This window comes from Coenobita brevimanus, chromosome 35, assembly GCF_032717465.1.
Source record: "Coenobita brevimanus isolate Jiangsu-jjx chromosome 35, ASM3271746v2, whole genome shotgun sequence".
Taxonomy (NCBI): Eukaryota; Metazoa; Arthropoda; class Malacostraca; order Decapoda; family Coenobitidae; genus Coenobita; species Coenobita brevimanus.
Genome location: NC_136988.1, coordinates 21,637,421 through 21,703,430, shown reverse-complemented (window position 1 = coordinate 21,703,430; position 66,010 = coordinate 21,637,421). Strand labels below are relative to the sequence as shown.

At 36.6% G+C, this 66,010-nt stretch overlaps 1 non-coding gene and 4 pseudogenes across 1 annotated transcript; 3 read left to right on the top strand and 2 right to left on the bottom strand.

Annotated features, from left to right (window-relative positions):
• Positions 1-16,373: 16,373 nt before the first annotated feature.
• LOC145396250 (NADH-ubiquinone oxidoreductase chain 5 pseudogene) lies at positions 16,374-18,091 on the top strand (annotated as a pseudogene).
• A 395-nt stretch (positions 18,092-18,486) lies between these two features.
• On the bottom strand, positions 18,487-20,605 carry LOC145396179 (ATP synthase subunit a pseudogene; annotated as a pseudogene).
• A 164-nt stretch (positions 20,606-20,769) lies between these two features.
• LOC145396251 (cytochrome c oxidase subunit 3 pseudogene) lies at positions 20,770-21,297 on the bottom strand (annotated as a pseudogene).
• A 6,423-nt stretch (positions 21,298-27,720) lies between these two features.
• LOC145396177 (NADH-ubiquinone oxidoreductase chain 1 pseudogene) lies at positions 27,721-31,176 on the top strand (annotated as a pseudogene).
• On the top strand, positions 28,065-28,864 carry LOC145396255 (small subunit ribosomal RNA). Its single transcript, XR_013896748.1, has one exon. It is a non-coding gene; the product is annotated as a small subunit ribosomal RNA (ribosomal RNA).
• Positions 31,177-66,010: the final 34,834 nt, after the last annotated feature.

Sequence of the window (66,010 nt, the reverse complement as noted above, 5' to 3'; positions counted from 1 at the left end):
TTCACAAATGCCCCCCAAATTGGTGGTTAAACACACCTAATTATTCCCCCAAAACGGAGGAAACTTCTGAAGGAATAGTAAAGAAAATCACATTAAGGAAAGATAACAGGATGTCGATCTTAAGTAAAAAGAGCTCAAATCTGAGGTGTTTAAAAACAAGAAGTTCCAGTTGATGTGGTGGTCACCGAAACAAGCGACAAATTTTGTTTTACCTGCAGTAGTACTACATGAATTTTCCACCGAGTGTCCTCATTGAATGTAAAAAAAAAAATCATATGAAAGATCGTGGATGTATGTGGAATAACTGAAACAAAAAGGAGAGGAGGAAGTGTGAGAGAATGGGAGTATGGATGGGGCATATGTGCAGGAGTAGGTGAGAATGAGAGGGCAAAGGAAGGAGTATGTATAGTTGTGAGTAAAAGACGGAAGAAGAGCATAAGACAACATGGATCACTTGGGTCAAGGATTGTGTGGGTAAAGTTGAAAGTTGGTATACAAATGTGGGCGATTGTGTGTGTGTGTGTGTGTGTGTATGCGCCAACTCAATATCGTGCTAGCAGAGTGAGAGAAGAGTTCTGGACAAATGTGGAAGTGTGCTTGGAAAAGTTTGGAAGGAATGAAAGAGTTTTTGATCAATGATATGAATGGTATAGGGAATGTGAAGGTGGATGGAATAGTTGGTGAGTGGGGTGTGCCTGCTGAGATAGATGAGAATGGGAGTGCGTTAGTGGACATTTGTGCTGGGAGGGGGTTGGTGATAGCCAATACTCTTCAGGCATAAAATGATCCACAGGTATACATGGCGGGTGATGAGAAGGGTGGGTGGTGAACTGAATGAAAGGAAGGCAATGATTGATTATGTGTGTGTGGATGAAAGGATGCGAAGTAGAGGTTGGGAGAGTGGACTTTCTGACCACTACTTGGTGGTGGTCAGAATTAGGATCCAAGTAAGATGGAGGAATAGAAGGGAAAGACGAGAGGAAGGAGTAGTTCCAAGGGGAGTGGAAAGGTTACAAGAAGATGAGAAAAAGGCAGAGTATAAGAGAGAAGTGGAGGAACCATTGGGCAAATATGAATCGGAGCAGATAGGGGACGTGGAAGGTGTGTGCAGGATATTTACAGAACATGTGCAGCATGTGATGTGGTGTGTGGGAGGAAGAGAAGACGGAGGTGGGTGCAAGGAACAGAGTGGTGGACTGAAGAGGTGAGACAGGCTATGGCACAAAAGAAGAAAGCATGCAATGAATGGATGAGAAATAGGGGCATGGAAGAAGTTGTGAGGCGGAAGAGACAGTTATATGTAGAAAGGAAGAGGTGAAACGATTAGTAAGAGAGAGTAAGAAGAGAGTGGATGAGGAATTTGGAAGGAATTTGAGTGTAAAGTGGAGGGACTAAGAAAATGTTCTGGAAAGAGGTGAAGAGAGTAAGACAGGGTGGAAGTGGTTAGCAGGGGAGTGAAAGATAAAAATGGTAGATTTCTAATGGAGAAGGGAGAAAAAGTGAGCAGATGTAGAAAACACTTTAATGAATTGTTGAACATAGAGGATGGAAGTAATGCAAGTATGTGGCTGAGGAATGGCTGGGAGAAGGAGGGAGGTGAGAAGACAGGAAGAAGTCAGTAGGATAGAAGTTGTGGAAGCAATGAAGAAAGTTAAATTGGGGAAAGCCCCAGGAATTGATGGAGTGTGTGGTGAAATGCTGAAGCATGGGGGAGAGATAGTAGAAGAATGGATGTGGAAGATGTGCAGATTGGCCTGGGAGGAAGGTAGAGTCCCGGAGTCTTGTAAGTCAGGTATAATTATTCCCTTGCACAAAGGGAAAGGGGAAAAAGAAGTGTGTGGTAATGATACGGGCATTTGTCTTCTTAGTATAATAGGAGAAGTGAATGGTATGATACTTACTGACAGGTAAAGAACACAGGAATTAGTTGGAGAAGAACAGGGAGGCTTTAGGAAGGGAAGAGGTTGTGTAGATCAGATATTCATTCTTAGATCTTTAGTGGAAAAGTTTCTAGAGAAGGGAAAGAAGTTGTCTGCGGCTTTTATGGATTTGGAGAAAGCATATGACAGGGTGGATAGATAAGGATTGTGGAAAGTATTAATATATGGAGTAGATGGGAAGTTGTTGAATGCTATGAAGAGTATGTATGATGGTGCTAAGGCTGCAGTGCGTGTGGATGATGAACTAAGTGAATTTTTCTCTTTGAAGTTTGGGTTGAAACAGGGATGTGTCATATCTCCATGGTTGTTCAATCTGTACATGGATCGGGTAATAAAAGAGGTACAGGTAGGGTAGTGGATGTTGGAGTGGCCCTGGTGAGAGAGGATAGTGTTTGGAAACTCCCTGTACTGTTGTTTGCAGATGATAATGTGTTGTTGAGCAAAGACGAAGGAGAGCTGCAAGGCTTGGTGGATGGGTTTGGGAGAGTGTGTAAGAAACGGAATCTAAAGGTGAATGTAGGGAAGAGTAAAGTGAGGGTCTTTGAGAGAGGTGAAGTCAGTGCATGTACAGCGAGGTTGGATGGTGAGGAATTGGAAAATGTGAGTACGTTTAAGTACTTGGGTAGTGTGATGAGTAAGGATGGAGGTTTGGAGGGTGAAGTGCTCGAAAGGGTACAGAAGGGAAGAAGGGTTGCTGGTTCTTTGAAAGCAGTGATAAGAAACAGGGAAGTGAGCATGGAAGTGAAAAAGTTACATGACAGTATTATGATACCAACTCTATCTTATGGAAGTGAAGCTTGGACGCGTTGTTGGAAGGACATAAGTCAAGAGGGAGAGCAGTGGAAATGAGTTATTTAAGAGGAGCCTGTGGAGTCACATGGTGACGAATGAGGATATAAAGGAGCGTTGTGGTGTGGATTTGAATGTGATAAGAAGCGTTATCAGGAACACACTGAGGTGCTTTGGCCGTGGTGAGAGACTGACGAAGAGAGTGTATGAGATTGAGGTGGAGGGGGACGCGGGCGGGCGCGGCCAAGGATGAGATGGAGAGATGGGTATATGAGAGTGGGGGGTGTGAGTTAGGAGCAGGGCAGTGAAATGGCGGTGGACAGGGCGACGTGGAGGCGATTTGTTTGTGGCCACCCCAAGCGGGATTGAGGCGTCTGGCAATAGATAGATAAATAGATAGATAGAAGTTCAAATCAGATAATAGTCACTAGAAATCGGTTGAAAGGTAAACAAAGATGGCATTTGACGGATTTAAATTCAAAGAGACTTGAAAAAGACTTGGATATTAAGAGATACGAGGGATATTGTTTTTATATGTATAAGGAGGCACCTTGAACCTCCTGATGAAATTTAAAAAATGGAATATTTTCCCAATATCATGGTTCGTCTGATATCATTGTCCATATTTACCAAGGTAAAGATCACTGGTAAAGTCATTTAATCGTTAAAAGAAAATTATTTTGGTGTTAGTTTCTAGAATTAACTCTATATTGATGTCTGATGGAGATTGGGTTTCTACGTTAAGGCGGCGGTCATTTGTGGTATTTCCTTTCTTTCGTTGTTAAAATATCAGGATGAAAAAGAATGATACAAGATTATTTACGGCATATTCGTCTTCGTTACAGTAAACTGAAATCTCTTATATATCTTGAGTGATCCTAAAAATCAAAGAACTGCGTGGGGAAGCAATAAATATGAAACTTTACAAATGTGCCATAAATTAGCTGGAAAACACTCCTAATTGTATAGAAAAGTCAGAAAAACATAAAGAAGTTTGTCCTCGGGGAAAAAAAAATCATTAACGTTTAAATGAGATAATAGCCATTAACGTTTAAATGAGATAATAGGCATTTGACTTATTTAAAACAAAAGAGACGTGAAAACAGCTTATAAATATTAAGAGCTATAATAGATAATATTTTAATGTGTATAAATAAGGAGATAAAGTGGGACCTTGAGAATTCCGATGAAATTTTAAAAATGGAATATTTTCCATTTTTCCAGTCTGAATCAATTATTCATATTTACCAAGGATAAATCACTCAGAAATCCAATAAATAGTTAATAGAAAATTATTTTGGTAGTGAGTATTACATATATATTTTTAAGAAAAAGTAAATGCACAGACGAATTTAGATATACAATTAATGAACATTTCCTAGTTCCAGATATAATCATGTTGCCGGAGTAGGCGTGACTCCATGGATAAAAAGTGATGCCAATTATGAACTACTTACGGCTCATATCATCCGCTGTGGGGGTAAATAAAAAACTATTTTACTTGCGTGATGGCTGTATGAATGGTTTTTGGGAGAAATCACTAATTATTCAGTTTTCACAAATAAACCCAAAATTCAGTGAGATAGACACCCGATTATTTCCAAAACCCACAATACTATTATCGGTGTACAAATAATCAAATTTAGGAAATGAAAAAGAAATTGTAAGGAGCGCTTTAATCAGAGGTTTTATGAACAAAACATGCGAGAAACTTCGAATGAGTATTCTTTCTTATCCGAAGTAGTAGCACATGTGGGGTCTCAGAAACCCCAGTCCCCGAAATTTGATTTTTAAAAATATGAGCATGTCTACAGATCTGTCCGTGATGCTCTTCATAGTGATGCTCTTCATAGGGATGATGGGGTCCCAACATCGGTCTACTGCAGGTCATCCAAGGAATCTTGATATAACTTTTCAATTTTGCAATATTCAATTATAAAATTTGCATACCTAAAATTTAATCATTTTTGTATAAACTTTAAAAATATATATATTTTTTCAATTAAACTATTTTTTCTGGTCCTATTTAAAGATAAGGGATTGAATTATTTGTGTATTAAATCATTGTGAAATATCTCAAACGGATTTTTTTTTTTCCGTGGGGTCCGTCAGACCCAACGTTACCTAATATGTAAGAAAATAAAGATTATCTATTAGGGTTATCGTTTCGAATGTTTTAATTTTTACTTTAGGAAGGGGGATCATGTTACTTTTTTCATTTCTAAAAAGTAGGCCTAATTTCAAAATAAATTTTACGAGTGATGGCTGTATAAACATTACACAAATGAACAGAAACTTGGTTTGAAACACACCCAACTATTACCAGAAAGATGACACTTCTAAGATTGAAAGAAAAAAAATTGAAAAATAATATCGATTCACACGTAAAAAGAGCTCATATCTGTGGTGTTTAATAACAAGAAGTTTCAATTGATGTGGTGGTCACCGAAACAAGAGGAAATTTTTGAATAAGAATAATTATCTCAGTTGCACTTTAAATTAGCATCGAGGAACCTGATTGAATGTAAAAGAAAAAAATCATATGAAAGTTTGTGTTAAAACCAGCTACATTTCCTTCGGAAATATCCCTCAAAACATATTTAAATATTTCGGCCGTAAACTTGTGAGAATGAATATTGATGAGCTTTTGACTCTTGCAATAATTAATGCGAAAAAATACAAAAATTATAGCAATACCCAAATATATAATTACCATTTAAAACTTTACTCCATGCCCTATATGTATAGGGCATGACAGCAAAAAAAAAAAAAAAATGAATGTCGAAGGAACACTGAATGAACTGTATTAATGTCGTCTGGAGATTGGATTTTTACGTTAGGAAGAGGGTCATTTGTGGTATTTATTATCTTTTCTAGGGGTAACGAGGATAAAAAAAAAAAAAAAAAAAGGTTACAAGTTTTGGTATGATAAATGCGTCCGCCTCGGAATTAAAAAAAAATATTATACTTAAATAATCCTAAAAACGCATAATTGGGTGAGAAAATACTAAATATGCAACTTTTAAAAAATGTACCAGAAATTAGTTGGAAACACTCCCAATTGTATCTAAAATTTAGACAACATTTCTGAAGGTGAAGTTCAGGAAAAAAAAAAATCAGTAAAGTCTAAATGAGAACAGTCAGGAGAAATCGATTCATAGCTAAAGAAGGGTGGCGTTTGTGGGGAGAGTGAAGATAACTTACCTTCTACTACCTCAAGTAGTAGTACATCGAAATTACATCAAGCCTACTTACTGAATATTAAAAAATAAAAATGCACATTATGAAGGTTCGTGTTACACCATAAGCCACATTTCCTCTCAAAACTGTGATACCTCTTAATAAGGAAGATTAATGAACATTTGACTCAAATATTTGTGAGAAGGTATAAACTATATCACAACACCGAAATATATAATTAATTACCATATATAATTTTATTCTACACCTCCGTAGATATGTAATGCATGACAGCTGCAAAATAATAAAAATTTCAGGACCACTGAATAAACTGTATTAATGTAGTCTGGAGGGTTTTAATTTTTACGTTAGGAACAGGGTCTTTTGTGACTTTTTTCATTTGTAAAACTTAGAGCTAAATGTAGACTAGTTACGATTGATACCATCCTCTTTTGGGGGTAGTTCAAAAATATATTTTTTTGGAGTGATCTCTATATAAACATATTTTTGAGAGAAATCGCTATATGGACAGTAGCTCCCAGAAGTATCTTTAAAGTGTGGTGCGAAGAATGGGAGAATGAACCTGAATGAAACATTATTCCCGGCCACTTGTCTCGGTGGAGTTGGTACGCATGATTAGGTATCATGGGTGGTACTGCTAATAAACACATCAATGCCACTATGTGACTGCAAACATCCATCGACTTGTAAATGGTAACAGTTCAACCATTACACACATTATACTGTGATAAATGTATCTTGGGAAACATAGCAACTGCGACGGGCAGAGTTGCCATTTTCGAAAACTGACTGCGATGGGCTTTGTCATGTTCGAATATAAGTGAAGGAATGAATTCTCCGAGCTAAGCCTATATTAGACCATATGGCCCTGATAAGGTGATGAGAGCGCTAACATTCAGCTGAGTAGCTACTCAGGTCGGGCACGAACTCACTACCTCACGGTCTTGAGCTACGCACGCCACCATTGTCACCCAACCCCCCCATGAATATAAGTGAAACTCAGATTATTAAACAGCATGAGAAAAATACCCATCACAATTCTTTCGTTATCACAACTACAAATAGATTAACTGCAGAGGTTAATAATAGCCTATAGAGTCTGCATGTCGGACAATTTTAACACCATTATTTTTACATACTACCCGAATGTGGCAATATCTCAGTGTCGGAAGGTATTGAGGTGTGGTGTTTCGTTACGTGAATGGCACAGCTTCATAGTAGGTGTCGCGTCGATTGAACAGAGGTCTGGATGCAGGAGGTGGATACAGTTGTTATTAAATAAATAAAAGGAGCCCTTCAAAGTGTGTTTAACCTTAACTTGTATTTATTTTACATATAATGTCCAACATAAGAATGAATCTCGCATGTCACCTCCACAATACGGCTGGTGTATCAGTGATAAATGAGTTTATACGCTGCTCTTGGGAATAGTTTCAGATAAGTTAATTTACTGTCTTTACATTTCGTTTACTTCTACTTGTCTAATATTTTTGTGCCATTCACATTACACTGGGTGTCATATGTCTCCCAGTCATAATCACATATTATATAAACACTTCCTCAAAATATTTCAGTTCTGGGAAAGCTTGTATACTATTTATCTAGATTGCTGATAACCTTGTGCTGGCACTCGTGAAAGCATTACATATGAACCACAGAAAGAGTAGCCGTGTCTATGTTAAAACGAACTAGTTGTCACCATAATAACATCAAATATATCTGCATATGACAAAGTGATTAGTATTATGTCAGAAAACGGTTTATACAATCCCAGGGCATATGCAGGTGTATGGCATCCACTCCCCAGCATGCAGGTCTACCAATTTTGTTGCCGCTTCACGCAACACGTGTCAGATACATCGTCCATTGTGTCAGAATGAATAGTACTATTTTTAAAGATACTTTTTCGGAGCTACTCTACATCTATAACAAATGTGCTCAAAATTGGTTGTGAAACACACCCAATTCTTTCTAAAACGCAGGTCACACACACACACACACACACACACACACACACACACACACACACACACACACACACACACACACACACACACACATATAGGAAACAAGATATCGATTCACACCTAAAATGAGCTCACTTCTGAGGTGTTTAAGAGTGACAAGTTCCAATTGATGTGGTGGTCACCGGATGAAACTAGAAAATTTAAATAAGAACGGTTTCTGTTTTATCTGCAGTAGCAGCACATTAATTCTGCATCGAGCGTTCTGATTGAATATAAGAAAAAATCATATGAAAATTCGTGTTAGAACATAAGCCACATTTAATTAAGTAAAGTCTCTCAAAACTCTGATAACTCATGAGAGGAAATAGTGATAATTAATACGAGAAAGTATAAACAGTATGGCAATACCCGTATATATAACAAATTACCATTTAAAACATTTTTCCACATCTGCGTAGACATAGTGTGCATGACAACTACAAAAAATGAAGGTCGAAGGAGCACTGAATGAAATGTATAAACGTCGTCCGGAGATTTCATTATTAGGTTAGGAAGCGGGTCACTTGTTGCATTAATTTTAATTTGTAGTGATAACTTCAGGACAGTAAATGCGTCCTCTTCATAAGAAATTACGTGATCCTAAAAATCGCATAACTGGGTGGGATAACACAAAATATGCAACATCCACAAATGTGCCCTAAATCAACGGGGCAACACTCCCAGTTGTATCTAAAATTCAGGAAACATTTCTGAGGGTGAATTAGCTCGAGTAACAAATCTAAATAAGATAATAGTAGGAAGAAATCGGTTCGCAGGTAAAGAAAGGTGGAAGTTGATATGTTTAAGGTTAAAGAGACGTGAAAACAACTTGGAAACTGAGAGATATAACGGATATTATTTTTATGTGAATAAATAGTGCTGTAAAGTGGCATTTTGAACCCCCTGACCAAATTTATAAAATGGAATGTTTTCCCAGTCTCACGGTTCGAGGGATATCATTATCCATATATACCAAGGTAAAGTCACTCGGAAAGTCAATAAATCGTTAAGAGAAAATTATTTAGGTACCGAATATTAGATATATATTATTAAGAAAAATTAAATGCATAGTCGAATTGAGATATACAAATATTGACATTACTTGGTTCCACAGATACGGAGTTTTATTGTTAAAAAAAAAAAAAAAAAAAAGTTGCCGGAGCAAGCGTAGCTCCAAGGATAAAAAGTAGTGCCAATTGTCCGCTCTGGGGGTAGATAAAAACTATTCTACTAGAGTGATGGCTGTATAAATGTTTTTGGGAGAAACCGCTAAATATTCAACTTCCACAAATGTACTTAAAATTAATTGGGAAACACACCCAATTATTTCCAAAACCCAGAACACTTTTTTCAGGATGAAAAAATCAGTTTTAGGAAACATATAAAGAGAAATCGATTGACACGTAAAGAGAGCTGGACTCCGAAGGTTTATGAACAAGTTTCAGTTGATGGGGTCACCGAAATTAACGAGAAACTTTCAATGAATATTCTTCCCTATATGTAGTAGAACCACTATATAATCACATCGAGCCTTCTGACATAATAATAAAAAAAAAAATCCACATTATGAAGGTTCGTGTTAAAGCATAAGCCACATTTTCTTAGGTGAAATCTCTCAAAACTCTCACCTATCGCAATAGTGAGATATATAATTAATAATTTATAATTTTAATCATCATCGTAGACATATAATGCATGACAACTTCAGAAAAAAAAAGTTGAAGGAACACTGAATAAACTGTATTAATGTTGTCTTGAGTGTTTTAATTTTTACGATAGGATGAGGGTTGTTACTTTTTTTGTTTGTCAAAACTTTGGCTGATTGTAACCTAGTTAAGGCTGATAGCATCCTCTTTCGGGGGAGTTAAAAAATATTTTATTGGACTCATGGCTGTGTAATATATTTTTGGAAGAAATCGCGAAATATACATCCTCCACAAATGTACTCAAAATTTTTTGCGAAACACCCAATTCTTTCCGAAACTCAGAAAAAACATCTCAGGGTTAAAACACACACACACACACACACACACACACACACACACACACACACACACACACACACACACACACACACACATTTGGGAAACAACATGAAATCGATTAACACGTAAAATTACCTCACGTCTGATGTGTTTAAGAACAAGAAGTTCCAATTGATGTGGTGGTGACCGGAACAAAACGAGAAATTTTGAATAAGAACGGTTTTCTGTTTTATCTGAGGTAGCAGCACATTGTTTGAATCGAGCTGTCGGACTGAATATTAAAAAAAAAAAAATCATATGAAGGTTCGTGTTAAAAAACGACATGTTTCCTTAAGTAAAATCTCCCAAAACTCTGATAAGTCGTGAGAAGAAATATTGATTAGCTTTTGTCTTTCGCAATAATTAATACGAGAAAGTATAAACAACACTGCAATACCCAAATAAACAACTACTTACAATTTAAAACATTATTCCACATCGACATAGACATATAGTGCATGACAGCTACAAAAAATGAAGGTCGACGGAACACAATGAACTGTATAAATGTCGCCTGGAGATTTGATTTTTAAGTTAGGAAGAGGGTTATTTGTGGCATTAATCTTTTTGTGGTGGTAAAAATAAAAGAAAAATGTTACAAGATTTGGTACGGGAAATGCGTCCGCTTCAGATTTAACTGAAAAATATTATACTTGAGTTATCTTAAAAATCGCATAACAGGGTGGGAAAACACTATATGACACTACAAATATGCCCTACATTAGCTGGGAAATACTCTCAATTGTATATAAAATTCAGAAAACATTTCTGAGGGTGAAGAAGTTCGGCTTAGGAAAGAAAATCTCTGAAATCAACATGAGACAATAGTGGGAAGAAAGGGGTTCACAGGCAAATAAGGGTGGAATTTGATGTATAAGCACAGAAAGACGTGAGAACAACTTGGAAATTAAGAGATGTAACGGATATTATATATATATATATATATATATATATATATATATATATATATATAAAGGCTTTAAATGGCATTTTGAGCCTCCAGCTCAAATTTGAAATGTAACTATCCAAGTATGACGGTTCAAGTGATATCATTATCCATATTTACATATGTAAAATCACCCGTAAACTCAATAAATAGTGTAAAGGAAAAATATTGAGGCATTGAATTTAAGATATACTCTATATTAAAAGAAAAAAGTAAATGCCTATCACTTAGTTCATGATGGGTCAAAAAAAAAAAAAAATAGGGTTGACAGAGCATGCCTGACTCAAAACATATAAAAAGTAGTGCCTAATGTGGCCTAGTTAGGGCTTTGGGGGTAGATGAAAACTATTTTCCGGTAGTTAGGGCTGTGTAAACGTGTTTTGGGAGGAAGTCGCTAAATAAGCACTTTTCATATATGTACTCAGAATTGATTAGGAAACACACCCAATTATTCCCAAAACCCGGAACACTCTTTTGAGGATGAAAAAAAATCAAGGTTAGGAAACAAAGAAAAGGAAATCGATTAACACGTTAAGAGAGCTGGAATCAGAGGTTTTATGAAGAACACATTTTTATTGATGTGGGGTCATTCAAACGAGCGAGAAACTTCGAAAGTATTTTTTTTTTATCTGAAATAGTAGCACATCAAAATTACATCAAGCCTCCCGACTGAATATCAAAAAAGGGGAAAAAAAAAAAAACTGAAGGTTCGTGGTAAAATCCCACAAAACTGGGATGCCTCGTTCTTAAGAGGAATATTAATAAGAATTTGACTCTATCCTAAAAAATTATAGGAAAGAAACTCTATCGCAATACATCAAAATTATATCAAGCCTCCTGACTGAATATAAGAAAAGAATAACAAACGCACATTATGAAAGTTCGTGTTACATCATAAGCCACATTTACTTATGTAAAATCTTTTAAAACTGTGATTCCTCGTAAAAAGGAATATTAATAAGAACTTGACTCTCACCTAATTTATTTATAAAATGGTATAAACCCTATCGTAATACCTAGATATATAATTATATTCATCTCCGTAGATATATATTGCATGGCGGCTTGAAAAAAAATATAGCTTGAAGGAACATTGAATAAACTGTATTAATGTCGTCTGGAACGTTTTCATTTTTACATTAGGGATATGGGTCATTTATGACTTTTTTCACTTGTAAAATGAAAAGCTAATTTTGAACAAGTCACGGCTGATAGCATCCGTTTTGTGGGCAGTTGAAAAATATTTTACGAGTGATGGCTGTAGAAACATTTTTTGGAGAAATAGCTGAATAAAATCTTCCACAAATGTACCCAAAATTGGTTGTGAAACACACCCAATTATTCCCAAAACTCAGAAGACACTTCTGAGGGTGAAAAAATCGCATTTAGGAAACAATAGGATATCAATCTTAGGTAAAAAAAAAAAAAAAAAAATCAGGGGTTTAAGAACAAGAAGTTCCAATTGATGTGGTCACCGAAACAAGCGACAAATTTTGAATAACCGTTTTCTGTTTTATCTCAAGAGTAGCATATTAAATTTTCATCGATCTTCCTGATTCAATGTTAAACTGAAAATCAAATGAAAATTTGTGATACAACATAAGCCACATTTCCTTACCTATAATTTCTCAGAACTGTGAAACTCTTGAGAAAGAATATTGATGAGCTTTTGACGCAATAATTAGTAAAATATATATATATATATATATATATATATATATATATATATATATATATATATATATATATATATATTGACTTCCGGTAACCAAAAATATAACCTTTATTTTTCATCTATGTAAACACATAGTGCTTGATATTTACAAGAAATTGAAGGTCGAATGAACACTGAATAAACTGCATTAAAGTCTTATGGAGATTGGGTTTTTACCTTAGGAAGACGGTTCTTTGTGGTATTTATTTTCATTTGTAGTGATAACTTAGGATGAAAGAAAAATATTACATGATTTTTTACAGTATATTCGTGTTCTTTTGAATAAACTGAAATATATTATATACTCTTGAGTGATCCTATAAATCACAGAACTGGGTGGGAAAACACTAAACATGGTACTTTCATAAATGTGCCTTAAATTAGCTGGGAAACACTCCCAGGTGTATATAAAAGTCAGAAAACATTTCTAAGGATAAAGAAGTTCGGCTTCAGGAAAAAAAAAAAATCAGTAGCAAGTTTAAATGAGATTATAGTCAGTAGAAATCGGTTCGTCTGATATCATTATTCATATTTACCAAGGTAAAATTACTCAGAAAGCCACTAAATCGTTAAAAGAGAATTATTTTGGTAGTATTACAAATAGTCACTACCCCCCAACCCCTAAGGGGGTAGGGGGGTTTCAAGAATACTCCACCAGTATCCCTGCTTGTCGTACGAGGTGACTAAAAGGGTTGGTGGTGGGTTAGTGCCCCACCCCGTAAAAAGAACTAACTAAAAACACGAATAAAGCGCCTCAGACCCGGACGACTAAGGAACGGACAAAGGACATTCTTAGGGTGGGAACATGGAATGTGAGAGGATTGAATGATGAAGTGAGAGAGATTGTTCAGGTGCTTGAGGATGCTAAAGTGGATATATGTGGATTGACTGATACTAAATGACAAGGTGAAAGGGTGAGGGAATGGGAATATGGTTTAGGTATATGTGCGGGAGTCAATGAGAATGAGAGGGCAAGAGAAGGAGTATGTCTGAAGGAAGAGAAGCAAAAAGTGGAAGGAGAATATAAGACAGTATGGAACAGTGGGTGCAAGGATTGTATGGGTGAGGATGAAAGTAGGTATACAAGCGTGGGCGATTGTATGTATGCTCCGACAGAGGATCGAGTGGCAAGAGTGAAAGATGAGTTTTGGGCGAGAGTAGAAGCATGTATGGAGAAGTTTGAGAGGAGCGAGAGATTGCTGTTGATTGGAGACATGAATGGCAAAGTTGGGAATGTACGAGTGGATGGGGTGGTTGGTCAGTGGGATGTGCTAGCTGAAGTAGTGCTTTGGTGGACAGCTGTGCTTGTAAGGGGTTGGCAATAGCCAACACCTACTTTCGTCATAAGATGATCCACCGGTATACATGGAGAGTAATGAGGAGGTGGATGTTGAACTTGTTGAACGAAAGGCAATGATAGACTACGTGTGTGTGGATGAGCGAATGAGAAAAGTGTTGGATGCAAGAGTGTGGAGAGGGTGGGGGAATGGAGTCTCGGACCATCATTTAGTGATGGCCAAGGAGCTGCAAAGAAAGATTGGGAAGGTATGAGCTAGAGCAGATGGAAGGGGTGGAAGACGTATGTAAGATATTCACAGAAGAGATAGGCGCAGCGTGTGAGGCGGTTTATGGAGTGAGGAGATGCAAGGATGTGCAAGGGACAGCATGGTGGAATGATGAGGTGAAACGAGCTGTGGAACAAAAGAAGAAGGCATACAGTGAATGGTTAGCGAGTAGAGGTTGGGGAGAACATGACAGCGAGAAGAGAGAGGTATATGTTAGCAAACAATCCAGTAGTAATTGAAATCAAAACCGTTTGAATTAATAGCACAAGACCCGTTGACAAAGGATGAATTAAACGCATAAAAATCAAGGAAAACAAAATAATAAAAGGAAGACCATACATTATCACTCCAATCTCTTGGTGTTTTAAGAAAAAAATTTCATTACTGGTTTACAAGACCAGAGTTTTTATTTAAACTATTAAAACTAATGTTAACTTTAAATAACTTGTTCTTATTTATTGCATTCACTATAATTTTCAGGGGACTATGAGCTTTCGCTTCAAATCGAAAACACTTATTAAATACTCTCCTAAGATTAGAATTCATTATGCTTGGAATTTTCTTCTTAATATCCAATTGCCTTTCCTCAATCGGAAACTAATTATTTTTCTCGCTCTTTTTCCTAGTCCTAGCAGCCTGCGAAGGCGCCCTAGGTCTAGCCCTACTAGTCTCCATTGTTCGTTCCCATGGAAATGACTACTTCAGAACCTTCAATAGTTTAGAATGCTAAAATACTTATTCATACTTCTCATATTAATGACATTCGTAAAGGACTGATCTTTAATTCAAACAGGAATCCTAACTGTATCGTTTTTATTCGCCATTTTATACAATCACGACTTCTTCATATACAACCTAGGATTTAGACTAGGCACGGACTACCTAAGCTACATTCTAATCCTACTAAGCATTTGAATTATAGCACTCATTATTATATCCAGAGTAAAAATTACATTCACCTCGAACTTTCCTAGACTATTTCTACTAGTTAACTTAGCTTTATTAATTTTCCTAGTACTAACTTTTAGATCCATAAACTACCTACTATTTTATATTACATTTGAAGCTTCCCTAATCCCAACTCTAATCCTTATCTTAGGCTGAGGATACCAACCAGAACGAATCCAAGCAGGAGTTTACATACTATTCTATACCCTATTTGCATCCCTGCCACTCCTAGCCTCCTTGCTTTACATCTACAGAACAAACGGGACACTTACTATCGGAGCCATTTACCAAAGAATCAGCCTAAGAATACTATCCCTTATTTGATTCGTCTCCTCTATTATAGCCTTCATCGTAAAACTACCTATATACTGATTTCACCTTTGACTACCCAAAGCACATGTCGAAGCTCCCGTAGCAGGATCAATGATCCTAGCTGGAGTCTTACTAAAACTGGGAGGTTATGGCCTAATCCGGATCCTACCTCTATTTACCGAAATAAACAAGAACTTAAGATGACTATGAGTTAGATTGAGAATCCTAGGAGGATTCTTCGTTAGTATTATCTGTCTACGACAAGTAGACATAAAATCACTCATCGCCTACTCTTCCGTAGCCCACATAAGACTAGTACTTTGCGGACTTTTGACCTTTGGGTGATGAGGAATAAACGGAGCTGTTGTAGTAATAGTAGGCCACGGCCTATGTTCTTCAGGGCTATTCTGCCTTGCAAACATAGTATACGAACGAATCGGAAGACGAAGCCTTCTAATTAATAAAGGCCTATTAAAGTTTATACCAAGAATAGCGCTATGATGATTCTTGCTAAGAATCAGTAATATAGCCGCTCCTCCCTCCATTAATTTACTAGGAGAAATCAACCTAATCATAAGAGTCATTAGGTGAAACAAGTTAACTGCCCTAAGGGTTAGATTGCTATCTTTTTTCAGAGCAGCTTATACTCTCTATCTTTATTCACTCAGACAACACGGTGTATTCTCTAGATCGCTATACTCCTGTTGCTCAGGAAAAGTACGAGAATACCTAGTTTTAAGACTTCATTGAATTCCCCTAAATATTCTAATTCTAAAAAGGAACCTGATTATACCCAACATCTAATCAAACCTTACCACCTTCCTATATTCTAACTATATTTCAACTCAGCTCGTTCGGGTAGTTTATTACTAAAACGTTAGTTTGTGGCGCTAAAAAAATAAAAATCTTATCCTGAACCATGATTTGAAAAATTTCGATACACTTAACAAGGATAGTCTTCTTAATATTCTTCTCCCTAATCTCACTATTCATATCCCTCCTATGCTTATTCGACAAAACATGCTATGTTATTGAATGAGAAATTCTAAGAATTAACTCATCCTCTATCGTTGCTACATACATTTTCGACTGAATATCTCTAATATTCATAGGATTCGTTATATTTATCTCAGCAATAGTACTTTTTTATAGAGGAAGATACATAGAAGGAGACCCCAACATAAACCGATTTATATACTTAGTCTTAGCTTTTGTTCTATCAATAATCTTTTTAATCATCAGCCCTAATTTAATTAAGATTCTTTTAGGATGAGACGGCTTAGGATTAGTATCATATGCTCTAGTAATTTACTATCAAAACGAGAAATCCGCAAACGCCGGGATACTAACCGTCTTATCCAATCGAGTCGGAGACGTGGCAATTCTCTTAAGAATTGCCTTAATATTCGTTGAAGGAGGATGAAATTTCATTTTCCACGTACTTTACCTGGATGACAACTCCACACTATTAATAAAAAGACTTATTATTATAGCAGCAATAACTAAAAGAGCCCAGATCCCATTCTCCGCCTGGCTTCCAGCTGCCATAGCAGCCCCAACACCGGTATCAGCTCTAGTTCACTCCTCAACCCTTGTTACAGCTGGAGTCTATCTCCTCATCCGATTCAGGCCCGCATTATCAGAAACAACTTTACCAACCCTTCTACTATTTAGATCTCTAACAATATTTATATCAGGCCTAGGAGCTAATTTCGAATACGACTTAAAAAAAATCATTGCCCTATCAACCCTCAGACAACTAGGAGTAATGTTAAGAATCCTAGCCCTAGGGTTTAAAGACCTCGCATTCTTCCATCTCCTCACCCATGCATTATTCAAAGCTCTCTTATTCATGTGCGCCGGAGCCATAATTCATAATGTAAAAGAATACCAGGATATCCGACTAATAGGAAGACTAGTAACCTCCATGCCCTTAACCTGCATATGCATAAACCTAGCAAATCTAGCATTGTGCGGAACCCCATTTCTAGCAGGATTCTACTCAAAAGACCTTATCTTAGAAATCGCCTTTATGAGATGAATCAATACTGTAATCCTATTTCTCTACATCTTTGCAACCATATTAACAGTATGCTACACTTTCCGCCTGATCTTTTACTCTATAACCAGAGAATTTAACTTAGCTAGATTTAGAAACATTGACGACTCATCCTCCATCATAACTTCACCCATACTAGCTCTTAGAAGAGGAGCAATCCTCAGGGGAGCACTATTATCTTGGCTAATTTTTCCAGAATCCTACACTATTTGCCTTTCTCCCCTTATAAAAAACCTAGTACTAACAATCAGAATCCTAGGGGGACTAATAGGCTATCTACTCAATATTATAAACGTAAACTTTAAACTAAACTCACTCAACCTCTATCCTCTAGTAGTATTTTCAGGTTCCATATGATTCCTACCATTCCTATCCACCTTCAACCTATCAAAATATAGCCTTAATATAGGTCAAAACTACTCTAAAACAATCGATAAAGGATGATCCGAAATCAGAGGAGGCCAAGGAATCTTCCAAACATTAATAAACTCGTCTAAACTACATCAAATAATTAGTGATAGAAACTTTAAATCCTTTATAAAAATCTTCCTTATTTTAACCCTCATACTTTCATTCTTTAATATTTACTTTTATAATTTATTTGTAGAATATCGCGTTGAAGTTGCGAAAGAGATGATTACATCTAAAAGTGACTAGCTTCTAAAAAAATATTTTAACTATACAGCGAAAACGTATCGTGTTATACTTACACCACAGAAGCCCTCTCTTGATAGGAAGATAACTTCATTTCAATCATTAACAGTGATTAGCCTCTCCTTTGGCTTCTACCAAAATTAGAGACTACATAGTCAAAGCTTAGGCCGAAACTAAGTGCAAAACTTCGCTTTCTAATCTACTTACTTATTTCTTAACCACCTCATCAATAAATAAAAATATAAAGGAACAATCAAACTACATCAACAAAATGCCAATATCATGCAGCAGCCTCAAAGCCAAAATGATGGGTCGGAGAAAAATGACACATATAAAGACGATATAAACATACCATCAAAAAAGTAGTACCAATAATCACATGTAAACCATGGAAACCCGTAGCTACAAAAAAACAAGACCCAAAAACCGAGTCAGCAATAGTAAACGGAGCCTCAAAATACTCAAAAGCCTGAAGAGCCGTAAAATAAACACCTAAAAACACAGTAATACCGAGACTCTGAAGGGCTTCATTGTGGTTAGACCCCATAATAGCATGATGGGCCCAAGTCACCGTAGCTCCTGAAGACAAAAGAATAATAGTATTCAAAAGAGGAATCTGAAACGGATTAAACGGAACAATTCCCTTAGGAGGCCAAGTTATACCAATTTCCACAGCAGGAGCCAACCTTCTATGAAAAAAAGCCCAGAAAAACGAAAAAAAGAAGAAAACTTCCGAGACAATAAACAAAATTATCCCCCACCGCAATCCAGCAACCACAACTCTGGTATGTAATCCTTGATAAGTCCTTTCACGTACTACATCCCGTCACCACTGAATTATAGTCAAAACAACAGCAACAAACCTCAAAACAAGAAGGTCTATATTAAACTGATGAAATCATTTAACTAACCCAGTAGTCAATATTATCGCTCTAATAGACCCAGTTAAAGGCCACGGTCTTATTTCTACCAAATGATAAGCATGATGTCCATGTGATGATGCCATTAGTTAATTTCTCTCGCAAACAAAGTTCTTAAAACGGCAAAAACATAAGATTGAATAACTGCAACAGCAAATTCAAGCAAAAGAAGTAAAACCTGAGCAACAAATAGAAGAACTAAAAAATAAGAAGTTAATGAAGGACCAGTCCCCCCTAAAAGAGTTAACAGCAAATGACCAGCCATCATATTAGCCATCAGCCGAACCGCCAAAGTCCCGGGCCGAATAATATTTCTAATACTCTCAATTAGTACCATAAAAGGTATTAAAACCACAGGCGTTCCCTGAGGAACTAAATGAGCAAACATATGCTGAGTATGATTAAACCAACCATAAATCATAAAAGTCAACCAAAGAGGAAGAGCTAACCCCAAAGTCATAACTAAATGCCTAGATCTAGTAAAAACATAAGGCAAAAGACCCAAAAAATTATTAAAAACAATAAACGAAAACAGAGAAACAAAAATAATAGTTCTACTTTGTAATTTAGGCCCAAGAATATTCCTAAACTCTTGATGTAATGCTATATTCAACTTATATCAAACAACAGACCACCGAGAAGGAGAAACCCAATATATATAAGGCAAAAATACCAACCCTAAAAAAGTAGAAAGTCAATTTAATTCCAACTCCATTAAACCAGAAGAAGGTTCAAAAATAGAAAATAACCTTGCTATCACTTTCAGATCTTTTCTACAATCCCAATCTCCACCGATCTAGATTCAATTTTTTTTGGAACTCTAATATAATAATTCATTACAATAAAAACAATAAACGTAATTAAAAACATAATAACCAAATTCAGCCACAAAATAGGAGCCATCTGAGGGATCGGATGATATCCTCACAGGATAACTTAAGCCTGACAAACTTACGTTATTTTTTAACTAATCAACCAAACAATTATAATCACAAACGGAATTAAAAGCCCAAAAAAATTAACAAACACACAACATGGCATAACCCATTTGAACCCCTGCTGATCCACAAAAGAAATTACCAACCTAGGAGTCCTGATAGTCAAAGACACAATTGATACTCGAAGATAAAAATATAAAGTCACAAGAGCAGACCCAAGAAGCACAACCAGCAAAACAAAATTGCCTGCCCCTACCAACTCCTGAATGACTAACCACTTAGGAACAAACCCAGTAAAAGGAGGAAGACCCCCTAACGACAACAAAGAAAAAAATACTAACATCTTCACCTCAGCAGGAAAATTATAAGTCAAAAGATGATTAAAATGGAAAGCTTGCTTATAATGGAAAAGAACAACAATAGATAAAGAAATCACAGAATAAAACAAAAAATAAACACCCATCGTCACTTCTCTTACCAAAATAGAAGAAAGCATCCAACCAATATGATTAATTGAAGAAAAAGCCAACACCTTACGCAAAGAGGTCTGGTTAATACCTCCTACCGCCCCTACAACAGCCGACAGCATCCTGGCCACAGAAAAATATACTTCCATCATCCTCACTCTAGCCAAATAACATAATAAAAACAAAGGAGCAACCTTTTGAACCCTCATTAAAATTATAGCCTGAGGCCAAAGCAAACCACCCATAACTTGGGGAAACCAAAAATGGAAAGGAGCGCCCCCTAATTTCAAAACACAGTAATACCGAGACTCTGAAGGGCTTCATTGTGGTTAGACCCCATAATAGCATGATGGGCCCAAGTCACCGTAGCTCCTGAAGACAAAAGAATAATAGTATTCAAAAGAGGAATCTGAAACGGATTAAACGGAACAATTCCCTTAGGAGGCCAAGTTATACCAATTTCCACAGCAGGAGCCAACCTTCTATGAAAAAAAGCCCAGAAAAACGAAAAAAAGAAGAAAACTTCCGAGACAATAAACAAAATTATCCCCCACCGCAATCCAGCAACCACAACTCTGGTATGTAATCCTTGATAAGTCCTTTCACGTACTACATCCCGTCACCACTGAATTATAGTCAAAACAACAGCAACAAACCTCAAAACAAGAAGGTCTATATTAAACTGATGAAATCATTTAACTAACCCAGTAGTCAATATTATCGCTCTAATAGACCCAGTTAAAGGCCACGGTCTTATTTCTACCAAATGATAAGCATGATGTCCATGTGATGATGCCATTAGTTAATTTCTCTCGCAAACAAAGTTCTTAAAACGGCAAAAACATAAGATTGAATAACTGCAACAGCAAATTCAAGCAAAAGAAGTAAAACCTGAGCAACAAATAGAAGAACTAAAAAATAAGAAGTTAATGAAGGACCAGTCCCCCCTAAAAGAGTTAACAGCAAATGACCAGCCATCATATTAGCCATCAGCCGAACCGCCAAAGTCCCGGGCCGAATAATATTTCTAATACTCTCAATTAGTACCATAAAAGGTATTAAAACCACAGGCGTTCCCTGAGGAACTAAATGAGCAAACATATGCTGAGTATGATTAAACCAACCATAAATCATAAAAGTCAACCAAAGAGGAAGAGCTAACCCCAAAGTCATAACTAAATGCCTAGATCTAGTAAAAACATAAGGCAAAAGACCCAAAAAATTATTAAAAACAATAAACGAAAACAGAGAAACAAAAATAATAGTTCTACTTTGTAATTTAGGCCCAAGAATATTCCTAAACTCTTGATGTAATGCTATATTCAACTTATATCAAACAACAGACCACCGAGAAGGAGAAACCCAATATATATAAGGCAAAAATACCAACCCTAAAAAAGTAGAAAGTCAATTTAATTCCAACTCCATTAAACCAGAGGAAGGTTCAAAAATAGAAAATAACCTTGCTATCACTTTCAGATCTTTTCTACAATCCCAATCTCCGCCGATCTTGATTCAATTTTTTTTGGAACTCTAATATAATAATTCATTACAATAAAAACAATAAACGTAATTAAAAACATAATAACCAAATTCAGCCACAAAATAGGAGCCATCTGAGGGATCGGATGATATCCTCACAGGATAACTTAAGCCTGACAAACTTACGTTATTTTTTAACTAATCAACCAAACAATTATAATCACAAACGGAATTAAAAGCCCAAAAAAATTAACAAACACACAACATGGCATAACCCATTTGAACCCCTGCTGATCCACAAAAGAAATTACCAACCTAGGAGTCCTGATAGTCAAAGACACAATTGATACTCGAAGATAAAAATATAAAGTCACAAGAGCAGACCCAAGAAGCACAACCAGCAAAACAAAATTGCCTGCCCCTACCAACTCCTGAATGACTAACCACTTAGGAACAAACCCAGTAAAAGGAGGAAGACCCCCTAACGACAACAAAGAAAAAAATACTAACATCTTCACCTCAGCAGGAAAATTATAAGTCAAAAGATGATTAAAATGGAAAGCTTGCTTATAATGGAAAAGAACAACAATAGATAAAGAAATCACAGAATAAAACAAAAAATAAACACCCATCGTCACTTCTCTTACCAAAATAGAAGAAAGCATCCAACCAATATGATTAATTGAAGAAAAAGCCAACACCTTACGCAAAGAGGTCTGATTAATGCCTCCTACCGCCCCTACAACAGCCGACAGCATCCTGGCCACAGAAAAATATACTTCCATCATCCTCACTCTAGCCAAATAACATAATAAAAACAAAGGAGCAACCTTTTGAACCCTCATTAAAATTATAGCCTGAGGCCAAAGCAAACCACCCATAACTTGAGGAAACCAAAAATGGAAAGGAGCGCCCCCTAATTTCAAAATTAGAGCACAAAATAAAATAATAGAAGCAACCCCGAAATAAATTAATATAAAAGAAGCCGAAAAAATAATTAAAGAAGAGCCCAAACTCTGAATTAAAAAATACTTCAAAGCTGCCTCCGAAGAATACTGATTACTTTTAGTAATTATAAGAGGAACAAACGATAGTAAATTCAACTCCAACCCAACTCAAGCCCTAAATCACGAACAAGATGAAATAGAAAGCAAAGTTCCCGAAACTAAAGTAGAAAAAAACAACAAATTAGGGTAAGAAAAATAAATTCAAAAGAGAAAACCTTTTAATTAACATAAATTAATTAACTACTTCTTTCGTAGGTGTAGGTAACATCTAAATTACAAAATTGACATTATCAGCGTCAACCTCACTAAGAACTACACCACCTTTACCACTAAAAAGAGGGAATTATACCCATAAATGGGATATGAACCCATCAGCTTTATCTTAGCTTATCTTTTTACTTTGCTCACCAGAAGTAATTATACTATAACAGGTTTAAAAGACCTACACTTAAACTTCAGTCATCTGGTGAAATTCAACCTAAGCTTCATCAGAAGATGTAACTCATGACAAAAAAGACTTAACAGAAACTCTTTCTACCACAATAGGCATAAAACTATGATTAGCTCCACAAATTTCCGAACACTGGCCATAAAACAAACCTGGGCGAGAAATTAAAAAACTAATCTGATTTAAACGACCAGGAATAGCATCAACTTTCACCCCTAAAGCAGGAACAGTTCAAGAATGAATAACATCAGCCGCCCTTACCAGCACCCGAATCTGAGTATTGAAAGGCAACACAGCTCGATTATCAACATCCAAAAGCCGAAATCCAGCCTCTCCTAACTCCTCAGTAGGAACCATAAACGAATCGAACTCCAACTGAGAAAAATCTGAATACTCATAACTTCAATACCACTGATGCCCAATAGACTTTAAAGTCACACTTGGATTATTAACCTCATCCAACAAATAAAGAAGCCGCAGCGAAGGTAAAGCAATAAAAATTAAAATCAATGCAGGCAAAACAGTCCAAATCACTTCAATTGTCTGATTCTCTAACAGAAAACGATTAATAAACCTATTAAAAAATAACCTAGCCATTATATATCCCACAAGAGTTGTAATAAGAATTAAAACCACTATCGCATGATCATGAAAAAAAATTAACTGCTCCATAAGAGGTGAAGCCCTGTCTTGCAATCCTATATACCCTCAAGTTGCCATTAATTAGTTCTAAAAGAGAATAACATTCTCATTCATAGGTCCTAAACCTAGTGCATTAATCTGCCATTTTAGAAATTAGAAACTAAAGGAATTTCCATATATCTATGATCTGCAGGAGGATGAGCATGTTTTCACTCAATAGAAGTAGGAAAATACATCGAAAACACGACCACACGATAAGACACCATTCTCTCTCAAATAATAATAATGAATCCCAACACAGCCACTAAAGAAATCATAGACCCGAGTGATGATAAAACATTTCAAGCCGTATAAGCATCCGGGTAATCAGAATACCGCCGAGGCATCCCATTCAACCCTAAGAAATGCTGAGGGAAAAAAGTGATATTAACTCCTAAAAACATAGTACAAAAATGAATCTTCAACCACTTAGGGTTTAATGCCAACCCAGTAAACAAAGGATACCAATGTGCCAATCCAGCAAAAATACCAAAAACCGCACCCATAGAAAGCACATAATGGAAATGCGCCACAACATAATAAGTATCATGTAAAATAATATCAATTGAAGAATTAGCTAATACAACCCCCGTTAATCCTCCTACTGTAAATAAAAAAATAAACCCTAATCCCCAACATATAGAAGGTCTATAGTTAATTTGCGTTCCATGAAGAGTTCCCAACCACCTAAAAATTTTAATCCCAGTAGGAACCGCAATAATCATTGTTGCCGACGTAAAATACGCTCGAGTATCCACATCCATCCCCACAGTAAATATATGATGAGCTCACACTACAAAACCAAGAATACCAATAGCTAACATAGCATAAATCATACCTAGCCTCCCAAAAGCCTCTTTTTTCCCAGACTCCTGACTAACAATATGTGAAATCATCCCAAACGCAGGTAAAATTAAAATATAAACCTCAGGATGCCCGAAAAATCAAAATAAATGCTGATAGAGAACAGGATCGCCCCCTCCAGCTGGATCAAAGAAAGAAGTATTCAAATTACGATCTGTTAATAGCATAGTAATAGCACCGGCCAAAACAGGCAAAGAAATTAAAAGCAAAATAGCCGTAATAAATACCGACCAAGCAAACAAAGGTATACGATCCATCGTCATACCCCGCGGACGCATATTAATAACAGTAGTCATAAAATTGATAGCACCTAAAATAGAAGAAACCCCAGCCAAATGCAAAGAAAAAATCCCCAAATCAACAGATGCCCCAGCATGAGCAATAGCCGCAGACAATGGAGGATACACAGTCCAACCTGTACCAACTCCACTCTCTACCATTCCCCTCATTAAAAGCAAAGTCAAAGAAGGAGGCAACAAAGGCAACAACCAAAACCTCATATTATTCATACGAGGAAATGCCATATCCGGCGCACCTAACATCAAAGGAACCAGTCAATTTCCAAAACCACCAATTATAATAGGCATAACTATAAAGAAAATCATAATAAAAGCATGAGCAGTTACTACTACATTATAAATCTGATCATCCCCGATCAAACTTCCCGGCTGACCCAATTCAGCCCGAATTACCAATCTTAAAGAAGTCCCGACCATTCCAGCCCAAGCCCCCAAGACAAAATATAAAGTTCCAATATCCTTATGATTTGTTGAGAAAAACCACCGTTGCATTATAAATCTCATAGTGGAATTGTTAAGACGTTAGATTGCAAATCTAAAAATGTGAGTATTCACTGAGATTTAACATATATGTTAGTGTATAAGCACAAGAAGTTTTGATCTAAGATAAGGTGAAATTCCCTACCATATATTTCTCAATCCAACTAAAGGTTTTAAGTTAATCAAACTAAAAGCCTTCAAAGCTTTCAATAAAAGTAAAAACCTTTTAAACCTTGCAAACTAATGAAAGAGCAATGGCTCACCTTTAGATTTACAGTCTAATACCTTCAAATTTCGGCCACTTCATTCTAAAATGGCAGATAAATGCCTAAGATTTAAGCTCTTATCATGGAAATTAAATTTCCTTTTAGAACACGTTTTTTTAGTATACACAGTATACGTGACTTCCAATCACGAGGACTAGAAACTTCTAGAAAAAACAATGATCATTCTGTCATTTATTACAATCCTAACTCTCTTAATCAGATGTATTGTTATAATCCTAGCTTCCATTTTAGCCAAAAAAAACAATTATAGACCAAGAAAAAAACTCACCATATGAATGCGGCTTTGACCCTAAGGGATCCGCCCGCTTACCCTTCTCCCTACGATTCTTCCTAATTGCTGTTATCTTTCTAATTTTTGACGTAGAAATCACTTTAATCCTCCCAGTCGCCTACATCTTAGAAATTTCTAATGTTTACTCCTGAAGAATAGTAGGACTATTCTTCATTTTAATCCTCCTTCTAGGCCTCTACTATGAATGAGCCCAAGGAGCACTCGAATGAAGATAACACACCAACCCTACTCTAGGCTATAGTTTAATAAAAAATTTTGATTTGCACTCAAAAGATGTCCTCCTGGACTAGCTTAACCACAGAGATTTAAGCCAGAAGAGAGGCTTCTAACCTCTACTTAAGCGGTTAAACTCCGTTTACTTCTCTCACACAAAATTATTAGCTTCAACTCATAAAGAGTTTACCAGCTCTCAATATACAGTCTCCCCCCAGCCCCACTAAATTTTTCATAGAAAGTAAAATTCTTAACATGGTAAACACACCCTCAAATATCACCCTGTTATAGTTATATATATCAAATCGCCTTATGTACTAGCTTATACAGGAAAATAAAGACAATGTAGAGCGACAGCCATATACAACTGTGAAAGAGCTGGGCGCAGAACATTCCACCACCGGTCCTGCTTATCTAAGTTAGGATATATACACAATCTGGGGTCAAATAAACATACATATCGAATGGGGTTAGGCCCTTATGTAGTAGAGCTCGATGCGGCCATATCCTTGATGGAACGGGGTTCGGCTTCGCTTGAGGACCCTTTCACACACGCTCTCAACGGCAGTGTTCCCAGGGTCCTCATGAGCCTCACCTCAAGATCGGCCCCATAATTTTTATTCTAAAATGGGTCTAATGCCACTCATTAACTCAGTGTATCCGGGAGGTCTGAGTCAAGTCTCTCTCATGAATATATAGTGGCCCTTTATGGAACAGATTAGGGTATTGGAAACCTAAATTTTACTTTACCTAATGTAATCTCTTTTTTAAATTATAGTCAAACTGACAACAAAAACTTAATAGCAATTCCAATCTAGAAGAAATTTTGAGCTCCACAAAACATTTTATTATTTTTTTGTTCCAACCCCGTTCCGTGCAAGAACAATCTTTTTAGAAAAATTTTTAAATTCGCTTTCCTTCCTGATCAAACATACTGTAAAAAATTATAGTAATACAACGCTTTATTTCAACTAAAAAGCAAAATCAAGTAAGACCAAGCTGGACTTTCCAATACCCTAATCTGTTCCATAAAGGGCCCCTATATATTCATGAGAGAGACTTGACTCAGACCTCCTGAATATATAGAGTTAACGAGTGGCATTAGACCCATTTTAGAATAAAAATTATGAGGGGGATCTTGAGGTGAGGCTCTTGGAGCCCTGTAGGAATGGATGCTTTAGCACATGAGGGAAGGGTCTCCCGAGCGAAGCCGAACCCCGTTCCATCAAGGATATGGCCGCATGAGTCAGTGCCTTATAAGATCAAGATAGGACTTCTCATATATTGTGTTAGGTACTTGGAGTTTGCTTGGAATGGATTTGTGGTTGTGGCTGTATTAGAAGAGGGAGATGTGTAGGTGTGCCGCTTATGTTTACTTGAAGCTCCCGTATAATTATGTGTTTAAGTTTTAGTTTGATGTATATATATAACAACGGAGAATTTAAAAAAAATTTACTATACCTAAAAATCTACTTTTCATGTTTTTAGGTTATACACAACCAAACGCTATTTATTTCACCAATATAAATATAAGTTTGATTCTTGCTTTAAATGTTCGCTTTTCAATTAATAACATATGAAAAATCTAGTACTCCCAGGCTAACAAGTTCAAAACTCCAAGCTCTAGTAGATCTCAGTGTGTATTATTTTCATATCAGTGAAAACTGGAAAAAGTAAATTGAATTATCTCCGGCTAAATCTTGTGCCAGCAGTCGCGGTTATACTCGAAGGGAGAGTGAATACAAGTCGATATTTAACTCTTATGCCAACAAGCAATGATTTTTTTAATTTTATAAAGGGTGAAATCAATTTTTCAAAGATAAACAAATCAACCCGTCTCAATTAATAAGTTAACAAATAAAGGAAATAAACAAGGATTAGATACCCTCCTATACCTTTAAGAAAAATTTATATCTGATTAGTAACAGCTATGTGCTCTAAATTCAAAGAATTTGGCGGTATTTTAGTCTAATTAGGGGAACCTGTCTTTTAAACGATAAACCACGAAAAATCTTACCTATGTTATATAGTTTGTATACCGTCATTAAGATAACTTTTGCAGAACAAGTTATTGAAATAATTGCGTTAAAATATTAGATCAAGGTGCAGCAAATATATAGGCTAAGATGGGTTACAATAAAATTTATATTATCGCGAACAAATTTTAGAATACAAATTTTGAAGGTGGACTTAAAAGTAAGGTTTGCTTTAATAAGACAGCCTGATTTTAGCTCTAAAATGTGCACATATCGCCCGTCGCTTTCATTAACCTAAGATGAGATAAGTCGTAACATAGTAGGTGTACTGGAAAGTGTACCTGGAAAGCAAGATAGAGCTTGAAATAAGCAGCTCGTTTACACCGAGAAGAGTACCTATGGTCTAGGTTATCTTGAAATCAGTAATCTTACTTTTGTTATAAGAACGTTAACATTATAAGAAAACTAATTTTGCACTTTTCTAAATAGTAGATTTTATCGAAACATAAATATAGTGAAAGTAAAAAGTATTGTGAAAGAAAGTAGAAATAACATTTAAAATTCTTAAAAGTAAATATAAAAAATTGTAATAGGTTTTCAAAATTAGATCTGCAAATAATCATCCCGAAAAAAAGATAGCTAATTTTAAGAAAAAGTTTTTGTAGCAATAAAATTTTAAACTTAACATTAGAGGTGATATGCCAATCGAGCTTTTATATCTGGTTTTCTAAGAAATAAATTTAATTTACGTGCTTAGCTACTTAGCTATGCAACTAAGAAGATTAGGGTAGAGCTTTTTCTTCCAAAATGAAAAATCATAGAACCAATAAATAGGCATTTATAAAAGTAGGCTTAAAAGTAGCCATCTTTTCCAGGTTTTTCAACCAATATAACAAAATATTTTAAATTTTACAGGTTCTTTTTATCAAGTATTAGAAAATTAACTTCAACTTAACTCGTTTAGTTACTATGAAATCATTAGTAAAATTTATATGTTATAATATTTTTTATTATAAATAAAATCTTTTAAATATTAAAAATTTATTTAAGGAACTCGGCAAATATTATTTCCGCCTGTTTAACAAAAACATGTCTTTGTGAAGATTTACACAGTCTGGCCTGCCCACTGAATTATTAAAGGGCCGCGGTATTTCTGACCGTGCGAAGGTAGCATAATCATTAGTCTTTTAATTAAAGGCTCGTATGAAAGGTCGAACGAGAGATATACTGTCTTAACAAAAAAAATTGAATTTAACTTTAAAGTGAAAAGGCTTTAATATTTTAGAAAGACGATAAGACCCTATAAATCTTTACATCACACTTAGTATTAAGCCAATTTGTTAGTGTAAGGAAAAATACTAAAAAAATGTTTTGTTGGGGCAACAAAGATATAAATAAACTAACTGTTTTTACTTCTAAACAAAGATTTTTGATAATAAATTTGATCCTTTCTAAAGATTAAAAGATTAAGTTACTTTAGGGATAACAGCGTCATTTTTCTTGAGAGTTCCCATCGAAAGAAAAGTTTGCGACCTCGATGTTGAATTAAAATCTCTACATAATGCAGCAGTTATGAAAGAAAGTCTGTTCGACTTTTAAAATTTTACATGATTTGAGTTCAGACCGGCGTGAGCCAGGTCGGTTTCTATCTTCTAAAAAAAAATTAAACTACCTTAGTACGAAAGGATTAGGTAGTTAAAATAATTTTACTAAATATGAACATCACTTTTGCCTAAACAACATTTTGTGCTTCAATTTTATGAAACTCATAAACAGGTTTATAAATAGTTCAAGCTAACTATTTTGTGTTCGCAGTTATCGTTGTAAACTACCTAGTCTTAATTATCTGCGTTTTGATTGGAGTTGCCTTTGTAACACTTTTAGAACGAAAAATTCTAGGTTACATTCAAATTCGTAAAGGACCCAATATCGTAGGATTCCTAGGGCTACTCCAACCATTTGCCGACGCCGTAAAATTATTCACCAAAGAACAAACAATACCAACTATATCCAACTTTTTACCATATTACCTATCTCCCGTGTTCAGGCTATTTATTTCTCTCCTAGTCTGAGCTATTTTACCTTATCAAACCGGACTAGTAAATTTTAACACAGGAGTTTTATTTTTTTTTATGCTGTCTGAGTCTGGGAGTCTATTCAACCATAAGAGCCGGGTGAGCTTCAAACTGTAAATACTCAATGCTTGGAAGACTCCGAGCCGTAGCCCAAACAATTTCATACGAAGTCAGACTTGCTCTCATTCTCTTATCCTTTATCTTTTTAATTGGCGGATTCAATATAGAACTTTTCACCCGATTCCAAAAAGACATTTGAATAATTTGATTCACACTCCCCCTATCCCTAATATGACTAGCCTCCTGTCTAGCAGAAACAAACCGTACCCCATTTGATTTTGCCGAAGGTGAATCAGAGCTAGTCTCAGGATTTAATACCGAATACAGAAGAGGAGGATTTGCTTTAATTTTCATAGCTGAATACGCAAGAATTTTATTTATAAGAATACTATTCGTATTAATTTTCCTAGGAGCCAATCCATGTAGCCTACTATTTTATTTCAAATTAGTTTTCATAGCTTTCGTTTTCATTTGAGTCCGAGGAACTCTACCACGGTTACGATACGACAAGCTGATATACTTAGCCTGAAAAAGATTCCTTCCAGTTTCCCTTAACTACCTAATCTTTTTTATAGGAATTAAACTATTTTGTTTTTCTTTAATAATCTAACTAGGGAGTAGTTTAATAAAAATTTTAGTTTTGGGAATTAAAGACAAGGTAAACACCTTCTCCCTAAGATTACTAAGAACCAATCTTATCTAATGCTTTCAAAACACTTGTTTTCTTTTAAACTAAGCAACCAATCTAACATTTTATCTCACCACATTGCTGCCAAAGGTATAACCAAATAAAACCTAAAATAAGAAATCGTTAAAACCTGACCCGTAATAATGTAAGGATCTTCAACAGGACGAGCCCCAATTCAAGTTAATAAAACAACTGTAGAAACCAAAAACCAAAACAAAACTTGATTTAACGGATAAAATCTAAGACTTCGAAATTTCGAGAAATGAGTAAAAGGAAGAATTATAAGAATTGCTACTGAGAGCACCAAAGCAATTACACCCCCCAACTTATTAGGAATAGATCGCAAGATCGCATAAGCAAATAAAAAATACCACTCCGGCTGAATATGAGCCGGAGTGACCAAAGGATTTGCAGGAATAAAATTGTCTGGGTCCCCTAAAAGATAAGGATGAAGCAAAGTAAGCAACACAAGCGCCATTAACATAACCAAAAACCCAACAATATCCTTGAAAGTGAAATAAGGATGGAAAGGAACCTTGTCCACTTGCCTTAAAACACCCAAAGGATTATTCGCCCCAGCCTGATGAAGAAACAAGATATGAACCAAAGTAGCAGCAGCAACAACAAATGGAAACAAAAAATGAAAAGTGAAAAAACGAGTTAAAGTAGCATTCTCTACAGCAAATCCACCTCAAATCCACTGAACCAAAGAAGTACCAATATAAGGAATTGCTGAAAACAAATTAGTAATCACAGTCGCACCTCAAAAAGACATTTGACCTCACGGTAAAACATAACCTAAAAAAGCCGTCGCCATCACTAAAAAAAGAATCACAACACCTACTATTCAAGCATGGAAAATCATATAAGAACCAAAATACATCCCCCGACCAATATGGAGGTATAAACAAATAAAGAAAAAAGACGCCCCATTAGCATGCAAAGTCCGTAATAACCACCCATAATTAACATCTCGTTGAATATGAGCTACCCTAGAAAATGCCAAATCAATATGCGCAACATAATGCATAGCAAGAAACAGACCAGTAACAATTTGGACAACCAAACACAAACCAAGCAATGACCCAAAATTCCAAAAAATAGAGATATTTCTCGGAATGGGCATATCAACTAATGCCCCATTAGCAATTTTTAACAATGGATGAAACTTACGCAATGGTGTTATCATAAGTTATTAACCGCAAAGGACTAGAAGACGAACTTATCACCTTAACAACTACAAACAGCGTCAGTAACAAATAGCTAATAATAAACATCGTAAACATAGCCCTAGGTTCATTATAAATAGTCCTCACATTCATAGCAGAATTTCTAATATCAGAATACTTAGATAAAAAAGTCGTAGTCGACTCTCCAATCTTATTTGCCACTATTACAGGATCGACAAAAATCAGAAAAAATCTCATAATCAATGCTAAAAAAAAGATAAAAAAGAATTCTCTTCTAACCTTGAATTGCTCATTAGCCGCTAAAGACGCAACATAAATAAACAATACCAACATTCGTGTTAAAAAACGACATGTTTCCTTAAGTAAAATCTCCCAAAACTCTGATAAGTCGTGAGAAGAAATATTGATTAGCTTTTGTCTTTCGCAATAATTAATACGAGAAAGTATAAACAACACTGCAATACCCAAATAAACAACTACTTACAATTGAAAACATTATTCCACATCGACATAGACATATAGTGCATGACAGCTACAAAAAATGAAGGTCGACGGAACACAATGAACTGTATAAATGTCGCCTGGAGATTTGATTTTTAAGTTAGGAAGAGGGTTATTTGTGGCATTAATCTTTTTGTGGTGGTAAAAATAAAAGAAAAATGTTACAAGATTTGGTACGGGAAATGCGTCCGCTTCAGATTTAACTGAAAAATATTATACTTGAGTTATCTTAAAAATCGCATAACAGGGTGGGAAAACACTATATGACACTACAAATATGCCCTACATTAGCTGGGAAATACTCTCAATTGTATATAAAATTCAGAAAACATTTCTGAGGGTGAAGAAGTTCGGCTTAGGAAAGAAAATCTCTGAAATCAACATGAGACAATAGTGGGAAGAAAGGGGTTCACAGGCAAATAAGGGTGGAATTTGATGTATAAGCACAGAAAGACGTGAGAACAACTTGGAAATTAAGAGATGTAACGGATATTATATATATATATATATATATATATATATATATATATATATATATATATATATATATATATATATATATAAAGGCTTTAAATGGCATTTTGAGCCTCCAGCTCAAATTTAAAATGTAACTATCCAAGTATGACGGTTCAAGTGATATCATTATCCATATTTACATATGTAAAATCACCCGTAAACTCAATAAATGGTGTAAAGGAAAAATATTGAGGCATTGAATTTAAGATATACTCTATATTAAAAGAAAAAAGTAAATGCCTATCACTTAGTTCATGATGGGTCAAAAAAAAAAAAAAATAGGGTTGACAGAGCATGCCTGACTCAAAACATATAAAAAGTAGTGCCTAATGTGGCCTAGTTAGGGCTTTGGGGGTAGATGAAAACTATTTTCCGGTAGTAAGGGCTGTGTAAACGTGTTTTGGGAGGAAGTCGCTAAATAAGAACTTTTCATATATGTACTCAAAATTGATTAGGAAACACACCCAATTATTCCCAAAACCCGGAACACTCTTTTGAGGATGAAAAAAAATCAAGGTTAGGAAACAAAGAAAAGGAAATCGATTAACACGTTAAGAGAGCTGGAATCAGAGGTTTTATGAAGAACACATTTTTATTGATGTGGGGTCATTCAAACGAGCGAGAAACTTCGAAAGTATTTTTTTTTTATCTGAAATAGTAGCACATCAAAATTACATCAAGCCTCCCGACTGAATATCAAAAAAGGGAAAAAAAAAAAAAACAGAAGGTTCGTGGTAAAATCCCACAAAACTGGGATGCCTCGTTCTTAAGAGGAATATTAATAAGAATTTGACTCTATCCTAAAAAATTATAGGAAAGAAACTCTATCGCAATACATCAAAATTATATCAAGACTCCTGACTGAATATAAGAAAAGAAAAACAAACGCACATTATGAAAGTTCGTGTTACATCATAAGCCACAATTACTTATGTAAAATCTTTTAAAACTGTGATTCCTCGTAAAAAGGAATATTAATAAGAACTTGACTCTCACCTAATTTATTTATAAAATGGTATAAACCCTATCGTAATACCTAGATATATAATTATATTCATCTCCGTAGATATATATTGCATGACGGCTTGAAAAAAAATATAGCTTGAAGGAACATTGAATAAACTGTATTAATGTCGTCTGGAACGTTTTCATTTTTACATTAGGGATATGGGTCATTTATGACTTTTTTCACTTGTAAAAAGAAAAGCTAATTTTGAACAAGTCACGGCTGATAGCATCCGTTTTGTGGGCAGTTGAAAAATATTTTACGAGTGATGGCCGTAGAAACATTTTTTGGAGAAATAGCTGAATAAAATCTTCCACAAATGTACCCAAAATTGGTTGTGAAACACACCCAATTATTCCCAAAACTCAGAAGACACTTCTGAGGGTGAAAAAATCGCATTTAGGAAACAATAGGATATCGATCTTAGGTAAAAAAAAAAAAAAATCAGGGGTTTAAGAACAAGAAGTTCCAATTGATGTGGTCACCGAAACAAGCGACAAATTTTGAATAACAGTTTTCTGTTTTATCTCAAGAGTAGCATATTAAATTTTCATCGATCTTCCTGATTCAATGTTAAACTGAAAATCAAATGAAAATTTGTGATACAACATAAGCCACATTTCCTTACCTATAATTTCTCAAAACTGTGATAACTCTTGAGAAAGAATATTGATGAGCTTTTGACGCAATAATTAGTAAAATATATATATATATATATATATATATATATATATATATATATATATATATATATATATATATATATATATATATATATATATATATATATATATATATATATATATATTGACTTCCGGTAACCAAAAATATAACCTTTATTTTTCATCTACGTAAACACATAGTGCTTGATATTTACAAGAAATTGAAGGTCGAATGAACACTGAATAAACTGCATTAAAGTCTTATGGAGATTGGGTTTTTACCTTAGGAAGACGGTTCTTTGTGGTATTTATTTTCATTTGTAGTGATAACTTAGGATGAAAGAAAAATATTACATGATTTTTTACAGTATATTCGTGTTCTTTTGAATAAACTGAAATATATTATATACTCTTGAGTGATCCTATAAATCACAGAACTGGGTGGGAAAACACTAAACATTGTACTTTCATAAATGTGCCTTAAATTAGCTGGGAAACACTCCCAGGTGTATATAAAAGTCAGAAAACATTTCTAAGGATAAAGAAGTTCGGCTTCAGGAAAAAAAAAAATCAGTAGCAAGTTTAAATGAGATTATAGTCAGTAGAAATCGGTTCGTCTGATATCATTATTCATATTTACCAAGGTAAAATTACTCAGAAAGCCACTAAATCGTTAAAAGAGAATTATTTTGGTAGTATTACAAATAGTCACTACCCCCAACCCCTAAGGGGGTAGGGGGGTTTCAAGAATACTCCACCAGTATCCCTGCTTGTCGTACGAGGTGACTAAAAGGGTTGGTGGTGGGATAGTGCCCCACCCCGTAAAAAGAACTAACTAAAAACACGAATAAAGCGCCTCAGACCCGGACGACTAAGGAACGGACAAAGGACATTCTTAGGGTGGGAACATGGAATGTGAGAGGATTGAATGATGAAGTGAGAGAGATTGTTCAGGTGCTTGAGGATGCTAAAGTGGATATATGTGGATTGACTGATACTAAATGACAAGGTGAAAGGGTGAGGGAATGGGAATATGGTTTAGGTATATGTGCGGGAGTCAATGAGAATGAGAGGGCAAGAGAAGGAGTATGTCTGAAGGAAGAGAAGCAAAAAGTGGAAGGAGAATATAAGACAGTATGGAACAGTGGGTGCAAGGATTGTATGGGTGAGGATGAAAGTAGGTATACAAGCGTGGGCGATTCTATGTATGCTCCGACAGAGGATCGAGTGGCAAGAGTGAAAGATGAGTTTTGGGCGAGAGTAGAAGCATGTATGGAGAAGTTTGAGAGGAGCGAGAGATTGCTGTTGATTGGAGACATGAATGGCAAAGTTGGGAATGTACGAGTGGATGGGGTGGTTGGTCAGTGGGATGTGCTAGCTGAAGTAGTGCTTTGGTGGACAGCTGTGCTTGTAAGGGGTTGGCAATAGCCAACACCTACTTTCGTCATAAGATGATCCACCGGTATACATGGAGAGTAATGAGGAGGTGGATGTTGAACTTGTTGAACGAAAGGCAATGATAGACTACTGTACGTGTGTGTGGATGAGCGAATGAGAAAAGTGTTGGATGCAAGAGTGTGGAGAGGGTGGGGGAATGGAGTCTCGGACCATCATTTAGTGATGGCCAAGGAGCTGCAAAGAAAGATTGGGAAGGTATGAGCTAGAGCAGATGGAAGGGGTGGAAGACGTATGTAAGATATTCACAGAAGAGATAGGCGCAGCGTGTGAGGCGGTTTATGGAGTGAGGAGATGCAAGGGTGTGCAAGGGACAGCATGGTGGAATGATGAGGTGAAACGAGCTGTGGAACAAAAGAAGAAGGCATACAGTGAATGGTTAGCGAGTAGAGGTTGGGGAGAACATGAGAGCGAGAAGAGAGAGGTATATGTGAGCATGAGAAGGGAGGTTGAGACTGGTGAAGGAGAGTAAGAAGAAAGTGGATGAAGAGTTTGGAAGGAATCTGAGTGTGAAATGGAGGGAGAGTAAGAAATTGTTTTCGAAGGAGGTAAAGAAAGTAAGAGTGTGAAATGGGATATAGTAGGGGAGTGAAAGATAGGAATAATAGATAGTTGGTGAAGAGAGAGAAATTGAGGAGATGGAAGGAGCACTTTGATTTGTTGAATGTAGAGTGAGAGCAGTACAAGTGGTTGGAGAATGGCTGAGAAGAAGAGATGAGAGGAGGGAGGAAGAGATCAGTAGGGCGGAAGTAGTGGAAGCGATGAAGATTAAGCTGGGAAAGGCCCCAGGAATTGATGGAGTGTGTGGTGAAATGCTTAGGTATGGGGGTGAGATTGTTGAGGAGTGGATATGGAAGTTGTGTAGATAGGCCTGGGAAGAGGGAGGGGTTCCAGAGGACTGGAAATCAGATATAATTGTTCCTTTATACAAAGGAAAAGGGAGAGAGAGGTGTGTGGTAACCATAGGGGTATTTGCCTTCTTAGTGTGACTGGTAAAATATATGGTAGCATACTCATTGATGGGGATAGGCATATGACAGAGGAGCTAGATGGAGAACAAGGGGGATTTAGGAAGGTAAAAGGGTGTGTAGATCAGATGTTTGTTCTTAGATGTTTAGTGGAGAAGTATCTAGAGAAGGGAAGGAAAGTACATGCTGCCTTCATGGACTTGGAAAAAGCTTATGACAATATATAGGCAAGGTATGTGGAAGGTATTAAGAATATATGGAGGGGAAATTGTTGAGTGCTGTGAAGAGTATGTACGAGGGAGCTAGGGCTACGGTGCGAGTGGATGGTGAGCTGAGTTCTTTGATCTCAATGTGGGACTGAAACAGGGTTGTGTGATGTCCCCATGGCTGTTTAATATATACATGGATGGGGTTGTAAAGGAGGTGCAAGATAGGACAGTGGATGTAGGGGTGGCTCTAATGAATAGGGTGAGATTTGGAAGCTTCCGGTGTTGCTGTTTGCTGATGATACAGTATTGTTGAATGAAGATGAATGGGAGTTGCAAGGAGGAGGAATCTGAAAGTTAATGTAAACAAAAATAAAGTCATGGTGTTATGGTGCTTGGAGAATGTGAGTGCATTAAAGTACTTGGGTAGTGTGATGAGTAAGGATGGAACTTTCGGGGATGAAGTGCGTGAAATGGTACAGCAGGAAATAGGGAGGTGAGTATGGAAGTTAAGAAGTCACTGCATGATAGTATTGTGATCCCCACCCTGACGTATGGAAACGAGTCATGGACCTTGCAAGAGGGGAACAAGTCAAAAGTGAAATGAGTTACCTGAGAGGAGCATGTGGAGTGACGTGGAGGGACAGGCTAACGGATGAAGAAGTGAAGGAAAGTTGTGGGGTGGATGTGGATGTGGTTGAGAAGATTAGGAGAAATACACTGAGGTGGTTTGGACATGTGAAGAGAATGGAGAATGAAAGACTGACTAAGAGGGTGTATGTAGGTGAGGTGGAGGGAGGGAGAGAGAGGGGTAGACCGAGGATGAGGTGGAGGGATGGAGTTGAGAGGTATATGAGGGAGGGGGGGTGATTTAGGGGGAGGGTAGTGACAGAGCGACTTGGGGGCGTTTTGTCTGCGGCCACCCTTTGCGGGATTAGGGCGTCGGGCTATAGAGAGATAGATAGTATTACAAATATATTTTTAATGAACATTACTCGGTCTCAGGTATGGCTCTAAAATAATATCAGGTTGCCGGAGCAAGGGTGACTCGAAGGATAAAAAGTAGTGCCAATCGTGAACTACTTGCGGCTCATATCATCGCATTTGGGAATAATAAAAACTATTTTACTGGCGTGATGACTGTACATTTGAGCGATATTAAACTTCCCCAAATGTACTCAAAATTCACTGAGAAAAACACCCAATTATTTCCAAAACCCACAACACTACTTTGAGGGTGAAAAAAAATCATATTTACAAAACAGCAAAACAACCCGATGGACATGTAAAGAGAAATGCAAGCAGAGGTTGTATGAACAATAAGTTTATATTTATGAACTAAAACCAGCTAGAAACTTCAAATCAGTATTCTTTCTTATCTGAAATAGTAGCACATCAGAATTACATCAAGCCTACTGAATGAATATAAGAAAACAAAACGCACATTATGATAGTTCGTGTTTCATCTAATCTCTCAAAACTGTGATACCTCGTAAGAAGGAATAATAGTATTTGAATATCCCCTAAAAATTTATAAGAAGGAATAAACTCTATTTCAAAACCAAGATATATAATTAATTTCCATTTACAACTATATTCCTCACCTCCGTTGGCATATAATGCGTGGCAGCTTCAAAAAACATAGGTTGAAGGTACACTGAATGAACTGAATTAATGTCGTCTGTATTTTTTTTTTTTTCATTTTTACGTCATGAAGAAGGGTCATTTGTGACTATTTTCACTTGAAAAAGTAGGGCTAATTGTGAACTAGTTACGGCTGATAGCATCCGTTTTGGAGATAGTTCAAAAATATTTTAAAGGAGTGTTGGCTGTATAAACATATTTTTTCGAAGAAATCGCCGATATATATCTACAAATGTACTAAAATTTGCTTCTGAAACAAACGCAAATCATTCAAAACCTGAGAAGACATTTCTGAAGGTAAAAAAAAAAAATAAAATTGATCCATAACAATAAATCGGTTCACATGTAAAATGAGCTCACGTCTGATGTCCTTAAGAACAATAAGTTCCAATTGATGTGGTGGTCTCCGAGACAAGCGAGAAATTTTTAATTAGGAGGGTCTTCTCCTTTACCTCCAGCAGTACCATATTAAATTTCCATCGAGAGCTCTGAATGTAAAAAAAAAAAAAATATGAAAGATCGTTTTAGAACATAAGCCACATTTTCTTAGATAACGTCTCTAAAAAATTTGATAATTTTTTGGGAAGAAATATTGATGAGCTTTTCACTCTTGCAATAATTAACACGAGAAAGTAAAAACTTTTGCGATACCCAAATTCCCGTTTAAAACATAAATTCATAATCGTTGACAAGCAGTGCATTAAAGCTAAAAAAAAAAAAAAAAAATGAAGGTCGAAGTAACACCACTGAATGAAATGTATTTATGTCCAGTGAAGATTTAATTTTTAAGTTAGGAAGAAGGCCTTTTGTTGCATTTATTTTCTTTTGTAATGAAGAAGATAAAAGTAAATAAATAAAATGTTACGGTAAATGCGTCGGCGTCAGAAGTAATTGAATTCTATCGTATTTGATTGATCCTAAATATCACATAACTAGGTGGGAAAACAATAAATATTTAACTTTCACATATGTGCCCAAAATTAGCGGGGAGACACTCCCAATTGTATACAAAATTCAGAAAACATTTCTGAGGATGAAGAAGCTCGGCTTCGGGAAAAAAAAAAAAAAAATCACCAGCCAGTTTAAATCAGATGTCACTAGAAATCGGCTCAAAGGTAAAGAAGGTGGCATTTGACGGGTTTAAACTCAAAGAGACGTGAAAACAATTTGGAAATTAAGAGATGCAAGGGATATTGTTTTTATATGTATGACTAAGACGTTAACGTGGCACCTTGAGACTCCTGAGGAATTTTAAAAAATGGAATATTTTCCCAGTATAATGATTCCTCTGATATCATTGTCAATATTTACCAAGATAAAAATCACTCGTAAAGTCAATGAATCGTTAAAAGAAAATTATTTAGGTATTGGTATTTAGATATATATTATTATGAAAAAGTAAATGCTTAGTCGAAATGATATATAATATCAATGAACATTACTTGGTCCCACACATACGCAGTTTAATTGATCATGATGGCTCTAAAAAAAATCAGGTTGCCGAGCAAGCGTGACTCCAAGGATAAATAGTCCTAATTGTGAAGTATTTACGGCTCATATCATTCGCTTTGGGGGTAAATAAAAAAGATTTTACTAGAGTGATGGCTGTATTAATGTTTTTTTTTGGGGGGGCGAAATCGATGAATATTCAGCTTCCAAAACTATACTAAAAATTGATTGAGAAACACACCCAATAATTTTCAAAACCCAGAACACTTTTTGGGCGGTGAAAAAATCATGTTCGGGAAATATACAAAAAAGAGAAAGATTGACACGTAAAGAAAGATGGAACCAGTGGTTTTATGAACAATAAATTCCATTGATTTGGGGGTCACCGAAACAAGCGAGAAACTTCGAAAGAGTATTCTTTCTTATCTGATGTAGTAGCACATCAAAATTACATCAAGCCTCCTGACTGAATGTAAGAAAAGGAAAAAAAAAAGCACACTACGAAGGCTCGTGTTACACCATAAGCCACATTTCCATAAGTAAAATCTCTCAAAATTGTGATGCCTCGGTCTTAAGAGGACTATTAATAAGAATTCGACTCACCTAAAAATTTATTGAAAGGTATAAACTATCGCATTTCCATAAGTAAAATCTCTCAAAACTGTGATGCCTTGGTCTTGAGAGGAATATTAATAAGAATTTCACTCACCAAAAAATTTATTAAACGGTATAAACCCTATCGGAATACCGACATATATAAGTAAGTACCATTCATATTCATATTCCTCATTTCCGTAGACACATAATGCATCACCGCTTGAAAGGAACACTGAATAAAAAGTATTAAGGACTTCTGGAATGTTTTCATTTTTACCTTAGGAAGATGGGTCATTTGTGACTTTTCATCTGTAAAAAGGAGGACTAATTTTGAACAAGCCACGACGGATAGCATCGGTTTTGTTGGTAGTTGAAAAATATTTTACAGTAGTGATAGCTGTATAAACATATTTTTTGGAGAAATCGCTACATACCTTTCACAAATGCCCCCAAAATTGGTGGTTAAACACACCCAATTATTCCCCCAAAACGGAGGAAACTTCTGAAGGAATAGTAAAGAAAATCACATTAAAGAAAGATAACAGGATGTTGATCTTAAGTAAAAAGAGCTCAAATCTGAGGTGTTTAAAAACAAGAAGTTCCAGTTGATGTGGTGGTCACCGAAACAAGCGACAAATTTTGTCTTACCTGCAGTAGTACTATATGAATTTTCCACCGAGTGTCCTCATTGAATGTAAAAAAAAAATCATATGAAAGATCGTGGATGTATGTGGAATAACTGAAACAAAAAGGAGAGGAGGAAGTGTGAGAGAATGGGAGTATGGATGGGGCATATGTGCAGGAGTAGGTGAGAATGAGAGGGCAAAGGAAGGAGTATGTATAGTTGTGAGTAAAAGACGGAAGAAGAGCATAAAACAACATGGATCACTTGGGTCAAGGATTGTGTGGGTAAAGTTGAAAGTTGGTATACAAATGTGGGCGATTGTGTGTGTGTGTGTATGCGCCAACTCAATATCGTGCTAGCAGAGTGAGAGAAGAGTTCTGGACAAATGTGGAAGTGTGCTTGGAAAAGTTTGGAAGAAATGAAAGAGTTTTTGATCAATGATATGAATGGTATAGGGAATGTGAAGGTGGATGGAATAGTTGGTGAGTGGGGTGTGCCTGCTAAGATAGATGAGAATGGGAGTGCGTTAGTGGACATTTGTGCTGGGAGGGGGTTGGTGATAGCCAATACTCTTCAGGCATAAAATGATCCACAGGTATACATGGCGGGTGATGAGAAGGGTGGGTGGTGAACTGAATGAAAGGAAGGCAATGATTGATTATGTGTGTGTGGATGAAAGGATGCGAAGTAGAGGTTGGGAGAGTGGACTTTCTGACCACTACTTGGTGGTGGTCAGAATTAGGATCCAAGTAAGATGGAGGAATAGAAGGGAAAGACGAGAGGAAGGAGTAGTTCCAAGGGGAGTGGAAAGGTTACAAGAAGATGAGAAAAAGGCAGAGTATAAGAGAGAAGTGGAGGAACGATTGGGCAAATATGAATTGGAGCAGATAGGGGACGTGGAAGGTGTGTGCAGGATATTTACAGAACATGTGCAGCATGTGATGTGGTGTGTGGGAGGAAGAGAAGACAGAGGTGGGTGCAAGGAACAGAGTGGTGGACTGAAGAGGTGAGACAGGCTATGGCACAAAAGAAGAAAGCATGCAATGAATGGATGAGAAATAGGGGCATGCAAGAAGTTGTGAGGCGGAAGAAGTGGAGGGACTAAGAAAATGTTCTGGAAAGAGGTGAAGAGAGTAAGACAGGGTGGAAGTGGTTAGCAGGGGAGTGAAAGATAAAAATGGTAGATTTCTAATGGAGAAGGGAGAAAAAGTGAGCAGATGGAGAATGGATGTGGAAGATGTGCAGATTGGCCTTGGAGGAAGGTAGAGTCCCGGAGGATTGTAAGTCAGGTATAATTATTCCCTTGCACAAAGGGAAAGGGGAAAAAGAAGTGTGTGGTAATGATACGGGCATTTGTCTTCTTAGTATAATAGGAAAAGTGTATGGTATGATACTTACTGACAGGTAAAGAACACAGGAATTAGTTGGAGAAGAACAGGGAGGCTTTAGGAAGGGAAGAGGTTGTGTAGATCAGATATTCATTCTTAGACCTTTAGTGGAAAAGTTTCTAGAGAAGGGAAAGAAGTTGTCTGCGGCTTTTATGGATTTGGAGAAAGCATATGACAGGGTGGATAGATAAGGATTGTGGAAAGTATTAATATGTGGAGTAGATGGGAAGTTGTTGAATGCTATGAAGAGTATGTATGATGGTGCTAAGGCTGCAGTGCGTGTGGATGGTGAACTAAGTGACTTTTTCTCTTTGAAGTTTGGGTTGAAACAGGGATGTGTCATGTCTCCATGGTTGTTCAATCTGTACATGGATGGGGAAATAAAAGAGGTACAGGTAGGGTAGTGGATGTTGGAGTGGCCCTGGTGAGAGAGGATAGTGTTTGGAAACTCCCTGTACTGTTGTTTGCAGATGATAATGTGTTGTTGAGCAAAGACGAAGGAGAGCTGCAAGGCTTGGTGGATGGGTTTGGGAGAGTGTGTAAGAAACGGAATCTAAAGGTGAATGTAGGGAAGAGTAAAGTGAGGGTCTTTGAGAGAGGTGAAGTCAGTGCATGTACAGCGAGGTTGGATGGTGAGGAATTGGAAAATGTGAGTACGTTTAAGTACTTGGGTAGTGTGATGAGTAAGGATGGAGGTTTGGAGGGTGAAGTGCTCGAAAGGGTACAGAAGGGAAGAAGGGTTGCTGGTTCTTTGAAAGCAGTGATAAGAAACAGGGAAGTGAGCATGGAAGTGAAAAAGTTACATGACAGTATTATGATACCAACTCTATCTTATGGAAGTGAAGCTTGGACGCGTTGTTGGAAGGACATAAGTCAAGAGGGAGAGCAGTGGAAATGAGTTATTTAAGAGGAGCCTGTGGAGTCACATGGTGACGAATGAGGATATAAAGGAGCGTTGTGGTGTGGATTTGAATGTGATAAGAAGCGTTATCAGGAACACACTGAGGTGCTTTGGCCGTGGTGAGAGACTGACGAAGAGAGTGTATGAGATTGAGGTGGAGGGGGGAAGAGGGAGGGGGAGGCCAAGGATGAGATGGAGAGATGGGTATATGAGAGTGGGGGGTGTGAGTTAGGAGCAGGGCAGTGAAATGGCGGTGGACAGGGCGACGTGGAGGCGATTTGTTTGTGGCCACCCCAAGCGGGATTGAGGCGTCTGGCAATAGATAGATAAATAGATAGATAGAAGTTCAAATCAGATAATAGTCACTAGAAATCGGTTGAAAGGTAAACAAAGATGGCATTTGACGGATTTAAATTCAAAGAGACTTGAAAAAGACTTGGATATTAAGAGATACGAGGGATATTGTTTTTATATGTATAAGGAGGCACCTTGAACCTCCTGATGAAATTTAAAAAATGGAATATTTTCCCAATATCATGGTTCGTCTGATATCATTGTCCATATTTACCAAGGTAAAGATCACTGGTAAAGTCATTTAATCGTTAAAAGAAAATTATTTTGGTGTTAGTTTCTGGAATTAACTCTATTGATGTCTGATGGAGATTGGGTTTCTACGTTAAGGCGGCGGTCATTTGTGGTATTTCCTTTCTTTCGTTGTTAAAATATCAGGATGAAAAAGAATGATACAAGATTATTTACGGCATATTCGTCTTCGTTACAGTAAACTGAAATCTCTTATATATCTTGAGTGATCCTAAAAATCAAAGAACTGCGTGGGGAAGCAATAAATATGAAACTTTACAAATGTGCCATAAATTAGCTGGAAAACACTCCTAATTGTATACAAAAGTCAGAAAAACATGAAGAAGTTTGTCCTCGGGGAAAAAAAAATCATTAACGTTTAAATGAGATAATAGGCATTAACGTTTAAATGAGATAATAGGCATTTGACGGATTTAAAACCAAAGAGACGTGAAAACAGCTTATAAATATTAAGAGCTATAATAGATAATATTTTAATGTGTATAAATAAGGAGATAAAGTGGGACCTTGAGAATTCCGATGAAATTTAAAAAATGGAATATTTTCCATTTTTCCAGTCTGAATCAATTATTCATATTTAGTAAGGATAAATCACTCAGAAACCCAAGAAATAGTTAATAGAAAATTATTTTGGTAGTGAGTATTACATATATATTTTTAAGAAAAAGTAAATGCACAGACGAATTTAGATATACAATTAATGAACATTTCCTAGTTCCAGATATAATCATGTTGCCGGAGTAGGCGTGACTCCATGGATAAAAAGTGATGCCAATTATGAACTACTTACGGCTCATATCATCCGCTGTGGGGGTAAATGAAAAACTATTTTACTTGCGTGATGGCTGTATGAATGGTTTTTGGGAGAAATCACTAATTATTCAGTTTTCACAAATAAACCCAAAATTCAGTGAGATAGACACCCGATTATTTCCAAAACCCACAATACTATTATCGGTGTACAAATAATCAAATTACGAAATGAAAAAGAAATTGTAAGGAGCGCTTTAATCAGAGGTTTTATGAACAAAACATGCGAGAAACTTCGAATGAGTATTCTTTCTTATCCGAAGTAGTAGCACATGTGGGGTCTCAGAAACCCCAGTCCCCGAAATTTGATTTTTAAAAATATGAGCATGTCTACAGATCTGTCCGTGATGCTCTTCATAGTGATGCTCTTCATAGGGATGATGGGGTCCCAACATCGGTCTACTGCAGGTCACCCAAGGAATCTTGATATAACTTTTCAATTTTGCAATATTCAATTATAAAATTTGCATACCTAAAATTTAATCATTTTTGTATAAACTTTAAAAATATATATATTTTTTCAATTAAACTATTTTTTCTGGTCCTATTTAAAGATAAGGGATTGAATTATTTGTGTATTAAATCATTGTGAAATATCTCAAACGGATTTTTTTTTTTCCCGTGGGGTCCGTCAGACCCAACGTTACCTAATATATAAGAAAATAAAGATTACCTATTAGGGTTATCGTTTCGAATGTTTTAATTTTTACTTTAGGAAGAGGGATCATGTTACTTTTTTCATTTCTAAAAAGTAGGCCTAATTTCAAAATAAATTTTACGAGTGATGGCTGTATAAACATTACACAAATGAACCCAAACTTGGTTGTGAAACACACCCAACTATTACCAGAAAGATGACACTTCTAAGATTGAAAGAAAAAAAAATGAAAAATAATATCGATTCACACGTAAAAAGAGCTCATATCTGTGGTGTTTAATAACAAGAAGTTTCAATTGATGTGGTGGTCACCGAAACAAGAGGAAATTTTTGAATAAGAATAATTATCTCAGTTGCACTTTAAATTAGCATCGAGCAACCTGATTGAATGTAAAAGAAAAAATCATATGAAAGTTTGTGTTAAAACCAGCTACATTTCCTTCGGTAATATCCCTCAAAACATATTTAAATATTTCGGCCGTAAACTTGTGAGAATGAATATTGATGAGCTTTTGACTCTCGCAATAATTAATGCGAAAAAATACAAAAATTATAGCAATACCCAAATATATAATTACCATTTAAAACTTTACTCCATGCCCTATATGTATAGGGCATGACAGCAAAAAAAAAAAAAAATGAATGTCGAAGGAACACTGAATGAACTGTATTAATGTCGTCTGGAGATTGGATTTTTACGTTAGGAAGAGGGTCATTTGTGGTATTTATTATCTTTTCTAGGGGTAACGAGGATAAAACAAAAAAAAAAAAAAGGTTACAAGTTTTGGTATGATAAATGCGTCCGCTTCGGAATTAAAAAAAAACTATTATACTTAAATAATCCTAAAAACGCATAATTGGGTGAGGAAACACTAAATATGCAACTTTTAAAAAATGTACCACAAATTAGGTGGAAACACTCCCAATTGTATGTAAAATTTAGAAAACATTTCTGAAGGTGAAGTTCAGGAAAAAAAAAAAAATCAGTCTAAATGAGAACAGTCAGGAGAAATCGATTCATAGCTAAAGAGGGGTGGCGTTTGTGGGGAGAGTGAAGATAACTTACCTTCTACTACCTCAAGTAGTAGTACATCGAAATTACATCAAGCCTACTTACTGAATATAAAAAATAAAAATGCACATTATGAAGGTTCGTGTTACACCATAAGCCACATTTCCTCTCAAAACTGTGATACCTCTTAATAAGGAAGATTAATGAACATTTGACTCAAATATTTGTGAGAAGGTATAAACTATATCACAACACCGAAATATATAATTAATTACCATATATAATTTTATTCTACACCTCCGTAGATATGTAATGCATGACAGCTGCAAAATAAAAATTTCAGGACCACTGAATAAACTGTATTAATGTAGTCTGGAGGGTTTTAATTTTTACGTTAGGAACAGGGTCTTTTGTGACTTTTTTTCATTTGTAAAACTTAGAGCTAAATGTAGACTAGTTACGATTGATAGCATCCTCTTTTGGGGGTAGTTCAAAAATATATTTTTTGGAGTGATCTCTATATAAACATATTTTTGGGAGAAATCGCTATATGGAGAGTAGCTCCCAGAAGTATCTTTAAAGTGTGGTGCGAAGAATGGGAGAATGAACAGAATGAAACATTATTCCCGGCCACTTGTCTCGGTGGAGTTGGTACGCATGATTAGGTATCGTGGGTGGTACTGCTAATAAACACATCAATGCCACTATGTGACTGCAAACATCCATCGACTTGTAAATGGTAATAGTTCAACCATTACACACATTATACTGTGATAAATGTATCTTGGGAAACATAGCAACTGCGACGGACAGAGTTGCCATTTTCGAAAACTGACTGCGATGGGCTTTGTCATGTTCGAATATAAGTGAAGGAATGAATTCTCCGAGCTAAGCCTATATTAGACCATATGGCCCTGATAAGGTGATGAGAGCGCTAACATTCAGCTGAGTAGCTACTCAGGTCAGGCACGAACTCACTACCTCACGGTCTTGAGCTACGCACGCCACCATTGTCACCCAACCCCCCCATGAATATAAGTGAAACTCAGATTATTAAACAGCATGAGAAAAATACCCATCACAATTCTTTCGTTATCACAACTACAAATAGATTAACTGCAGAGGTTAATAATAGCCTATAGAGTCTGCATGTCGGACAATTTTAACACCATTATTTTTACATACTACCCGAATGTGGCAATATCTCAGTGTCGGAAGGTATTGAGGTGTGGTGTTTCGTTACGTGAATGGCACAGCTTCATAGTAGGTGTCGCGTCGATTGAACAGAGGTCTGGATGCAGGAGGTGGATACAGTTGTTATTAAATAAATAAAAGGAGCCCTTCAAAGTGTGTTTAACCTTAACTTGTATTTATTTTACATATAATGTCCAACATAAGAATGAATCTCGCATGTCACCTCCACAATACGGCTGGTGTATCAGTGATAAATGAGTTTATACGCTGCTCTTGGGAATAGTTTCAGATAAGTTAATTTACTGTCTTTACATTTCGTTTACTTCTACTTGTCTAATATTTTTGTGCCATTCACATTACACTGGGTGTCATATGTCTCCAAGTCATAATCACATATTATATAAACACTTCCTCAAAATATTTCAGTTCTGGGAAAGCTTGTATACTATTTATCTAGATTGCTGATAACCTTGTGCTGGCACTCGTGAAAGCATTACATATGAACCACAGAAAGAGTAGCCGTGTCTATGTTAAAACGAACTAGTTGTCACCATAATAACATCAAATATATCTGCATATGACAAAGTGATTAGTATTATGTCAGAAAACGGTTTATACAATCCCAGGGCATATGCAGGTGTATGGCAACCACTCCCCAGCATGCAGGTTTACCAATTTTGTTGCCGCTTCACGCAACACGTGTCAGATACATCGTCCATTGTGTCAGAATGAATAGTACTATTTTTAAAGATACTTTTGGGAGCTACTCTACATCTATAACAAATGTGCTCAAAATTGGTTGTGAAACACACCCAATTCTTTCTAAAACGCAGGTCACACACACACACACACACACACACACACACACACACACACACACACACACACACACACATATAGGAAACAAGATATCGATTCACACCTAAAATGAGCTCACTTCTGAGGTGTTTAAGAGTGACAAGTTCCAATTGATGTGGTGGTCACCGGATGAAACTAGAAAATTTGAATAAGAACGGTTTCTGTTTTATCTGCAGTAGCAGCACATTAATTCTGCATCGAGCGTTCTGATTGAATATAAGAAAAAATCATATGAAAATTCGTGTTAGAACATAAGCCACATTTAATTAAGTGAAGTCTCTCAAAACTCTGATAACTCGTGAGAGGAAATAGTGATAATTAATACGAGAAAGTATAAACAGTATTGCAATACCCGTATATATAACAAATTACCATTTAAAACATTTTTCCACATCTGCGTAGACATATTGTGCATGACAACTACAAAAAATGAAGGTCGAAGGAGCACTGAATGAAATGTATAAACGTCGTCCGGAGATTTCATTATTAGGTTAATAAGCGGGTCACTTGTTGCATTAATTTTAATTTGTAGTGATAACTTCAGGACAGTAAATGCGTCCTCTTCATAAGAAATTACGTGATCCTAAAAATCGCATAACTGGGTGGGATAACACAAAATATGCAACATCCACAAATGTGCCCTAAATCAACGGGGCAACACTCCCAGTTGTATCTAAAATTCAGGAAACATTTCTGAGGGTGAATTAGCTCGAGTAACAAATCTAAATAAGATAATAGTAGGAAGAAATCGGTTCGCAGGTAAAGAAAGGTGGAAGTTGATATGTTTAAGGTTAAAGAGACGTGAAAACAACTTGGAAACTGAGAGATATAACGGATATTATTTTTATGTGAATAAATAGTGCTGTAAAGTGGCATGTTGAACCCCCTGACCAAATTTATAAAATTGAATGTTTTCCCAGTCTCACGGTTCGAGGGATATCATTATCCATATATACCAAGGTAAAGTCACTCGGAAAGTCAATAAATCGTTAAGAGAAAATTATTTAGGTACCGAATATTAGATATATATTATTAAGAAAAATTAAATGCATAGTCGAATTGAGATATACAAATATTGACATTACTTGCTTCCACAGATACGGAGTTTTATTGGTAAAAAAAAAAAAAAAAAAAAAAAAAAAAAAAGTTGCCGGAGCAAGCGTAGCTCCAAGGATAAAAAGTAGTGCCAATTGTCCGCTCTGGGGGTAGATAAAAACTATTCTACTAGAGTGATGGCTGTATAAATGTTTTTGGGAGAAACCGCTAAATATTCAACTTCCACAAATGTACTTAAAATTAATTGGGAAACACACCCAATTATTTCCAAAACCCAGAACACTTTTTTCAGGATGAAAAAATCAGTTTTAGGAAACATATAAAGAGAAATCGATTGACACGTAAAGAGAGCTGGACTCCGAAGGTTTATGAACAAGTTTCAGTTGATGGGGTCACCGAAATTAACGAGAAACTTTCAATGAATATTCTTCCCTATATGTAGTAGAACCACTATATAATCACATCGAGCCTTCTGACAATAATAAAAAAAAAATCCACATTATGAAGGTTCGTGTTAAAGCATAAGCCACATTTTCTTAGGTGAAATCTCTCAAAACTCTCACCTATCGCAATAGTGAGATATATAATTAATAATTTATAATTTTAATCATCATCGTAGACATATAATGCATGACAACTTCAGAAAAAAAAAGTTGAAGGAACACTGAATAAACTGTATTAATGTTGTCTTGAGTGTTTTAATTTTTACGATAAGACGAGGGTTGTTACTTTTTTTGTTTGTCAAAACTTTGGCTGATTGTAACCTAGTTAAGGCTGATAGCATCCTCTTTCGGGGGAGTTAAAAAAATATTTTATTGGACTCATGGCTGTGTAATATATTTTTGGAAGAAATCGCGAAATATACATCCTCCAAAAATGTACTCAAAATTTTTTGCGAAACACCCAATTCTTTCCGAAACTCAGAAAAAACATCTCAGGGTTAAAACACACACACACACACACACACACACACACACACACACACACACACACATTTGGGAAACAACATGAAATCGATTAACACGTAAAATTACCTCACGTCTGATGTGTTTAAGAACAAGAAGTTCCAATTGATGTGGTGGTGACCGGAACAAAACGAGAAATTTTGAATAAGAACGGTTTTCTGTTTTATCATAGGTAGCAGCACATTGTTTGAATCGAGCTGTCGGACTGAATATTAAAAAAAAAAAAATCATATGAAGGTTCATGTTAAAAAAACATGTTTCCTTAAGTAAAATCTCCCAAAACTCTGATAAGTCGTGAGAAGAAATATTGATTAGCTTTTGTCTTTCGCAATAATTAATACGAGAAAGTATAAACAACACTGCAATACCCAAATAAACAACTACTTACAATTTAAAACATTATTCCACATCGACATAGACATATAGTGCATGACAGCTACAAAAAATGAAGGTCGACGGAACACAATGAACTGTATAAATGTCGCCTGGAGATTTGATTTTTAAGTTAGGAAGAGGGTTATTTGTGGCATTAATCTTTTTGTGGTGGTAAAAATAAAAGAAAAATGTTACAAGATTTGGTACGGGAAATGCGTCCGCTTCAGATTTAACTGAAAAATATTATACTTGAGTTATCTTAAAAATCGCATAACAGGGTGGGAAAACACTATATGACACTACAAATATGCCCTACATTAGCTGGGAAATACTCTCAATTGTATATAAAATTCAGAAAACATTTCTGAGGGTGAAGAAGTTCGGCTTAGGAAAGAAAATCTCTGAAATCAACATGAGACAATAGTGGGAAGAAAGGGGTTCACAGGCAAATAAGGGTGGAATTTGATGTATAAGCACAGAAAGACGTGAGAACAACTTGGAAATTAAGAGATGTAACGGATATATATAAATAAATAAATAAATATATATATATATATATATATATATATATATATATATATATATATATATATATATATATATATATATATATATATATATATATATATATATATTGTTACGGAACAGAGAAAACGTACACTTTAAGTGAGAATGCTAAAAATCACTACTGTCCCGTAAAGTTCCAGGTTCAAAACAAAAGAGTTAGGTAAAATTACAAGTTAAAGTTTAATGCTCAAACTAACAACAAAACATTCAGGACTCATAAGAATAATGTAATGGCAAAAACAGGTTAAATATATGGTTAACTGCAATAGCCTCTATTAACACGAAATTAGCAAGAGTAAATTTATCTAAGTCAGCCCTGATAAAATGAGATACACCTGGTAATACTCAGTGAATGCAAGATAAATTATTACAGATACAAAATATTATCAAAAATGACTGACATAAAGAACCCTACATGATTTACAAAAACTTCACTAGGCCTACAAATTAAACTTATGCTATACAGTACAAGAAAAAAATGCAACAACAGTTATACTCAAATTACACACAGCTGCTAGATGGTTGGAGATTTCTTGAGCACTCACAATAATAATATCTGTACAGGGGAGGACAGAGATGTGAACAAAATGAGGAGCAGATCTAAGTGGCAATGATGCAGAGATTGAGCTCATTATATAGGGGCTAGCGGAGCTTGATACAACTTGTAATAAGGACGCGCAAATGAAGCGATGGGGACAAACGGTCGACAATCCCGCACTGAATAACAGAAAGGACGACTTACTCTACTATAACGGTAGAAGGGGGGGACTGAGGCAGAACACGCTCGTGATCAAACATGCAGCATACTGTGCGTTAAAATTACACAAAGGATGATGAAATCATAGGCTATGTAACACCTCCCCACAAAGAAAAAGAAATTTACCAAAGAAATTTCTTATTACTCTAAAACAATCTGTCTAAAGTCTAGATAAGCAATCTGCAATAACATTCTCTTTCCCCTTGACATGTTGTATGTCTAATGAATACTCCTGAAGAAGTAGACTCCATCTTGTCAATCTCTGATTTTTATCTTTAAACTTACTAAGGAATTTCAGTGGGTTGTGATCGGTATAAATGACTATGGGGTCAAAACCAGAACACAAATAAAATGAAAAATGCTGTAAACCCAAAATCAAGGCCAAAAGCTCTTTCTCAATAGTTGAGTAGTTCTTTTGAGGTGGAGTGAACTTCTTACTGTAATAAGATACAGGGTGCTCAACACTCTGATCATCCTCTTGCAGCAAAACAGCCCCAGCTCCTGTATCACTTGCATCAACAGCCATCTTAAAAGGCTTAGCAAAATTTGGAGTAGCGAGCACTGGCTGACTTAATAGAATAGCTTTAAGTTTGTTGAAAGAGGATTCACAGTTATCGGTCCAGACAAATTCAACTCCCTTTTTCAGTAGGTCTGTAAGTGGTGATACAAGAATAGAAAAGTTAAGAACAAATCTCCTGTAATAACCTACCATTCCCAAAAATCTTTGTAGCTCTTTCCTACTTTTAGGTCTGGGAAGATCACTTATAACCTGAACCTTAGCTCCTGGTGGTGCAACATGTCCATCACCAATTACACACCCAAGGTACTGAACTTTAGCTTGACCAAACTCACACTTTGATAAATTAGCTACAAGATTAGCATGAACCAATCGGTCAAGAAATTTACTGACATGGCATAGGTGATCTTTCCAGTTGTCACTGAAGATTAATACATCATCAATATAAACAACACACCCTGCCAAACCCTCTGTTACAACATTCATGAGCTTCTGAAATGTGGCTGGTGCATTTTTCATACCATATGGCATTACCGAACATGCAAAAGCCTTTCCTAGTGTTACAAAACATGAGATCTCCCTAGCACGTTCAGTCATAGGTACTTGCCAGTATCCCTTTAACAAATCAAACTTACTTATGTACCTAGCCTTTCCGATCTTGTCTATGCAATCTTCCACGCGAGGGAGAGGGTAAGTGTCTGTTTTAGTTATCTGATTAACACGTCTGTAGTCAATGCAAAGCCTCTGTGACCCACCTGGCTTAGGGACTAGAGTGACAGGAGAACTCCACTCGCTCTGACAGGGCTCAATCATCTTGTGGTCCAACAGGTAGCCAAGCTCCTTCTGGATGAGAGGAACTTTCACTGGGTTCACACGGTAAGGAGGCAATTTAATTGGCTTTGCGTCTCCAACATCGACATCATGCATCAACACAGTGGTTCTTCCTGGAGTGGCACGGAACACTTGCGGGTACTCCTGCAGTAATGCCGAAAACTCCTGCCTTTCCTTGGGTGGTAGATGAGAAAGCTTAGTCTGGAGATCATTCATGATATCAGGATTCTTCCCCAAACTATCACTCAGGCTCATACTGCATGGGAGAGCTTCACTTGCAGACTCGGGTGGAACAGCTACAGTGCAGACTGGATTATTTTCGTCCCGCCTGTGATATAACTTTAGCATGTTGATGTGACATAGTTGCTTGTTCTTTCTACGATCTGGTGTGGCGATGACATAGTTGACATCACTGAGTTTCTTCTCCACGAAATAAGGGCCACTAAACTTGGCTTGAAGAGGTTGCCCATGAACTGGTAGCAGAATCAAAACCTGATCTCCTGGCTGAAAGTGGCGTAACCTGGACTTCTTATCATACCAAGTCTTCATCTTCTCCTGAGCAGCTCCTAAATTCTCTCTCGCCAGCTGTAAAGCAGTGGACATCCGTTCTTTGAACTTCATCACATACTCCAGCAGGTTGACGTCATCTTCCTCCGACAGCCAGCATTCCTTGAGTAACTTAAGGGGTCCTCTTACTTCATGGCCAAACAGTAGTTCAAAAGGTGAGAAGCCCAGTGATTCATTTGGAGATTCTCTTGCGGCAAACACAACGAATGGAAGACCTTTATCCCAGTCTTTCTGATGTTCCAAACAGTATTTCTTGAGCATCGATTTGAGTGTTTGATGATATCTCTCCAACGCTCCCTGGGTCTGGGGATGGTAAGCTGAAGACGTGATCTGGGTGATGCCCAACTCTTTCAGAGACTGCTTGAAAACGTTTGACATGAAATTACTTCCCCGGTCTGACTGTACCTCCTTGGGCAGACCAAACTTTGTGAAGAACCCTAGCATTTCCTTAACCACGTTCTTTGCTGAGATATTTCTAAGTGGAATGGCTTCAGGATAACGAGTAGCCATATCAATCATGGTCAACACATAAGAAAATCCTGAAGAAGTCTTAGGAAGAGGGCCCACAATATCCACCAACACACGGGTGAAAGGCGCCTCAAAAGGAGGAATGGGAACTAGAGGTGCAACCTTTTCGGTCTGATTACACTTCCCCACAACTTGACAGGTGTGACAAGACTTACAATACCAGGAAACATCCCTGAAGATACCTGGCCAGTAGAAGTGTTTCAAAATGCGTGCCACAGTCTTCCTCACTCCAAGGTGTCCTGCCAAACTGGAATCATGAGCCACTCTAATGATATCCTGCCTACAAACACGAGGGATGACAACTTGATGTACAACCTCCCATTCACAGTCGGCTGATGCTGTTGGGGGTCTCCACTTCCTCATAAGTACTCCTGACTTTACATAATAACAAGTAGAAGCACCAGCTGACTCTTCCTCACTGCAAGCAGAGTTAGCTAGACCTTTCAACTCAGGGTCAGCAACCTGCAACTCAACCAACTCTTGACGAGACAAATTATCAACACTACGGGGTACTGCCTCATCTGGTGAGTGGTCCAAATTAGCAAGAAAAGTGACAGCTAGGATAACATCATCATCATCATTATCCTCTAAATCAGCAGTAACTTTAGACTTAGCCCTAGTAACAGCACATGCAGGGAACACATCAGGGACATCACAATCCTGGGACGCAGCCACTGGCTCACTAGACAACTGAGGAGCTGGACACACTTGACTTCCACCAATATCATTTCCAAGTAAGAAAGTTACACCTGACATTGGGAGTGTCTCAACCAACCCAACCATAACGGAACCATTAACAAAACCAGACTCTAAATTCACTCTGCACAGAGGGACAGAGAAGTAATTATTCCCTACACCTTGTAAGATTACAGTTTCATCAGAGGAATTAAAATTAGAGCCTAGAACACTGGTCAGCATAAGGGATTGGCAAGCACCTGTATCACGATATATTTTAACTGATTTCCTGTCATTACTGTCCAGAGGACTGACAAAACCATCAGACAGGAAATTAGCACATGAACTCTTGAGAGTGTCACCCACGTTACTGCTCAAAAGAGGAGCTCCATCATGAGAATTTAAGTTACCCCTCAAAGCAGGTTCAGTTAACTCAGTTAAAGAATTCTGGGAACTCTCAAGAGTGGACACTAGACCAATTGACTGAATATTTAAAGACTCCTTTTTGTTCACATCACGCTGTCTCCTGAAACATCTCTCCGTAGTATGACCAAGCTTACTACAATAAGTACATTTACGTTTCTGAAATCTAGAGGTGAAGCTGGTATTTACTTCCTGAGAAACATCATCCTTATTCTCTTTCCTGTTACCTGTACTCTGAGTAGAGGCAACGTACTTACTCTCAGCTTTCCCTTTTTCTCTAGAATATCTCTTGTGAGTGAGAACATACTCATCAGCTAAAACTGCAGCATCAGACAAATTATCTATTCTTTTCTCATCAAGATATAGGCTTACATCTTTACTAATACACCTTTTGAAATCCTCCAGCAAAATCATCTGCTTAAATTTACCAAAATCAGAATCCACATTCTTAGAATTTAACCACTGCTCTAACAGATCTTCTTTCATTTTTGCATACTCAACATGGGATTGCTTATCTTGCTTATAAGTTGTCCTAAATTTTACTCTATAAGCTTCAGGAACAAGCTCATAGGCCTTAAGAATCAAGCTCTTAACTACATCATAATTATCAGACTGATCCTGAGGCAAAGATGCATAAGTTACTTGAGCTTTACCGGTGAGAACAGTTTGAAGGAGTACTGGCCAATACTCCTTAGGCCAATTAAAACCTGTAGCTACCCTCTCAAACAACTGAAAATACTTTGTTAAATCAGATTCATTAAAAGGAGGGACAAGTTTAACATTTTTAGCCACATCAAAAAAATCAGAGCTAGATGATCCAGTTCCACCTTGTTTCATGCGATACTCATGGTCTGCCTGAATCCTAGCAATTTCAACTTGTGCCTGAGCCTGTATCTGTGCCTCCTGAATCCGAACCTGAGATTCCGCCTCCTTAGCCTGAGACTCAGCCTCCTTAGCACGTGCTTGAAATTCAGCCTCCTGAATACGAGCCTGAGACTCCGCCTGCTTAGCATTTGCTGAAATTCAGCTTCTTTAGCACGAGCCTCCTGCAGAGCTAGCTGTAACTTAGCTAATTCAATCTGCGTTTGCTCATTTCGAGGAGTTACATTAAACAAGCTTTCATTAATCATGTCAACAATTTGATCTTTAGAATGATGAGAGCGAACAGCAATTCCCAATTGTTGAGCAACAAGCTTAAGTTCATTCTTTGTTCTGTTTTCTATATCACACACTGTTTGCACATTTGACAAAAAATCTTTGGCTTCATCAAGTGTAGTAATAGTAGACATAATGAATAAGTAACAGTCACAAAATATCAAGCAATATCCTTATGATAATATCCTGAATATCCTGATATGAGGTCGCCAAATTTATGTTACGGAACAGAGAAAGATAACGTACACTTTAAGTGAGAATGCTAAAAATCACTACTGTCCCGTAAAGTTCCAGGTTCAAAACAAAAGAGTTAGGTAAAATTACAAGTTAAAGTTTAATGCTCAAACTAACAACAAAACATTCAGGACTCATAAGGATAATGTAATGGCAAAAACAGGTTAAATATATGGTTAACTGCAATAGCCTCTATTAACACGAAATTAGCAAGAGTAAATTTATCTAAGTCAGCCCTGATAAAATGAGATACACCTGGTAATACTCAGTGAATGCAAGATAAATTATTACAGATACAAAATATTATCAAAAATGACTGACATAAAGAACCCTACATGATTTACAAAAACTTCACTAGGCCTACAAATTAAACTTATGCTATACAGTACAAGAAAATAATGCAACAACAGTTATACTCAAATAACACACAGCTGCTAGATGGTTGGAGATTTCTTGAGCACTCACAATAATAATATCTGTACAGGGGAGGACAGAGATGTGAACAAAATGAGGAGCAGATCTAAGTGGCAATGATGCAGAGATTGAGCTCATTATATAGGGGCTAGCGGAGCTTGATACAACTTGTAATAAGGACGCGCAAATGAAGCGATGGGGACAAACGGTCGACAATCCCGCACTGAATAACAGAAAGGACGACTTACTCTACTATAACGGTAGAAGGGGGGGACTGAGGCAGAACACGCTCGTGATCAAACATGCAGCATACTGTGCGTTAAAATTACACAAAGGATGATGAAATCATAGGCTATGTAACAATATATATATATAAAGGCTTTAAATGGCATTTTGAGCCTCCAGCTCAAATTTAAAATGTAACTATCCAAGTATGACGGTTCAAGTGATATCATTATCCATATTTACATATGTAAAATCACCCGTGAACTCAATAAATGGTGTAAAGGAAAAATATTAAGGCATTGAATTTAAGATATACTCTATATTAATAGAAAAAAGTAAATGCATATCACTTAGTTCATGATGGGTCAAAAAAAAAAAAAAATAGGGTTGACAGAGCATGCCTGACTCAAAACATATAAAAAGTAGTGCCTAATGTGGCCTAGTTAGGGCTTTAGGGGTAGATGAAAACTATTTTCCGGTAGTAAGGGCTGTGTAAACGTGTTTTGGGAGGAAGTCGCTAAATAAGCACTTTTCATATATGAACTCAAAATTGATTAGGAAACACACCCAATTATTCCCAAAACCCAGAACACTCTTTTGAGGATGAAAAAAAATCTAGGTTAGGAAAAAAAGCAAAAGAAATTGATTAACACGTTAAGAGAGCTGGAATCAGAGGTTTTATGAAGAACACATTTTTATTGATGTGGGGTCATTCAAACGAGCGAGAAACTTCGAAAGTATTTTTTTTTTATCTGAAGTAGTAGCACATCAAAATTACATCAAGCCTCCCGACTGAATATCAAAAAAGGGGAAAATTAAAAAAACTGAAGGTTCGTGGTAAAATCCCACAAAACTGGGATGCCTCGTTCTTAAGAGGAATATTAATAAGAATTTGACTCTATCCTAAAAAATTATAGGAAAGAAACTCTATCGCAATACATCAAAATTATATCAAGCCTCCTGACTGAATATAAGAAAAGAATAACAAACGCACATTATGAAAGTTCGTGTTACATCATAAGCCACAATTACTTATGTAAAATCTTTTAAAACTCTGATTCCTCGTAAAAAGGAATATTAATAAGAACTTGACTCTCACCTAATTTATTTATAAAATGGTATAAACCCTATCGTAATACCTAGATATATAATTATATTCATCTCCGTAGATATATATTGCATGGCGACTTGAAAAAAAATATAGCTTGAAGGAACATTGAATAAACTGTATTAATGTCGTCTGGAACGTTTTCATTTTTAAATTAGGGATATGGGTCATTTATGACTTTTTTCACTTGTAAAAAGAAAAGCTAATTTTGAACAAGTCACGGCTGATAGCATCCGTTTTGTGGGCAGTTGAAAAATATTTTACGAGTGATGGCCGTAGAAACATTTTTTGGAGAAATAGCTGAATAAAATCTTCCACAAATGTACCCAAAATTGGTTGTGAAACACACCCAATTATTCCCAAAACTCAGAAGACACTTCTGAGGGTGAAAAAATCGCATTTAGGAAACAATAGGATATCGATCTTAGGTAAAAAAAAAAAAAAAATCAGGGGTTTAAGAACAAGAAGTTCCAATTGATGTGGTCACCGAAACAAGCGACAAATTTTGAATAACAGTTTTCTGTTTTATCTCAAGAGTAGCATATTAAATTTTCATCGATCTTCCTGATTCAATGTTAAACTGAAAATCAAATGAAAATTTGTGATACAACATAAGCCACATTTCCTTCCCTATAATTTCTCAAAACTCTGATAACTCTTGAGAAAGAATATTGATGAGCTTTTGACGCAATAATTAGTAAATATATATATATATATATATATATATATATATATATATATATATATATATATATATATATATATATATATATATATATATATATATATATATATATTGACTTCCGGTAACCAAAAATATAACCTTTATTTTTCATCTACGTAAACACATAGTGCTTGATATTTACAAGAAATTGAAGGTCGAATGAACACTGAATAAACTGCATTAAAGTCTTATGGAGATTGGGTTTTTACCTTAGGAAGACGGTTCTTTGTGGTATTTATTTTCATTTGTAGTGATAACTTAGGATGAAAGAAAAATATTACATGATTTTTTTACAGTATATTCGTGTTCTTTTGAATAAACTGAAATATATTATATACTCTTGAGTGATCCTATAAATCACAGAACTGGGTGGGAAAACACTAAACATGGTACTTTCATAAATGTGCCTCAAATTAGCTGGGAAACACTCCCAGGTGTATATAAAAGTCAGAAAACATTTCTAAGGATAAAGAAGTTCGGCTTCAGGAAAAAAAAATCAGTAGCAAGTTTAAATGAGATTATAGTCAGTAGAAATCGGTTCGTCTGATATCATTATTCATATTTACCAAGGTAAAATTACTCAGAAAGCCACTAAATCGTTAAAAGAGAATTATTTTGGTAGTATTACAAATAGTCACTACCCCCCAACCCCTAAGGGGGTAGGGGGGTTTCAAGAATACTCCACCAGTATCCCTGCTTGTCGTACGAGGTGACTAAAAGGGTTGGTGGTGGGTTAGTGCCCCACCCCGTAAAAAGAACTAACTAAAAACACGAATAAAGCGCCTCAGACCCGGACGACTAAGGAACGGACAAAGGACATTCTTAGGGTGGGAACATGGAATGTGAGAGGATTGAATGATGAAGTGAGAGAGATTGTTCAGGTGCTTGAGGATGCTAAAGTGGATATATGTGGATTGACTGATACTAAATGACAAGGTGAAAGGGTGAGGGAATGGGAATATGGTTTAGGTATATGTGCGGGGGTCAATGAGAATGAGAGGGCAAGAGAAGGAGTATGTCTGAAGGAAGAGAAGCAAAAAGTGGAAGGAGAATATAAGACAGTATGGAACAGTGGGTGCAAGGATTGTATGGGTGAGGATGAAAGTAGGTATACAAGCGTGGGCGATTGTATGTATGCTCCGACAGAGGATCGAGTGGCAAGAGTGAAAGATGAGTTTTGGGCGAGAGTAGAAGCATGTATGGAGAAGTTTGAGAGGAGCGAGAGATTGCTGTTGATTGGAGACATGAATGGCAAAGTTGGGAATGTACGAGTGGATGGGGTGGTTGGTCAGTGGGATGTGCTAGCTGAAGTAGTGCTTTGGTGGACAGCTGTGCTTGTAAGGGGTTGGCAATAGCCAACACCTACTTTCGTCATAAGATGATCCACCGGTATACATGGAGAGTAATGAGGAGGTGGATGTTGAACTTGTTGAACGAAAGGCAATGATAGACTACGTGTGTGTGGATGAGCGAATGAGAAAAGTGTTGGATGCAAGAGTGTGGAGAGGGTGGGGGAATGGAGTCTCGGACCATCATTTAGTGATGGCCAAGGAGCTGCAAAGAAAGATTGGGAAGGTATGAGCTAGAGCAGATGGAAGGGGTGGAAGACGTATGTAAGATATTCACAGAAGAGATAGGCGCAGCGTGTGAGGCGGTTTATGGAGTGAGGAGATGCAAGGGTGTGCAAGGGACAGCATGGAGGAATGATGAGGTGAAACGAGCTGTGGAACAAAAGAAGAAGGCATACAGTGAATGGTTAGCGAGTAGAGGTTGGGGAGAACATGAGAGCGAGAAGAGAAAGGTATATGTGAACAGGAGAAGGGAGGTTGAGACTGGTGAAGGAGAGTAAGAAGAAAGTGGATGAAGAGTTTGGAAGGAATCTGAGTGTGAAATGGAGGGAGAGTAAGAAATTGTTTTCGAAGGAGGTAAAGAAAGTAAGAGTGTGAAATGGGATATAGTAGGGGAGTGAAAGATAGGAATAATAGATAGTTGGTGAAGAGAGAGAAATTGAGGAGATGGAAGGAGCACTTTGATTTGTTGAATGTAGAGTGAGAGCAGTACAAGTGGTTGGGGAATGGCTGAGAAGAAGAGATGAGAGGAGGGAGGAAGAGATCAGTAGGGCGGAAGTAGTGGAAGCGATGAAGATTAAGCTGGGAAAGGCCCCAGGAATTGATGGAGTGTGTGGTGAAATGCTTAGGTATGGGGGTGAGATTGTTGAGGAGTGGATATGGAAGTTGTGTAGATAGGCCTGGGAAGAGGGAGGGGTTCCAGAGGACTGGAAATCAGATATAATTGTTCCTTTATACAAAGGAAAAGGGAGAGAGAAGTGTGTGGTAACCATAGGGGTATTTGCCTTCTTAGTGTGACTGGTAAAATATATGGTAGCATACTCATTGATGGGGATAGGCTAGATGGGGGAGGAGCTAGATGGAGAACAAGGGGGATTTAGGAAGGTAAAAGGGTGTGTAGATCAGATGTTTGTTCTTAGATGTTTAGTGGAGAAGTATCTAGAGAAGGGAAGGAAAGTACATGCTGCCTTCATGGACTTGGAAAAAGCTTATGACAATATATAGGCAAGGTATGTGGAAGGTATTAAGAATATATGGAGGGGAAATTGTTGAGTGCTGTGAAGAGTATGTACGAGGGAGCTAGGGCTACGGTGCGAGTGGATGGTGAGCTGAGTTCTTTGATCTCAATGTGGGACTGAAACAGGGTTGTGTGATGTCTCCATGGCTGTTTAATATATACATGGATGGGGTTGTAAAGGAGGTGCAAGATAGGACAGTGGATGTAGGGGTGGCTCTAATGAATAGGGTGAGATTTGGAAGCTTCCGGTGTTGCTGTTTGCTGATGATACAGTATTGTTGAATGAAGATGAATGGGAGTTGCAAGGAGGAGGAATCTGAAAGTTAATGTAAACAAAAATAAAGTTATGGTGTTATGGTGCTTGGAGAATGTGAGTGCATTAAAGTACTTGGGTAGTGTGATGAGTAAGGATGGAACTTTCGGGGATGAAGTGCGTGAAAGGGTACAGCAGGAAATAGGGAGGTGAGTATGGAAGTTAAGAAGTCACTGCATGATAGTATTGTGATCCCCACCCTGACGTATGGAAACGAGTCATGGACCTTGCAAGAGGGGAACAAGTCAAAAGTGAAATGAGTTACCTGAGAGGAGCATGTGGAGTGACGTGGAGGGACAGGCTAACGGATGAAGAAGTGAAGGAAAGTTGTGGGTTGGATGTGGATGTGGTTGAGAAGATTAGGAGAAATACACTGAGGTGGTTTGGACATGTGAAGAGAATGGAGAATGAAAGACTGACTAAGAGGGTGTATGTAGGTGAGGTGGAGGGAGGGAGAGAGAGGGGTAGACCGAGGATGAGGTGGAGGGATGGAGTTGAGAGGTATATGAGGGAGGGGGGGTGATTTAGGGGGAGGGTAGTGACAGAGCGACTTGGGGGCGTTTTGTCTGCGGCCACCCTTTGCGGGATTAGGGCGTCGGGCTATAGAGAGATAGATAGTATTACAAATATATTTTTAATGAACATTACTCGGTCTCAGGTATGACTCTAAAATAATATCAGGTTGCCGGAGCAAGGGTGACTCGAAGGATAAAAAGTAGTGCCAATCGTGAACTACTTGCGGCTCATATCATCGCATTTGGGAATAATAAAAACTATTTTACTGGCGTGATGACTGTACATTTGAGCGATATTAAACTTCCCCAAATGTACTCAAAATTCACTGAGAAAAACACCCAATTATTTCCAAAACCCACAACACTACTTTGAGGGTTAAAAAAAAATCATATTTACAAAACAGAAAAACAACCCGATGGACATGTAAAGAGAAATGCAATCAGAGGTTGTATGAACAATAAGTTTATATTTATGAACTAAAACCAGCTAGAAACTTCAAATCAGTATTCTTTCTTATCTGAAATAGTAGCACATCAGAATTACATCAAGCCTACTGAATGAATATAAGAAAACAAAACGCACATTATGATAGTTCGTGTTTCATCTAATCTCTCAAAACTGTGATACCTCGTAAGAAGGAATAATAGTATTTGAATATCCCCTAAAAATTTATAAGAAGGAATTAACTCTATTTCAAAACCAAGATATACATTTAATTTCCATTTACAACTATATTCCTCACCTCCGTAGGCATATAATGCGTGGCAGCTTCAAAAAACATTGGTTGAAGGTACACTGAATGAACTGAATTAATGTCGTCTGTATTTTTTTTTTTTTTTCATTTTTACGTCATGAAGAAGGGTCATTTGTGACTATTTTCACTTGAAAAAGTAGGGCTAATTGTGAACTAGTTACAGCTGATAGCATCCGTTTTGGAGATAGTTCAAAAATATTTTAAAGGAGTGTTGGCTGTATAAACATATTTTTTCGAAGAAATCGCCGATATATATCTACAAATGTACTAAAAATTGCTTCTGAAACAAACGCAAATCATTCAAAACCTGAGAAGACATTTCTGAAGGTAAAAAAAAAAATAAAATTGATCCATAACAATAAATCGGTTCACATGTAAAATGAGCTCACATCTGATGTCCTTAAGAACAATAAGTTCCAATTGATGTGGTGGTCTCCGAGACAAGCGAGAAATTTTTAATTAGGAGGGTCTTCTCCTTTACCTCCAGCAGTACCATATTAAATTTCCATCGAGAGCTCTGAATGTAAAAAAAAAAAATATGAAAGATCGTTTTAGAACATAAGCCACATTTTCTTAGATAACGTCTCTAAATAATTTGATAATTTTTTAGGAAGAAATATTGATGAGCTTTTCACTCTTGCAATAATTAACACGAGAAAGTAAAAACTTTTGCGATACCCAAATTCCCGTTTAAAACATAAATTCATAATCGTTGACAAGCAGTGCATTAAAGCTAAAAAAAAAAAAAAAAAAATGAAGGTCGAAGTAACACCACTGAATGAAATGTATTTATGTCCAGTGAAGATTTAATTTTTAAGTTAGGAAGAAGGCCTTTTGTTGCATTTATTTTCTTTTGTAATGGAGAAGATAAAAGTAAATAAATAAAATGTTACGGTAAATGCGTCGGCGTCAGAAGTAATTGAATTCTATCGTATTTGATTGATCCTAAATATCACATAACTAGGTGGGAAAACAATAAATATGCAACTTTCACATATGTGCCCAAAATTAGCGGGGAGACACTCCCAATTGTATACAAAATTCAGAAAACATTTCTGAGGATGAAGAAGCTCGGCTTCGGGAAAAAAAAAAAAAATCACCAGCCAGTTTAAATCAGATGTCACTAGAAATCGGCTCAAAGG